This window comes from Mobula hypostoma, chromosome 23 (assembly GCF_963921235.1).
Source record: "Mobula hypostoma chromosome 23, sMobHyp1.1, whole genome shotgun sequence".
NCBI lineage: Eukaryota > Metazoa > Chordata > Chondrichthyes > Myliobatiformes > Myliobatidae > Mobula > Mobula hypostoma.
The window spans coordinates 53,436,989-53,492,998 of record NC_086119.1 but is presented as its reverse complement, the minus strand read 5'-3'; the positions used below and the strand labels follow the sequence as shown (position 1 = coordinate 53,492,998).

At 41.6% G+C, this 56,010-nt stretch overlaps 1 protein-coding gene and 1 non-coding gene across 2 annotated transcripts; both read left to right on the top strand.

Annotated features, from left to right (window-relative positions):
• The first annotated feature begins 6,719 nt into the window (after positions 1-6,719).
• Positions 6,720-47,784, top strand: cct6a (chaperonin containing TCP1, subunit 6A (zeta 1)). Its single transcript, XM_063031557.1, has 14 exons — positions 6,720-6,918; positions 7,109-7,172; positions 7,813-7,947; positions 9,582-9,755; positions 15,888-15,991; positions 21,054-21,164; positions 23,618-23,777; positions 24,755-24,837; positions 25,913-26,009; positions 40,338-40,485; positions 42,287-42,420; positions 44,207-44,309; positions 44,726-44,798; positions 47,403-47,784. Exons 1-14 carry the CDS (start codon positions 6,782-6,784, stop codon positions 47,473-47,475), a joined length of 1,596 nt encoding a protein of 531 aa, XP_062887627.1. The 5' UTR covers positions 6,720-6,781; the 3' UTR covers positions 47,476-47,784.
• Positions 13,794-13,921, top strand: LOC134337126 (small nucleolar RNA SNORA15). Its single transcript, XR_010015938.1, has one exon. It is a non-coding gene; the product is annotated as a small nucleolar RNA SNORA15 (small nucleolar RNA).
• Positions 47,785-56,010: the final 8,226 nt, after the last annotated feature.

Sequence of the window (56,010 nt, the reverse complement as noted above, 5' to 3'; positions counted from 1 at the left end):
TTGATTGTCGCTGACTTAAGTCATGAAATGTGTTGTTTTGTGGCAGCAGTACGATGCAGGCAGAACAAATTACTAAAATTTACCATAGAAACAAAGAAATAGTGTAAAAGAGGGATAGTGGACCAGTCAGAAATCTGATAGCTGAGGCCCTCGTTGGTCAGGGCCAACAATGGACGCTGTCTACATGATATACAAGCCAGGGGAGTATGACATGGAAAGCAAGCCGTTACCATGCAGCAGGCTCCCCATCTCCATGCAGCTGATGAATCCAGAGGAATGGCAGAGACTGACACAGAGGTGAAGAAGCTGTTTCTAAAACACTGAATATGTGTCTTCCCTGATTGTTGTACGAGAACAGGACGCATCCTGGATGGCGAGGATCTTTAATGATGGATGTGCCTCCTGAGGCACCACCTTTGAGAGAACACAGGGAATGTCTGAAAGAGTGAAAAAGGAAGACCAAGATTGTCCAAGTGATACAAAGCTATTTGTGCCAATTCAGAGAGGGAGATGAACATGGTTTTAATACTGCCTGCGGTGTTTAAATGTAATGATATGAAAGAAAAGTAGAGGGAGAAAAGGATCATTGGAATTGTAAGATGCACAACAGAGCAGATGCTCTATTTAACTGATTAGATAGTAAATGTGCAGATAGAGAAAATGAGTTAATTTTACAAGTGGATGACCTTGTGTAGAACAGCCAACTTTCACAGAAATGGGAATAGCTGGAAATGTTGAATTCAGTTTTGAGTCCCCAAGGAATGCCATGTATCCCTCTGTTCCAATAAGGCCATTTACAGAGAAATCAAAATGGACAGGGAATGGAGAATTAAATTGACAGGCATTCGAAAGTTTGTCGATTTAACAGATGTGCTCTACAAAGCAGTTGCCTACTCTGCATTTGGCGTCTCCAATGCAGAGGTGATCATATCTTGAACACCAAAAGAGATATACCATAATAGAAGTGGTGCAAGTGAACTGTTGCTTCAACCAAGAAGGAGGAAAGATATAAACGGGCAGGTGTTACATCTGCTGTTGTGATAGGAAGTACTGTGAGGAGAGTGATTTGTGGAGATGGAAAAATAAATCAGAGTTGTAGAGGATGCAGAAGAGGAGGGTAGAGGATATGTATCTGTGGTGGAATTTCTTTGGCAGAAACTAGGAAGGGTGCACATTTAATGTAGAGGCTAGTGAAATGGTAGCTGATGATGAAGCTGAATAGGAGGAAAGTGGGGTAAGACAGAAGTGCAGAAAATAGAGGGAAAGTGAAGGATGCAGACTAGATACAATTCTGAGCTATCAACATTGAAAATTGATACTGATGCTTTTGAAAACATAAAATTCTCTGCAGGTCAGACAGCACCTGTGGGAAGAGAAAAGGTTAATAGAACTGGAAAAGAGAAAAAATATATATTTTAATATATAGTATGGGCAGCTTGAGTTGTTCCCCAGGGATATATGTTTACAGTTCCCCAGATGTAGCAGAACTGATAAATAAGGTTGTCGAGAAGGCATACAAGATGCCTGTCAATTTTGGGTAGGGCAAAGAATTTTGAAAAGACTGGTTTATGCTAGAATGTATAAAACAAGAGTTGGGCACAGCTATCAACTCTTCTGATCCTCACGCAAGAAGGATTTCATAACACTAGAAAGGGTGCAGAATTATGATTATCAGGAGATTTTATCTAATTTAGAGTTGTTTTCCTTACAGACAGTAGAGATTTGGTTAAGGTATGGTACATAATGAAAGGCCTAAACAGGTTGAACAGGAATCTATTTTCCTCACTGCAGAAGACAAAGCCAGAGGGCATAGATTTAAGTTGGTTGATAGAAAGATAAGAGATGTGGGATTTTTTTCATTCACTGAGCAGTATGGGTCTGAAATTCACAGTCTTCAAAGAGTTCTTCAAGAGTTAATGGCGCTTAACAGCGACTCCTTTGCTTGCATTTTTGGAAACAGATGTAATTCCACCTTTAATATCTCTATTTTTCCCTTTCAGGGTTGTTTTGAAGACACGCTGACTACGGTTCTTTGTGGAATGGGACCTGCTCTTGGGGTTTCACAACTGGCCGTTGTTCGGCACGCCAAGGGCTCAGCCCAAGATCTCCGCTCACCTTCAGAGGTCCAAGATTTTGTGGCTCTGGAGACAGGGGGATCGGAAGTCGGTGTCTGAACGGAAGACTGGTGTGTCGTGGGAGATGGAAGATCTTCGGCTGTGTGTCCAGAGATCTGAGATCTTTGGGCACAGAGCTCGGAAGAAGCGATGCAACAGACTTTTAATATCATAAATCTGCGAGTTGTTTGTTATGTCTCCCTTCTCACTATAAAATGAAAACACCACTTTCTCCCTTATTAGGGAGAGAGAGAGCCTGTGGTATATCAAATGCCGGGTGAACAATGTGGTCTTTGGGGTAACTGCAAGTCCGTGTCTTTGCTGTTGCTTTGCTGACGCTTGGGTGCTCGGTGGTGGGTACCGATGCTTTGTTTTTGCCGGTGGGGGGATTGTTGCTTGCTGCCACTTACGCACGGGGGGGGAGGGGAGCTGAGGGGGACTTTGGGGTTCTAACAGTTAACTGTCGTTCATTCTTTGGGGGCACTCCTCTGATTTCATGGATGGTTGCAAAGAAAAAGTATTTCAGGATGTATATTGTATACGTTTCTCTGACATTAAATGTATCTTTGAAACCTATGAAGAAAAAAATTCTCACAAATTTAGAAAGAGCTTAGAGGACCACAAGTTAAAGCCTAAAATCTAAGATTTGAATCAAAATCAGGGTTGTTAACACTGACTTTTATGTCATGAAGTTTGTTACCTTTTAGCAGCAGTACAATGTTAGAGATAATTACTATTTAATAATTGCTATTAATTACAAAATATATAAATAGTGCAAAAATAATAAAGGCGTGCTCATGGGTTCATGGACTGTTCAGAAATCTGATGGCAGAGGAGAAGAAGCTGTTCCTAAATGGTTGAATGTGCATTTTTCGGCCCCTGTACTGCATTCTCATTTGTAGTGATGAGAAGATGGCTGGGTCAATTAGACTAACATGGATACAGTATATTGAATGCCCACTCTCTGTGTCTTAAATTTCTTAACCAGAAATATCAAGCAGCTGAACGGTCTCAATCTGAAAGACTGACTGTCTATTTTCCTCTGAAGATGCTGCTTAATCCACTGAGTTCCTCTAGCAGACTGTTTCTTTTCTGCTCCAGGTTCTAACACCTGTAGTCCTATAGGTCTTCAAGCAGATTATCTAACTTGGTCTGCTCATTCAGTCCCCTCAATTGCAGAAAGTCATATTCAAGAGATTCTATTCACACAACTTCAAATTGTATTGTGCTGAGAGGACTATATAACAGCAAAAGTTATGAAACCAGTCAACTTTCCAGATTTTGAACTGCATACAGTATATGTGAGCAGATTTAACTGTGCCTCTAATGTAGGGATCTACGAACCCCTCAGTTGTGGTCCAAATCATAACAAAGGTAGAAAAGGCTGCTCTAACTAAATTATTCCAGTAAAACTTCAACATTATCAATAGGGACATTTTTTTAGATAACACACACAAAATGCTGGAGGGACTCAGCAGGTCAGGCAGCATCTATGGAAATGAATAAACAGTCAACATTTCGACCTGAGGCCCTTCTTCAGGACTGGAAGTGAAGGGAAAAGACACCAGAATAAAAAGGTGTGGGGAGGAGAAGGAGGATGGCTAGGTGACAGGTGAAGCCAGCTGGGAGGGAAAGGTAAAGGGCTAGGGAGGAAGGAACCTGATAGGAGAGGAGAGCGGACCATAGGAGAAAGGGACCCAGAGGGAAGTGATAGGCTGTTGAGAAGAGATAGGAGGCCACAGTGGAGAATAAAAGAAGAGGTGAGGGGGAGGGAAGAATTTTTTTTACTGTAAGGAGAATTCAACATTTATGCCATCAGGTTGGAGGCCACCCAGACAGAATATAAGGCATTGTTCTTCCACCCTGAGTGTGGCTTCATTGTGGCACAAGAGGAGCCATGGACCGATGTGTCAGAACAGGAATAGGAATCAGAATTGAAATGTTTGGCCACCGAGAAGTTCCGCTATTGGCGGATGGAATAGACAAATGGCACCCAATTTATAATGTGTCTCACCAATGTAGAGGATGTCACATTGGGAGCACTGGACAGAATAGGTAACTCCAGCAGATTCACAGATGAAGTGTTGCCTCACCTGGAAGGACTGTTTGTGGTCTCATGCTTTTGATGTCCTAACTTTCAATTCGCAGGCCCTGACTCTTTTCACTTAAATCTTCCATCAAGAAGGCTGAAATCTCTCTATTTTTTCTCAATAAAAGAACCATCCAGTTCCTCTCCACCACCACTCTCTTCCATCTGGCAGACCAGTCCTCGTCCTCTTTAATCTTTCCTTCAGCTCCTTCCACTTTTTTTCAGACTCAAGGAGTAGCCGTGTGCTCCCCCATGGGCCCCAGCTATACCCACCATTTTGTTTGCTACATAGAATAGTCTTCCCTTGTAATGCTCCCCAGCTCTTTCTCCGCTACATTGACGACTGTATTGGTGCTGCTTCATGCACCCATGCTGAACTTGACAATTTCATCAACTTTGCCTCTAACTTCCACCCCGCCCTTAAGTTCACTTGGCCCATTTCTGACACCTCCCTCCCCCTTCTCAATCTTTCTCCATCTCTGGAGAGAAACAGTTGACCAGTATCTTTTCTAAGCTTACCGATTCCCATGGTTATCTTGACCATACCTCATCCCACCGTCTCCTGCAAAGATGTTATTTCATCAGACCCACCTCTGTCTGTAAGGAGTTTGTACATGACTGTGTGGATTTCCTCTGGGTGTTCTGGTTTCCTCCCACAGTTCAAGGACGTATTGGTTGGAAGGTTAATTGATCATTGTAAATTGTTGTGTCATTAGGTTGCGGTTAAATCTGGAGTGGGTTGCTGGGTGCAGTTGAAAGGACTGAAATTCTGTGCTGTATTTCAATAAATAGATAAAAGTGAAAAGGAAACTGAGCAGGTCGGGTAAAGTGAAAAAAAAACTGAGCACGTTAGCTGACATTTCAGGTCAAGAGCCTTCATTTGGAACAAGGGCAGTATGCCCAGAGAATAGTACAGGTGAGGAAAAGAAATCATTCAGCAGTCTAGCTGATCAGTTGCAGCAGAGGTGGTGGATGAGGGATGGATAGATAAGTGAATGATTACCTGAAATTATTGAACTTAGTGTTGAGTCCCATGGACTAATAACACAACTGGTTAAAAACAGTATTAAGATCCTTGTGTTCAATGGATCAGTGGAAGAGGCCAAAGACAGGATAGTTCAGTTGAAGTGGGATGGAAATTAAGATAACTGGTAACTGAAAAATGAAGATCACTCTTCTGAACTGCACAGATTTTAAAAAAATTTCCATTTGGGTTTTCTAGTGTAGATGAGACCAAAATCGAAAAAATGATGGACTCTGTCACTTGAAATGTATTAAAGCAGCAATTCCACATTAGGAATGAGCAATAAACATTGAAGGTATTTTCCTAGTGGAGATAATTGTCATGTGGCAGTTGTATGATAAAAATATATTCTGCCAAATTTCAGTAAATGCCAGTCAGGCTGCAGATTGAAAATGATTATTTTCTATGCATAGGACTGAAAGATGATCAATGGCAGCTCCAAACCTCACATTATGAGGAAAGGAACATAATAAAAGGGCGGGTGAAGCCAGTTCTTGATTATCAGCACCCATTCTTGTGGTGTGGTTATTGAAACAGAGAACATTGGATTGACTAGGCTTATACTCGCTGGAATTTAGAAGATTGAGGGGGGGATCTTATTGAAACGTATAAAATCCTAAAGGGATTGGACAGGCTAGATGCAGGAAGATTTTTCCCGATGTTGGGGAAGTCCAGAACGAGGGGTCACAGTTTAAGGATAAAGGGGAAGTCTTTTAGGACCGAGATGAGGAAAAACTTCAGAGAGTGGTGAATCTGTGGAATTCTCTGCCACAGGAAACAGTTGAGGCCGGTTCATTGGCTATATTTAAGAGGGAGTTAGATATGGCCCTTGTGGCTAAGGGGATCAGCGGGTATGGAGGGAAGGCTGGTACAGGGTTCTGAGTTGGATGATCAGCCACGATCATACTGAATGGCTCGAAGGGCCAAACGGCCTATTCCTGCACCTATTTTCTATGAAGCCTTGCCCCGCTGAACTCTGGACTGGGGAGGAACGGGAAATATGGAAGGGCCGGGTGTACTGGGAAGGCAGAGGTAAGGGTGGGACGAGGGTTATGATAGCAGTGAGGGGGGTGGCAATGAGCAGGCGTGAAGACGACTGCAGATGTCGTAACTCTGAAATAAAAGACATAATGCAGAACTAGCCGCCAGATTACGCACACCGCGGAGAGAGGGAGGCAGGCAGGTGGAACCCCGGCATGCCCACTACTATTAGGCCCTCTAGCACCGCTGCGCAGAAAACTTCCAGAATATTCGCTGAATCAGTGGCTAACGCGCTCACCGACCGATCAGGATGATTGATAGACACATTGACCGTTTAAAAGCTGACTGAAGACAAACCAACCAATCAGCACAACGAAGGCGGGATTTCCTCCCGCCTTCCCCCGTTTCCTCGCCGACGGAAATTACCGCCTGCGTCTGTGATTGACGTGTCGAGTGACCATTCAGAGAGCCACGCAGGCGCGCCTCAGCCAATGGTGGTGGTAGCGGCGCTCTGCCCTGTCAGTCGGGCCGGTGAGTGTGCACGGTGTTGGTGTGGGCTCCCTCGTGGTCGGCATGTCTGCGATTAAAGCTTTAAACCCTAAGGCCGAAGTGGCGAGGGCCCAGGCCGCTCTGGCTGTCAATATTAGTGCCGCGCGGGGACTGCAGGATGTGCTGAGGACCAACCTGGGGCCGAAAGGGACAATGAAAATGTGAGTATTGTGGCGGAGGCCGGCTGAGAGAGAGAGAGAGAGAGAGCTGGGGGAGGGGTGGGGCACGGTTGGATTGGGGCGGCCAGGAGGGGCGCCGGTCCATTTACATTGAAATTGAAATTGCCCCTCGTTCGGTGCGCGGGGTTTCTCCACTGCAGCGAATGCTCATCTGTAACTTCTTGTTCCGAAGGCTAGTTTCTGGTGCTGGAGATATCAAGCTTACCAAGGATGGCAACGTACTGTTGCGTGAGATGGTAAGTTGGCTAAAATGAAATCAATAGAGAAAAACTACGCGTTGTTAATATCTGAAGTTGGTTTCGTTTGAAGTGTAGCATGTGTTATTGTTGTACCTGACGTGCAGTTGAATTGCTCGGATCCTGGGCTAAGATTGCTGCCTGCACGTACACTCAGTGAGATTTTACCTGTAGCAGAATCTAATGAAAAATAGCGTGATCTGCTTTGTGGGCTAATTGAGCTGACGCTACTAAACGAGGTCTGCTGGTGTTGCCCTACTTCTCAACCTTGAGCTAGTGCCAGTGTGATCTCATTGTCCTGAACCGTTGAATGCAGTGGTGAGGTTGGTCAGGGTGTTGTAGTGCAGTGGTTTTAACTAACCCTAGAGTACCTCTGACAAGTTTTGGCTGAAGGCAATGACGGATTGAACCTTGAAATTGGTAATTCAGATCCCATGTCGTCCTGCTTTGTGTAATAGGTGATATTTCTGTGGCTGAAGCTGGAAGTCAGCAAGCCTGGACTGCATGGAGCCTGGTGACTGATAGATTGCCACCACACCAAAACTCTTGGACTCTCATAGCATGAGTTAACATAAGTTAGGTTTGGCTGCTAAGGGTCGTAACTGTGAAGATATTCTTTAATATGCCAATTCTTTTACAGCAAATACAGCATCCAACAGCCTCTTTAATAGCTAAAGTGGCTACAGCCCAGGATGACATGACTGGTGATGGCACTACCTCCAATGTGCTGATTATTGGTGAGCTGTTGAAACAAGCTGATCTCTACATTTCAGAGGTATTACTGTTTAATATTTTGTGAATGTGAAGCAATCAGCTGACTTCCATTGTAGAACACAGACTAGACTAGAGTGACTGAGGGGACAGATCAGAATGCTAGACAATGATGTTGGTCTTTGCTTGGAATAAAATGTACAGTTGGGTTAAATTGTAAATGACACCGTGGCTGTAATCCTTACTGCTCAGTCATATTTTACAGCACTTTTCTGGTCAGAAGTTTTGACGTCAATAGGTAAATCAGTATCCTGCAATTGCTGAATTCTCTATTATTAAAACCTGTTCACCAGGATCAAATTTGTTTATTTCCAAGGACATTTCCCCCACCATTTAGGAAGTTTAATGTGGATTTTGGTTCCTTTTGTAATTAAACTTCAATCAGATACATTGTAATAAATTGACTAGTGTAAGTTGTTTTTCTACATTTTCAGCACTATTCTCACCCCCCCCCCCCACTGCACTGTAACCCTCAACTCTTAAAAATGTTGATCCATTCATTATGGATATTATTAGCTTTATGATTATTCTCAATTTAAAATCATGTTTGCATTTGTGAAGTATTTGTGTTCCTAATTATTTTACCTTCTGCCCTGGTGCACAATGCAATTTTTCTTTGTTTTAGCTCTTGCAGGTCTGATTTTTAATAGGTATTTTCCTTTCTCACCATTGATGACTATAATCTGTTTTTAAATAATGCAGCAGTAACATAATCGAGCTTGCATACAAAGAGTGGTTAATTGTACCTATTTTCAAAGGAATGAGGAGCCAGGTAGATCAGTTGGGTGTGTTTGCCTAATTTATATTGTTACACCATTCCTTGTTTTCCAACTCCTTCATTCCTGAATAAGATTTAGATCTGTGTAGAATCTTTGCAGGAGGCAGGACAGATGGAAGTCAGTTTGTAAGGCAGATCAGTACACTTTTGCTAAGATGTCGAGACTGGATGTTTAATTTTACTGTTGAGTTCAAGGTTCAGTTACATTTTACTAAGTTGTTTATTAATAAGAATTTCTTTGCATTAGGATCTGTACCTGACATTTAGGTGGTTTGCTGTTACGTACTGACTTTTCACATTTGAAGAACTAATATATTCTAATTTAAAAGTGTGAAATGCCACCAAAAATGAATAACGTGAGGTATTAGATAGATAAGGTGTATCGTAGAGGAGTGGGTTATGGAGTGAATTCAAGAGCTTGGGCTTGTGAAAGGGTGAGTTGATCATATCGAAATTTAGAGTTAAACATGAAAATTGAGGTCTAGGTCTCAATTGAATGAACATAGAAATCTACAGCACATGGCCGACGATGTTGTGCCAACCATGTAACCTACTCTAGAAACTGCCTAGAATTTCCCTACCACATAGCCCTCTATTTTTCCAAGCTCCAAGTACCTATCTAAGAGTCTCTTAAAAGACCCTATTGTATCTGTCTACCACTGTCACTGGCAGTGCATTCATCCCACCACTCTCCTGCATCGCTCCAAGGAGAAAAGGCCAAATTCACTCAACCTATTCTCATAGGGCATTCTGTCCAATCCAGGCAACAACCTTTGTAAATCTCCTCTGTACCCTCTCTATAGTATCAACATCCTTCCTGTAATGATGTGACAATGTACTTACAACCTTTTGTTTTGCAGGGTTTGCATCCAAGAATTGTGACTGAAGGGTTTGAAGCAGCAAAAGAGAAGGCCCTGGAGGTATTGGATCAGGTGAAAGTATCCAGAGCGATGGATAGAGAGACACTTGTCAATGTTGCCAGGACATCTTTACGCACAAAGGTCCACAGGGAATTGGCAGATATCTTAACAGAGGTACTTGGACACTTATCACCTATCCCTTGCCTTTCTAGAAACATAGAAAGAAGCATAGAAAACCTACAGCACAATACAGGCCCTTTGACCCACAAAGCTGTGCCGAGCATGTCCTTACCTGAAAACGACCTAGGCTTACCCATAGCCCTCTATTTTTCTAGGCTCCGTGTACCTATCTGATAGTCTCTTAAAAGACCCTGTGGTTTCTGCCTCCACCACTGCTGCCGGCAGCCCATTCCACGCACTCACCACTCTCTGCGTTTATTTAAAAAAAACTTAGCCCGGACATCTCCTCTGTACCTACTTCCAAGCACCTTAAAACTATGCCCTCTCGTGCTAGCCATTTGAGCCCTGGGAAAAAGCCTCTGACTATCCACACGATCAATGCCTGTCATAATCTTGTACACCTCTGTCAGGTCACCTCTCGTCCTCTGTCACCCCAAGGAGAAAAGGCCAAGTTCACTAAACCTATTCTCATAAGGCATGCTTCCCACTCTGGGCAAAACCTTGTAAGTCTCCTCTACACCCTTTCTATGGTTTCCACGTCCTTCCTGTAGTGAGGCAACCCGAATTGAGCACAGTACTCCAAGTGGGGTCTGACCAGGGTCCTATATAGCTGTAACATTACCTCTCGGCTCTTAAACTCAGTCCCATGATTGATGAAGGCCAATGCATCGTATGCCTTCTTAACCACAGAGTCAGTCTGCGTAGTAGCTTTTGAGTATCTTATGGACTCTGATCCCAAGATCCCTCTGATCCTTCACACTGCCAAGAGTCTTACCATTAATGCTATATTCTGCCATCATACTTGACCTACCAAAATGAACCACCTCACACTTATCTGGGTTGAACTCCATCTGCCACTTCTCAGCCCAGTTTTGCATCCTATCAATGTCCCGCTGTAACCTCTTACAGCCCTCCACACTATCCACAACACCCCCAACCTTGGTGTCATCAGCAAACTTACTAACCCATCCCTCCACTTCATCCAGGTCATTTATAAAAATTACGTAGAGAAGGGGTCCCAGAACAGATCACTGAGTCACACCACTGGTCACTGGCCTCCATGCAGAATATGACCCATCTACAATCACTCTTTGTCTTCTGTGGGCAAGCCAGTTCTGGATTCACAAAGCAATGTCCCCTTGAATCACACGTCTCTTTACTTTCTCAATAGGCCTTACTTATATGGGGTACCTTATCAAATGCCTTGCTAAAATCCATATACACTACATCTATCCTCATCAATGTGTCTATATGCATCCTCAAAAAATTCAATCAGGCTCGTGAGGCACAACCTGCCTTTGACAAAGCCATGCTGACTATTCCTAATCATATTATTCCTCTCCAAATGTTCATAAACCCTGCCTCTCAGGATCTTCTCCATCAAATTACCAACCACTGAAGTAAAACTCAATAGTCTATAATTTCCTGGGCAATTCCTGCTCCCTTTCTTGAATAAGGGAACAACATCCGCAACCCTCCAATCCTCCGGAACCTCTCCTGTCCCCATTGATGATGCAAAGATCATCGCCAGAGGCTCAGCAATCTCTTCCCTCGCCTCCTACAGTAGCCTGGGGTACATCTCATCTGGTCCCGGCGACTTATCCAACTTGATGCTTTCCAAAAGCTCCAGCACATCCTCTTTCTTAATATCTACATGCTCAAGCTTTTCGGTCCACTGCAATTCATTCTTACAATTGCCAAGATCCTTTTCCGTAGCGAATACTGAAGCAAAGTATTCACTAAGTACCTCTGCTATCTCCTCCGATTCCATACAAACTTTTCCACTGTCACACTTGATTGGTCCTATTCTCTCTCGTCTTATCCCCATGCTCTTCACATACTTGTAGATTGCCTTGAGGTTCTCCTTAATCCTTTCCGCCAAGGCCTTCTCATGGGCCCTTCTGGATTTCCTAACTTCATTCTTAAGCCCCTTCCTGCCAGCCTAGTAATCTTCTAGATCTCTATCATTGCCTAGTTTTTTGAACTTTTCGTAAGCTTTTCTTGACTAGATTTACAACATCCTTTGTACACCACAGTTCCTGTCCCCTACCATCCTTTCCCTGTCTTGTCGGAACGTACTTACGCAGAACCCCATGCAAGTATCCTCTAAAAGTCTGCCACATTTCTTCCGTACATTTTCCTGAGAACATCTGTTTCCAATTTATGCTTCCAAGTTCCTGCCTGATGGCCTCATATTTCCCCTTACTCCAATTAAACATTTCCCTAACTTGTCTGTTCCTATCCCTCTTCACTGCTATGGTAAAGGCGATAGAATTGTTATCTCCAAAATGCTCTCCCACTGAGAGACCTGACACCTGACCAGGTTCATTTCCAAATACCGGATCAAGTACAGCCTCTCCTCTTGTAGGTTTACCTACATATTGTGTCAGGAAACCTTCCTGAACACACCTAACAAACTCCACCCCATGCTCCAGAGAGATTCCAATCCATATTTGGGAAATTAAAATCTACCACCACAAGAACCTTGTTGTTATTACTCCTTTCCAGAATCTGTCTCCCTATCTGCTCCTTGATGTCCCTGTTACTGTTGGGTGGTCTTACAAAGATACCCAGTAGAGTTATTGACCCCTTCCTGTTCCTAACTTCTATCCACAGAGACTCCGTAGACAACCCCTCTATGACTTCTTCCTTTTCTGCAGCCTTGACACTGTCTCTATTCAACAGTGCCATGCCCCCACCTCTTTTGCCTCCCTCCCAATACTTTCTGAAACATCTAAAGCCTGGCACTTGAAGTTGCCATTGCTGCCCCTGCACCATCCAATTCTCTGTAACGGCCACAACATCATAGCTCCAAGTGCTGATCCATGCTCTAAGCTCGTCGGTTTTATTCATAATACTCTTTGCTTTAAATGGACACATCTCAAACCACCGATCTGAGTGTGTCCCTTCTCTATCACCTACCTATCCTCCCTTTCACAGTCTGCAAGCTTTCTCTATTTGTGAGCCAACCTCTCTTTCCTCCGTCACTTCAGTTCGGTTCCCACCCCCTCGCAATTCTAGTTTAAACTCTCCCCAACAGCCTCTGCAAACCTCCCCATCAGGATATTGGTCCCCCTCAGATTGAAGTTCAACCCATCCCTTTTGTACAGGTCACACCTGCCCCAGAAGAGGTCCCAATGATCCAGAAATCCAAATTCCTGCCCCTGCTCCAATCCCTCAGCCTCGCGTTTATCCTCCACCTCATTATGTTCCTATACTCACTGTCCCGTGGCACAGGCAGTAATCCTGAGATTACTGCCTTTGAGGTCCTGCTTCTCAATTTCCTTTCTAACTCCCTGTAGTCTGTTTTCAGGACCTTCTCCCTTTTCCTCCCTATATCATTGGTACCAATATGTACCACGACCTCTGGCTGTTCTCCTTCCCACTTCAAGATATCATGGACGTGATCAGAAACATCCCGGACCCTGGCACCTAGGAGGCAAACTACTATCCGTGTTTCTTTCCTGCGTCCACAGAACCACCTGTCTGACCCCCTTACTATAGAGTCCCCTATCACTGCTGCCATCCTCTTCCTTTCCCTACTCTTCTGAGCCACAGGGCCAGACTCTGTGCCAGAGGCACGATCACTGTTGTCTCCCCCAACAGTACTCAAACAGGAGTACTTATTATTAAAGGGGACAGCCACTGGGGTACTCTCCAGCATCTGCTTCTTGCAGACCCTGTCCGGACTGTTATCCATTTCTCTTGTCTCCCGAGGTCCTGGTGTGACTACCTGCCTATAGCTCCTCACTCTCCCTGACCCAGATTTTGTTCCCAGTTTTTAATTTTATTTTGATTTTCTGATCATTTAAATGTTAGGACCATTCAATATTGTTTTAACAATTTACTTTGATTAATATTTGCAGAAGCTTTGTCAATTTAAAAATATTTGTTCTTGCATGTTCTGGAAATGCTGCAGGCTTGGTACAATTTTACATTTTGTAACTGCATTATATTTAAAGTGTTTTACCTTGTTAAATTGTTTCAGTACATAACTGACACAAAGTAAACAACCAGAAGTTAACTTGTAGTGCATGACTGAATTCTGCATTAGCTTTTCTATAGTTAAAGCAGTCAGACATCATGCTAAATTATCTTCACCTTGACATAAATTGCCGTTGTGTCCTGTCATAATGAGTATTCGAAAGGTGAGCACAAGATTTTACAGCATTCACATTGTTTAATTCTTGCATTTGTAATAATGTGCCGTCTGTAGTCAGTATGTAAATATGTCCTGATTTATTGATTGCCCACACTGTTGACAAGATGTAAATTTATGACTGCTCATTTTTTTGGATGTGGGTATTTTTGCCAACAGTAGTTCTGTTGTATCTTTCTGATTGCTTTGAGAAGGTGAGCTAAGACTTTCAGGCATGTGATCCTTCCAGTGAACAAATTCTTACGACTGTTGATGGGCAGGGAATTTAAGATCAAGGCCCAGTGACAAAGATTTAAATTCAGATTTATTTATTGCATGTTTTGCATTGAAAACCAATGCATCTAAAGATGTGCAGGGACAACCCACACATTCCAGTGTCAACATAGTTTGCCCACAATGCTCAGCAGAACACAACAAGCGAAACAAGCCTCTTTCCTTCCTTCCACCCACCCACACACGCAGACAGGCCTCCAGTCTCCAGGCCTCATCCATCTTTGACTTCTGGACTAAAGATTGACCTTCAGACTTCGATCATCAGTATTCAGTCCTCCTGCTCGCATGATGTTTGTTCCTGAGATCAGCTGACTTTGGACAGCTCTAAAGTCATGATGTCATTCATCACTTGTTCACATTGTTGGCGTTTGAGTGTGGAGCAGAGGTCTGGACAACCGATGTGCATGTTGCTGGACTTCAAGATTGGAGTAGAGGCCTGGACTCTGGATGTCCTTCGTTACCTGTCCATGTTGCTTTACCTGGAGCATGGAGTGGAAGCCTGACTTCTAGCTCCCCCCACATCCCTGTCCCTAAACCTAAGCCTTATCTCCTAACTACCCTCTCTGTCCCGAAAGCCACCCCTATCAACTTAAATCATCCAAGTTTGAGCCTCAATCTCAACAGAGACTGCAGCTCCTTGCCATTTTGACTAGATTCTTATAAGCTTCCAGTTCACAAATGTTGGATTAAAGTATGACTTGCCAGCATGCCTTTAGATGTGGAACTGGGGGGTAGGGTGGAGGGTGAAAGAAGCACCCAGGAAAACCCTGGTGGTCACAAGGGAGAGCATTCAAACACCACAAAAGCAATGAGGTCGTTATTGATTCTAATAGCTGGAAATAATGGTGAAGCTACTTGCCATACTGTGTTGCAATTTTGGCTGGATGGTATGTTTTCTTTAAGTATCTTTGATGTGTGCCTTGGTCTGATGGTAATACTAGAGGGGTAAAACTGGGACTATATAATGGACTGCAGGGTGTGAAGGAGTACAGTTCTGCAGCTGCTGGTGCACAATACTCAGTCATGTTTGGATTCATCTTTACATTAGCCATATAAGATGAAGGGTTTCCTCACTCAAGTTCAAGTGCAGTGGTTACTTGTGTATATGTAGAGGTTTTTTTTACATTGGGTTAATTGAGCTTGGTTTCACTATTTATGATTAGTCATCTGCTCTTGGTTCAATGTGGCAGTTTTATCATTCAGCATTTGGACAGTGGTGCTGCCACAACAGATATTAAAGCTGCACCTGGAGCATATTGTGTATTCTTGCTACCTGTAGTACTTTCTCCTCCCCACCCCACCCCAGGTGTTTTTAAAAGGCTTATTGAGGCCTTTTAGTGAAGGTTTTCCCTGGTCATGTTTGTCTTGATAGGTCAGTGTTAAGGACTTGCAGAGATACTTTTTTTTCTTTAAATTGTACCACTTGCTGCTACTCCATTCATGGTGTGTTGCAAATAACATATCCAGGAATTATGATGGACTGGAGATACTGGCGGTAGACATGACTGAGTTGTTGCATAGCTCAATTTTGAGTCATCTATTGTAATTACGAAACTGATACCCAATTGAGGATGACTTTGCCAGGGTAACTATTTGTAAATAATTGCCAAGGTGGGCTGACATCAAATCTACTTGGGAAAATACATAGTTTACTAGATTTGTTTTTATTGCATCAGTGTTTTAATTACTTATAGGCTGTGGTGGATGCTGTTCTGGCAGTGAGGAAACAAGATGAGCCCATTGACCTCTTCATGGTTGAAATTATGGAAATGAAGCACAAAACTGAGAGTGACACAAGGTGAGTATGAACCACAGTGGATGTGTGTCATTTTACTAGTTGCTATTGTGGTGACCCACTTTCCAGTGCACTCAAACCGGCTCACAAAATGGCGCGCGCTGGCAGAGGCCGGCCCCAAAAAAAGCACCAGGCCATCTTCACCAGCAGGGGGGAAAACCCGTGCGCGGGAAGGGTCTGCGAATATGCATTTCCCACAGCAGTCCTGCCTGGGGAGGGCGGGAAGGCTTTAAAGGAGGCCGCAAAGTTTGAATAAACCTTTTTTTCGCAACTACAACTCACCGACTGCGTGTCGTTATTCTAGCGCTGTGTGTAGCACACCGCTACATTTGGTGACCCCAACAGCCAAAACGATATTTGGACCAGAGATGACCGACGCCACATCTGTTCATGCAGTTTCATTAAAACTGCCAAGCTTCTGGATGCTGCGACTTCGCCTATGGTTCGAACAAGCAGAAGCCCAATTCCACATTCGGCAGATAACCGCGGATTCCACTGGTTACTATTACATGGTGAGCTCCCTTGACCAGGACACAGCTGCACAAGTTGAGGAGTTTATACAGTCGCCCCAGGAGGATGGCAGATACACAGCATTCAAAACCCTGCTCATAAGGACTTTTGGACTCTCACGGTGCGAGTGAGCTGCCCGCTTACTGCACCTGGATGGTTTGGGAGACAGGTCGCCATCAGCATTAATGAATGAAATGCTGGCCCTGGCTGAAGGACACAAACCCTGCCTCATGTTTGAGCAGGCGTTCCTCGAGCAACTGCCCAAGGACATATGCCTGCTGCTGTCCGACGCAGATTTCAGCAACCCCTGGGAGGTGGCGGCCCAGGCAGATGTGCTGTGGAATGCCAAGAAGGAGAGAGGGGCGTCCGTCACACAGATCACCAAGCCGCGTGCCCAACAGCAGACCAGACCAGGCTTGGCAGCAGAGCCTACAAAACCCAGCGACGGGAGTGAGGAGCCCAACGAACAGTGGTGTTTCTACCACCAGCAGTGGGGCACAGAGGCCTGCCACTGTAGACCGCCCTGCAAATTCCCGGGAAACATCAGGGCCAGGCGCCGCTGATGGTTATGGCAGCTGGCCATCAGGACAGCCTCCTGTATGCCTGGGACAAGCAGTTGGGACACCGCTTTTTGGTCGACACGGAAGCAGAGATCAGCGTTTTACCTCCAATGAGTTACGACACCCGCAACAGAGAACTGGGACCCACCCTGAGGGCCGCCAATGGCAGCACAATACAGACCTATGGCACCCGCACAGTGCGGCTACAGTTCAGCTCCAGCCGGTTAACGTGGGACTTCACACTGGCCGCTGTGGCCCAACCACTCTGGGGAGATGTATCGCCGGTTCTGGGGGGCGGGGGAGTTATGTGGTGACCCACTTTCCAGCGCACTCAAACCAGCTCACAAAACAGCGCGCGCCAGCAGAGAAGTCGGCCCCAAAAAGGGCGCCAGGCCATCTTCACCAGCGGGGGAAAAACCCACGCACGGGAAGGGTCTGCGAATATGCATTCCCCACAGCAGTCCCGCCTGTGTAGGGCGGGAACAGGAAGGCTTTAAAGGAGGCCGCGATGCTTGAATAAACCTTTTTTTCGCAACTACAACTCACCGACTGCGTGTCGTTATTCTAGCGCTGTGTGTAGCACACCGCTACACTATTAAGTTACTAATGTGTTAATAGCGTGATTTTTAAATTTTAATTAAATTGTTTTAAAATTCAAAACTGAGTTTGAACATAAATTTTGTGGTATATGAAATGGCACTGTTAGTTGTAATGTTACTTTGGAGCTGTGTTTTAAGGAGAAACTTCCATAAATGTGGAGGCACAACTGTAGATGCTGCAGTCTGGAGCAGAAAGCATTTTGCTAGTGGAACTCAAATGAGCTGAGCTGCATTTGTGGGAGGCAAGGGGCAGTTTTGTTGCAGGATTTCAAACTAAAAATTGACAGTTCTCTTCCACCCTGTAGATGCTGCTTGTCAATGCTGAGTTTTTGTTTTAGTAAGTGTCATTAACCTTTTTATACTACTTCCAAGTTACACTGGTGTGTGAGTTTGTCTTAATGGAAGAAAGTAATACACAAAACAGTTATAAAGCTAGAACTGTAAATTTAAGGCATATTGGAATTTCAGTCAATAATTCTCAAATTGGTGTTTTATTGAAAAATCATGGAGCAAATAGTGCAGTATGGTTGACTCAAGGTGAGAATGCAATGTGTATAGTTCTTTCACGTGGCTGCGGTAATACCATGCAGCAACCATGTTCATTGGTGCAGGCTTTTGAGCTGAACAGCTTTACTTGTCATAAATTGGATTGAGTTCATAGATTCCACAATTCAAGGGACAATGGCATTACAAAGAGTTGAATGGCCACACATGTTTATGTGAGTATTTCAATTGATTTTGTATGAAACCGGAGTAAAAAGGGAGGAAGGGGCTTCTGAAATGTGTTGAAAATTCTTAGCCCAGTATATTTTTTGGAAATTTTCTAGACCAAGTATGTTCCCACAGGGGAAAAAAAAACTTACACCAGTGTTCCTTGGATGATGCTTTCAAGAAGATGCATTTCATTGTATGTCTCGATGTACACAAGACAAATAAAGCTAGTCTTCTCTCTTGAGTATCTCTTTATTCCTCTCCCACTCTTAAGATTCTTACCTTTTTAAGTAAGACCTTAAAATATAGTAGCAGAAGCAGGCCATTCAGCCCATCGAGTCTGCTCCACCATTCAATCATGGCTGTTCCATTCATCCTAACTCTCCATACCCTTTGATGCCCTGGTTAATCAAGAACCTATCTATCTCTGCCTGAAATGCACCCAATGACTTGGCCTCCACAGCTGCTCGTGGCAACAAATTCCACAGATTTACCACCCTTTACTAAAGTAATTTTTCTGCATCTCTGTTCTAAATGGACGTCCTTCAATCCTGAAGTCATGCCCTCTTGTCCTGGACTTCCCAACCATGGGAAATAACTTTGCCATATCTAATCTGTTCAGGCCTTTTAACACTCGGAATGTTTCTATGAGATCCCCCCCTTGTTCTTCTGAACTCCAGAGAATACAGCCCAAGAGCTGCCAGATGTTCCTCATACAGTAACTCTTTCTTCCCTGGAATCATTCTCGTGAATCTTCTCTGAATCCTCTCCAATGTCAGTATATCTTTTCTAAAATAAGGAGCCCAAAACTGTGCGTAACACTCCAAGTGTGGTCTTGCGAGTGCCTTATAGAGCCTCAACGTCACATCCCTGTTCTTATATTCTATACCTCTAGAAATTAATGCCGACATTGCATTCGCTTTCTTCACCACTAACTCAACCTGGAGGTTAACCTTTAGGGTATCCTGCACAAGGACTCCCAAGTCCCTTTGCATCTCTGTATTTTGAATTCTCTTCTCGTCTAAATAATAGTCTGCCCATTTATTTTTTCCACCAAAGTGCATGACCATACACTTTCCAACATTGTATTTCATTTGCCACTTCTTTGCCCATTCCCCCACACTATCCAAGTCCCTGCAGGCTCTGTTTCCTCAACACTACCCACTCCTCCACCTATCTTTGTGTCATCAGCAAACTTAGCCACAAATCTATAAATCCCATAGTCCAAATCATTGACATACATCGTAAAAAGCAGTGGTCCCAGCACAGACCCCTGAGGAACTCCACTGGTAACCGACAGCCAGCCAGAATAGGATCCCTTTATTCTCACTCTCTGCTTTCTGCCGATCAATCAATGATCCACCCACACTAGTAACTTCCCTGTAATTCCATGGGCTCTTATCTTGCTAAGCAGCCTCCCTTGTGGCACCTTGTCATGTAACTACAAGGTTAATGGCAGAATTCTTGATAGTTTGTAGGAACAAAGGGATCATGGGGTCCATATCTATAGATCCCTCAAAAGTTCAGCATATGTTGATAGTATGGTTAAGAAGACGTATTGACTTTAGGCCTTCATTAATCGGGGGACTGAGTCCAAGAAGCACAAGGTAATGTTGCAGCTCTATAAAACTAGTTAGACCACACTTGGAATATTATTTTCAGTTCTGATTGCTTCAGTATAGGAAGGATTTGGATGTATAGGAGATTTACCAGCATGCTACCTGGATTAGGTTGAGGATGGTAGGACTTTTCTCTTCGGAGCAAAGAAGGGTGAGAGGTGACGTGATAGGTTTATAAGATGAGACACATAGATTGAGTTGTACAACCAGAGACTTTTTCCCAGGATGGAAGTGGCTAATACAAACTTTAATGTGTTTGGAGAAAAGTACTAAAGGATGTCGAAGTATATTTTTTGCTACGATGGTAGGTGCATGGAATATGCAGCCAGAGGTGGTGTACGGGCAGATGTATTCAGGACTTTTAATAGACTTATAAATGAAATAAAAATGGAGAGCTCTATGAAGGGTTCATTTGATCTTGGAGTAGGTTAAAGGGTTGGCACAACATCGTGGACCAAAAAGCCCTATTTTTGCACTGCTCTATGTAATCTTGCTATATTTGGTAATAAAATTGTAGGACCTTGAGCATATTTGCCCATCCAGCAAATTTACCACAGCCCTGTAATTTGTTGGAGTCTTCCTTATCCAGTTAAGGTTCCGATGTTAATGTAAAGTTGGAAATACTTTTTCCTTAAGTCACAACTTCGAAGTAGCAATTGGCACAGACCTCATTGTGGAACATTACTTCTCTTAATGGTAGTCTCTGGGTGTTGAAGCCAAATCCATTCTGCATTTCCTAACCCTGCATTCTCTGATCTTTCGTTATTATGGGAAATCGGAGAATTCAGACATTTTTCATCTGAATTTAAACTGTGATCTGATACCTTCAGGGCTTCATGCTGTACTGACTGATTATTGGAAGCTATTTTATAATGTCTTAATACACTTGATTCATTTTTATTTAAACTACACAGTTGCAAAATTTCTAGTGAATTTAAATTGGAAGTGAAGCTATGAATCAGGCTCAATGAGCAAGATGCCTATTCATCAAAAATTTTGAAACATTTGGATATTGTACTGCATTTTACCACTTACTAAATTGGTGGATAATGTATTTCTTTTTCAGCTTTGTGAGAGGAATAGTATTGGATCATGGTGCTCGTCACCCAGACATGAAGAAAAGAGTGGAAAATGCATACATTCTTACCTGTAGTGTTTCACTGGAATATGAAAAGACGTATGTGAACTTTTGCTTTTCCTGAAGTTAGTTTGAATTATAGCCTTGAAAATTTGTAAAGAAGCAATTTTTCTGACTGCAATTGAATTTTGATTTGGGATGTCAAGTCTTGAAACTTAACTGAAATGATGAAATGCCTTTTCAGGAGTTGGGTAAAGCAAAGATTTGGGAATGTACAGATCATTTTTAAGATTACATTGGCAAGTCAAATTGGTAAAAGGCTTATATGAAGGTCTTGTGGAGAATTTGAGACAAAAGTAAAAAACATTAAATCTCTGAAATGCTCATTAGACCTTGTGCTTTCTCATCTTGAGCTCTGAGGATGTGAAGGCATTAGAGAAATGGAGGTTTATTAGAATGGTGACAAGGACGAGGAGTGTTTATGTTAAGAGTTGGGTTGGGAAGGATTAGATTAGATTATGAGGACACTCAGTCCTCATTTATTGTCATTTAGAAATGCATGCATTAAAAAATGATAGTGTTCCTCCGGTATGATACCACAGAAACAAGACAGACCAAGACTAAAACTGACAAAACCACATAATTATAACATATAGTTACAACAGTGCAAAGCAATACCGTAATTTGATAAGAGCCGGCCATGGGCACAGTAAAAAAAAAGTCTCAAAGTCCCGATAGCCCCAACATCTCACGCAGACGGTAGAAGGAAGAAACTCTCCCTGCCATGAGCTTCCAGTGCCACAAACTTGCTGATGCAGCATCCTGGAAGCACCGGACCTGAGTCCGTCCGAAAACTTGGAGCCTCCGACACCGAGCACCACCTCTGCCGAGCACTTCGACCCCGGCCCCGGTCCCCAAGCAACAGACAAAGCCAAGGATTCGGGGCCTTCCCCTCCGGAGATTTTGGATCACGCAGTAGTGGCGGCAACGAAGCAGGCATTTCAGAAGTTTCACCAGATGTTCCTCCGTGCACTCACGTCTGCCTCTATCAAATCAGGATTGTGCACGGCACCCTACTTAACAGATCTTGAGTACTTCAAATAAAGAGAGATTTCCAGTAACTGATGGGTTGGCTGCTACAGTAAAATATTTTTTTTGCTGAAATATCATATTTATGGGGCTTACTGAAAAAAATTGTCTAACTTCCAGTGGTTTTTCTGCAAGCCTTGCATGAAAACACTGGTGCTAAGCAAATCTTTAGTGAAAAGTTAAATCACTGACAGCAATCAAGGACACCGTTAATCTGAGTGAATTTGAGGGTTTAGTGTTAATGCATTTCATGTTGACTGCATGGATTTTAATAACTTGAGGGAGGAGAGAGAGCGCAGAGCAGCCCTCCGATGAAAAATGATATCGTATCTGTTAAATAGGGGCCGTGGACAATTCTGATTTGATGGAGATGGACATGAAAGCACAGAGGAACATCTGGAAAAATTTCTGAAACGCTGGTTCGCTGCTGTCATTACTGCGCGGTGGGGAATCTTTCGGAGGGAAGGCCTCAAAATCCCCGGCCTTGCCTGCTTTTGGCGCCCGAGAAGGAGGTCGAATCGTTTGGATAGAGATGGCGCTCAGTACTCAGTGTCGGAGAGCTGATCAGAGCTTGAAGTTTTCGGATGACTCAAAGTCAGACCGTGGTCGGGTATGGCAGGGAGAGTTTTTCTTCCTCCTCCTGTCTGCTTGAGGTGTGGGACTTTTGAGAGACTTTGAACTTTTACTGTGCTCATGGACTTCTTCATCAAGTTATGATATTGATGCACTGTTGTAACTATATGTTATAATTATGTGGCTTTGTTAGTTTTTTTTTTCAGTCTTGGTCTGTCCTGTGTTTTGTGATATCACACCGGAGGAAATATTGTATCATTTCTTAATGCATGCATCACTAAATGACAATAAAAGAGGACTGTATGTCTTCATAATCTAAATTACTCAGCATGATCACTTTTTAAAAAAAAATTTGATGTGGTCTCGTGAACAGAGTCATCAGGGACCAAACAGATGGCAAATTGCAGGGAGTTCTGCAGTGTTTAATACTAGATACAGTACTTGATGTGCTAATTAATGACAGTTTTGAAGTCCTCAGATGACACCTGAGTTAGTGTGATAGAGAATAGAGGAAGGAAAAAAGTGATATAGTTAATGTCAGACAAGGCAAAGAAATAATAGTACATCATGTTGTTGCTTACAAATGGTTAAAATGTAAATAATTCAACAATAACATTCAAAGCATTACAAACATAAATATAACAACCATGATCTGCACTTGCACTGAGCCAGCCATGATTGAGCAACCTTTAGCCAAGTTCTTCTATTCCAGCCTTCAGTTTTATTATTCCACTGGTGTTCTGAAACTATTTACCTTATAGGAAAAAAATCAAAATGGTACTTGATAAAGATTGCCAAAATAAAGCCAAACAGGTTACATTTTACTAATATTTAATAGAACTTGCCATCTAAAATGTCTTGTATTACCTAGCTGTTTTATTTGTACACAGAGAAGTAAATTCTGGATTCTTCTATAAAAGTGCTGATGAGAGGGAAAAATTTGTTCAAGCAGAGAGAAAGTTCATTGAAGACAGAGTTAAGAAAATCATAGCACTGAAGAGAAAAGTTTGTGGAGATTCCAAAAAAGGATTTGTAGTAATTAACCAAAAGGTAAATGCTTTGTTAAATAATTTTATTTTCAGAACTACTTTTTAGTACAAGGCAGCTAGTCAGAGTTTAACACGAGGAATTCTGCAGATGCTGGAAATTCGGGCAACACACATTAAAGTTGCTGGTGAACGCAGCAGGCCAGGCAGCATCTGTAGGAAGAGGTACAGCTGACGTTTCGTGCAGAGACTAGCTTTTCCTTCAGTTAGTCCTGATGAAGGGTCTCGGCCCGAAACCTCTTCCTAGAGAGGCTGCCTGGCCTGCTGCGTTCACCAGCAACTTTGATGTGTGTTGCTAGTCAGAGTTTAAGATCCTTGCCAACTTGTTAGAACAGTTGGCATTGGCTGTTTTCTCATTTTAGTGCAGTTGCTACAGGAGATCAGACTACAATATGCATACTGCAAGGGGTTTTCCTAATATCTGAATATTAGTTTGCCTCTTAGCTTGAGCAGATTTTGCCATTCTACTTAAAATTCAATTTTCACCTGTAAAATAGTGTTCGTGATTTGTTTTTCCTTTGGGTAGAGTGAGTAATATTCGCACCTGAATGTTTAGCGGTTTTGTTTCCTGTTGTCTGGTGACTATAATCAAAGCACTTGTGCAGTATCTAACTGCATATTATTATTTCTAACTTAAATTTTCAGCATATTTTAATGAATTCTCTTCTGTCTGTATGGTTTTTGTTAATATATTTATCTGAAAGGTTCCTGTCTCTCAGCCTTTAGTGATGCAGGTTCAATCCTGACCCCAGTATTGAGTTTACACATTTTTCCTGTGGCCATAGGTGCTTCAGTTTCCTAGGTTGTCAGCTTAAGTTCCTCCTACTGTCGCTGAATGGTAAAATCTGGCTGGAGGTTGAAGGGAATTTTGAGAACAACATATGGTTGGTGTGAATGGTGTTTGATAGGTTTTGAAGAATTGGTGGGCCACGTGCCTTTTTCTGTGCTTTGAGTGAACAGCTTTTAAATTTAATTTGGCAGGGTATTGATCCATTATCGTTGGATGCATTTGCAAAAGAGGGCATTGTGGCACTCAGAAGAGCAAAGCGAAGAAACATGGAAAGGTTAGTCAAAAATGTGATATCCTGTATGGGTTAATAAGTGGCTGCAGAAATAAGACGGCTTGAGGTCAAGTTTGGAAGTAATTCAAACTTTTGGCGGAATCAGTAAACCAGACGATGATTTTTCTGCAGCCTATTATCGATTTATTGTACTTGAGTTTGCTGCTCAGTATTGCCCATTTCCCTGCTGCCATTCCCTACCTCCATTATGTGCTAATTTTCAAGTTAACCATCTATGTTTCCAGTTTGAAAGCAGCCATTTAAATATTATACTGGTTTTACTGCATCAGGGTCCCTAACCTTCTGCCACCTAGCAATGTACAAACGTTGGATTAAAGTTCACACATGGGGAAAATTGTATTTATCCTGCTTATTGTGATTCTGACTTGTTGGATGCAGCCTTTCTTCCATATATTGTAGATGTGTAGAATTAATCTAATTTTTGTCTTCAAGATTACTTCAAAATAACTGACAGAACACCTGAAAACAGTTGCACATCTATGGTGTTTCAGAATTTTATGATGCATTACCATAGAATGAGGCTTACACATAGCAAAATAGACCATAGATACTGGAAATAATTGAAATGTTGGATGGCATCAGTGAAAAGAGCCTTAAACAGTTTTCGTCCATTGCCAATACTGGACCTTAGTTGTTTGCAGGATTTTCTTTTTCAGATTTCCACGTTTTATATTTGTAACTATACCAACTAAAGTTGAGCAAAATAGATTATGGGATCTGAAATAACGTTCCTTTCCATGAATCTGGATGCCATTAGGGTGCTTGGATGTCTTTGAGCTATACCTGGCTTTGATAAACAGAAATGTTCAACGTTGCCTGCCTTCTTCAGGAGCACAAGTTAATTTTAAATTTCTTAGGTTTAATTCTTTGTGCTTTCCATATTCCAAAATATTTCATGGCTTTTGGTCTTTTCAACTTGAGGTAATTTTAAGGTGTTTATCCATATGAAAAGGCATATAAATACTAAGGCTGTTTGAACTTGAGGTTATGAACCATAGATCAAGTGATAATTAATAAACTTTTGAATGTCGGTGACTAATGTTCACATTAATTTCAGGCTGACACTTGCTTGTGGAGGCATTGCCATGAATTCTGTGGAAGACCTCACCCCAGAATGCTTGGGACATGCTGGACTTGTATATGAGTACACTTTGGTAGGTAGTGTTAGTCACTTCTTTCCCTGTATTATTAAAATTGAGTTATTGGTTCATTCTGTAACATGGCTGGAATGCTGAAGCTTCGGGCCATCCAGTGGTGAACATTGCATGATGCATTAGACGGATACCCCCCCCCCCGCCCCTTTGCTTGCATCACTGCATACCCATCACATTTCACCACCACACAAAGCTAAGCAGGTCAAGATTGTTACTTCAAACTAAGAAACCTATGTGTGTTCTTGTACTTGCCCACACTGTTTAATCATTATCAACAATGGAACAATAATGGCCCAAACAAAGATTTCAACATCAATTCATTAGAAGTGATTTTTAACTGAATGTTCCGTGAAATGTGTAACTAATCCTGAATATATAATCCTTTATATAGAAGTGAAAAGTCAATTCCAACCTGCTAAAGCAACAAAATGTTCCAATGTTCTATAGATTCAGGATCAGTTCCTGTGGATTGGAGGGTAGCTAATGTTATCCCACTTTTTAAGAAAGGAGGGAGAGAGAGAAAACAGGCAATTATAGACCAGTTAGTGTGACATCAGCGGTGGGGAAGATGCTGGAATCAATTATAAAAGATGTAATAGCGGCATATTTGGATAGCAGTGGAGGGATAGGTCAGGGTCAGCATGGATTTACAAAGGAGAATTTTTTGGGAATGTGACTATGAAAATGGTCATGGGATGTAGTGTTCCTGGACTTTAAGAAAGCCTTTGATAAGGTCCCACATAGGAGGTTAGTGTGCAAAATTAGAGCAAATGGTATTGGGGGTAGGGTACTGAGATGGATAGAAAATTGGTTGGCAGACATGAAACAAAGAGTAGGGATTAATGGGTCCTTTTCAGAATGGCAGGCAGTGGCTGGTGGGGTGCCGCGAGGCTCGGTGTTGGGACCGCAGCTATTTACAATATACATTAATGATATAGATAAAGGGATTAAAAGTAACGTTAGCAAATTTGCAGATGGCACAAAGTTGGGTGGCAGTGTGAAATGTGAGGATGATGTTATGAGAATGCAGGGTGACTTGGACAGGTTGGGTGAGTGGGCAGATGCAGTTTAATGCGGATGAATGTGAGGTTATCTACTTTGGTGGCAAACAGGAAGGCAGATTACTATCTGAATGGTGTCAAGTTAGGAAAAGGGGAAGTACAACGAGATCTTGATGTCCTTGTTCATCAGTCACTGAAAGTAAGCATGCAGGTACAGCAGGCAGTGAGGAAAGCTAATGGCATGCTGGCCTTCATAACAAGGGGAATTGAGTATAGGAGCAAAGAGGTCCTTCTGCAGTTGTACAGGGCCCTGGTGAGACCACATCTGGAATATTGTGTACAGTTTTGGTCTCCAAATTTGAGGAAGGATATTCTAGCTATTGAGGGAGTGCAGCGTAGGTTCACGAGGTTAATTCCAGGGATGGTGGGACTGTCATATGTTGAAAGATTGGAGCAGCTGGGGTTGTATACACTGGAATTTAGAAGGATGAGAGGGAATCAGATTGAAACGTATAAGATTATTAGGGGATTGGACACACTAGAGGCAGGAAACATGTTCCTGATGTTGGGGGAGTCCAGAACCAGAGGCCACAGTTTAAGAATAAGGGGTAGACAATTTAGAATGGAGTTAAGGAAAAACTTTTTCACACAGAGGGTTATAGGTTCTGTGGAATGCTCTGCCTCAGAAGGCAGTGGAGGCCAATCCTCTGGATTCTTTCAAAAAAGAGATGGAACTCTTAAAGATAGCGGAGTGAAGGGATATGGGGAGAAGGCAGGAAGAGGGTACTGATTGTGGATGATCAGCCATGATCACAGTGAATGTTGGTGCTGGCTCGAAGGGCTGAATGGCCTACTCCTGCACCTATTGTCTGTTGTCTATAAAATAAACAGCAAGAGCAGATTACTAAAGACTGTTCTTTTCCCTGTTCGGACTGTGTTGTCTACATTAGTGATATTTACTTTCTTCAGAAGAAAGTTATTAACATCAACTTGCTGCTGATAATATTGTGATACAGATGTATGAATCATGAGCAGGAGGGGGCTCTTCGTTCATATAACAATCATAGCTTTTTTACCACTTGTTGAAAATCTAACTCTTGGGGGGAAAAAAACTTAAAAGGCTCTGATTCCAGTGGTCTTGAGGAAGAGCTCCAAAATCTCATAACCCTCCCTTGGAAGAAAACATTACATCTGTCTTAAATAGGTTATCACTTACTTTTAAACTGTGACCCCCCACTTCGCCTCGAGGAAATGGGTCATATCCACCCTATGTTTCACTTAAGTCCCATCTCAATGTTCTAAAGTCTAAATGATGTTCTAAATGATGGTAAGGTCACTGCCATTCATAGGTTTTAAATGTTGAGTCTGGCTATAGATTCAAACCTAATTTTAGATCTAGAATCGGGTTTAATATCACTGGCATATGTTGGGAATTTTTCTTTTTTGTTTTGCAGCAAAGCAGAGGTAGTGTTCATGCGTTCGTTGTTCATAACAGAAATCTGATGGCAGAAGGGAAGAGGCTGTTCCTAAAACGTTGAGCATGTGTCTTCGGGCTCCTTCCCTCCCCCTTGATGGTAGCAATGAGAGGGGGGCATGTCCTGGATGATGGATGCTGCTGTTTTGAGGCATGGCCTTTTGAAAGTGTTCAAAATGCTGGGGAGGCCAGTGCCCATGGTGGCTCTGGCTGACTTTACAACTTTCTGCAGCTTGTGCAGTGGCCCTCCGTATCATGAGGTGATGCAACCAGTTAGAATGCTCTCCATGGTGCATCTGTAGAAAATTGCGAGTGTCTGTGGCGACGTATCAATTCTCCTCAAACTCCTTATGAAATATAACTTGCAGTTGTGCCTTCCTTGTAATTGCATCAGTATGTTGGGTTCAGGATAAATCCTCAGAGATGTTAACGCCAGGAACTTGATACTGCTCACTTTATCAATTTCTGATTCCTTAATAAGGATGTATGTGTGTGTGTCAGTGTCTGTCTGTCAGTCAGCCAAATTTAGTTACCCTTTCAGTTGTGCCCAGCCACACAATTGTGGGTGTAGACAGATTAGAGCAGTGGGTTAAGCATGCATCCCTGAGTGTCGATTGTCATGAGGAGGAGATGATATTTCCGATCTGCATAGATTGTGGCTTCACGCTGAGGAAGTCAAGCATTCTGTTACAAAGGCCCAGTTTTTGGAGCTTTGTTGATTAGAACTGAGGGTATGATTTTGTTGAAAGCTGACCTGAATAAACAGCAGCCTGATGTAGGTATTATTGTTGTCCAGGTGATCCAAGGCTGAGTGGAGAGCCAGTGAGATTGCATCAGCTATTGAGGTGAGTCCAGCTCCTTGCTTAGGCAGAAGTTGCAACCTCTCAAAGCACCTCATCACAGTAGATGTGACTTCCACTGGATGATAGTTGTTGAATTAGCTCACCCTGTTCTTCTTGGGCACTAGAATGATTGTTGTCCTTTTGAAACAGTTCAGTTGTAAACCTCTGACTACAGCAGTAAGCGATTGAAGATGTCTTTGAACGATTCCACCAGTTGGTTGGTACAGGTTTTCAGACCCTTAGCAGGCCTGGTGCCTTGCAGAGAGTTTACCCTCTTGAAGGATGTTCTGATGTCAGCCTTTTAGACAGAGATTACAGGACATTGCAGGGATTCGCACGGGTGTAGTGTTATTGTCCCTTTCAAAGCGTGTATAAAAGGCTTTGAGCTCATTTGGGAGTGAAGTAACAGCCCACAAAACCAACCAGAGCTAACATGCACCCAATTCTGTCTCTAACCTCAATTGGAACTGTACTTTCACCCTTGAAATAGCCTTCTGTAGGTCCTACCTGAACGACTTGTATAGATCTGGATCTAATCTAATAGATCCACCTCCCTGCCCCAGAGGCCCGGAAACCGTCCAATAGGCGGACAGCATGCTACTCTAATGACCCTTGACCCCTGTCTCCAGCTAGCAGCCCCGCTTACAAAGTAATATGTTATCACCACCAAAAAGACATAACAAGGGGTACATAAAGAAGTAAACAAATTCCAAATATTTTCATATTATGTCTAACAATAGTTAACACCTAATGATGGCCATCTTAGATTCATTTAAAATACATAACTGTTTATTCAAAAGAAGATAAATCCAACCAACTAATATACTACAACTAATGTTAAAGACTTAGAAATCAAAGAAAAAATAAGTAAATATGTATTTTTTTAATTAAATCCTAAACTATATTAACTATTAAAGCAAACAACAACAGATCTAAGTAAATCGACCAGGTCTATGTCTGGGCACTCATAAAATGTGGAGCGGACCTTCATCAAAGCCGCTACAAACAGCTCCCAGCTAAGAATTAACTTAGATTAGTTTTTTTTCGACTGGGCAGTCCGAGAGGTTTTTATTTGGTCAGTTATCTTGCTTTTCTTTCTGAGTCATGATTTGTCTTTGGATTTAGTTTGCGCCTGCGCATTAGCTTACTTTATAAAATTTTAAGTTAAACTTTAAATATGGATCTTAATAAAATTAATATAATATCTTGGAATCTGAACAGTATAAACCAACCTATTAAGCGCAGAAAGATTTTTGAAAAATTAAAAACACTTAATACGGATATTATTTTTGCGCAGGACACTCATATCCGAGGGCAGGATGAAAATTGTTTTTTTTTTATTTTGGAGGGGACCCTTATTTCGTTCTTTAGCAGTAAATAAAATAGGAAGGGTATCTATTTTTATTAATTCTAAATCCCTTTTGTACATTTTAATACTGTTACTGATTTAATTGGAAGATACTTAATTGTTACTGGTCTGTTATGTGGTCAAAAGGTGGCTTTGGTGTGTGTTTATGCACCTAATATAGGTAGCCCTGAATTTTTTAAGAAGCTATTTTCTGTGCTGACGAATTTAAATGAATATAAGTTGATTATGGGCGGTGACTTTAACTGCTGTCGTTGATTGACAGATCGTCCACCAATCCATTGCTTCCTAATAAAGCTGCGACTTGTATTAATTCTTTTTTATTAGAATACGGTCTGGTGGATAATTGGAGATTTATGCATCATAAAGATGAGGATTTTTCTTTTTTTTTACATGTATACCATAAATACTCAAGAATTGATTATTTTTTGCTGGACACGCGTTTGATGCCCTCTGTTGTGATTGTGTTGTTGGATCATGCACCCATGAAATTAACTTTGAAGTTCCTTGATAATATTCTGAAGATAACTCAGTGGAGATTTAATTCTACATTGCTACAAGATTCAACCTTTGTAAGCTTTATTAAAGAGCAAATTTCTATATTTTTTTGAATTAGATACTACTGAGGGAATGTCAAATTTGGTTATTTGGGATACAATGAAATCTTTTCTTAGGGGGCAGATAATTTCATACTCAGTAGGTTTAAGAAGGAAAACCAAGGTGGAACTTTTAGTGATTACTAATAGGATTAAAGAAATAGATGAAGTTTATTCAGTATTGCCTAGTGAAGATCTCTATAAGGGTGGAACTCCAAACAGCATGATTTGCTTTTGACTTTTCCCATTGAGCAGTAACTTCTTCAATCTAAAAGTCAATTTTATATACAAACCCCATTTCCAGAAAAGTTGGGATATTTTCCAAAATGTAATAAAAACAAAAATCTGTGATATGTTAATTCATGTGAACCTTTATTTAACTGACAAAAGTACAAAGAAAAGATTTTCAATAGTTTTACTGACCAACTTAATTGTATTTTGTAAATATATACAAATTTAGAATTTGGCTGCAACACACTCAACAAAAGTTGGGAAAGGGTTAAAATAAGATTGAAAAGTGCACAGAAAAGTCATGCTACTGTGACAATTATAGCCACCTGGGCTCGGGAGTACCTCGGAAAACCATTGTCACTCAACACAATCCGTCGCTGCATCCAGAAATGCAACTTGAAACTGTATTACGCAAGGAGGAAGCCATACATCAACTCATGCAGAAACACCGGCGAGTTCCCTGGGCCCGAGCTCATCTCAGATGGACCAAAAGACTGTGAAACCGTGTACTGTGGTCAGATGAGTCCACATTTCAGCTATTTTTCGGGAAAAAACGGGCGTGGAGTTCTCTGTGCCAAAGATGTAAACGACCATCCAGATTGTTATCAGCAAAAAGTGCAAAAGCCAGCATCTGTGATGGTATGGGGGTGCATCAGTGCCCATGGCATGGGTGAGTTGCACGTATGTGAAGGTACCATTGACTCTGAGGCGTATATTAGGATTTTAGAGAGACCTATGTTGCCATCAAGGCGATGTCTCTTCCTGGGACGTCCATGCTTATTTCAGCAGGACAATGCCAGACCACATTCTGCACGGGCTACAGCAGCGTGGCTTTGTAGACCCAGAGTGCATGTGCTTGACTGGCCTGCTGCCACTCCAGATCTATCTCCTATTGAAAATGCATCATGAAGAGGAGAATCAGACAACGGAGACCACGGACTGTTGAGCAGCTAAAGTCTTATATCAAACAAGAATGGACAAAATTTCCAATTGCAGATCTACTACAATTAGTATCCTCAGTTCCAAAACGATTAAAAAGTGTTATTAAAGGGAAAGGTGATGTAACACAAAGGTAAACGTGCCCCTGTCCCAACTTTTGTTGAGTGTGTTGCAGCCATCAAATTCTAAATTTGTGTATGTTTACAGAATACAATGAAGTTGGTCAGTAAAACTATTGAAAATCTTTTCTTTGTACTTTTGTCAGTTAAATAAAGGTTCACGTGAATTAACATATCACAGACTTTTGTTTTTATTGCATTTTGGAAAATATCCCAACTTTTCTGGAAATGGAGTTTGTACATGACAGGTTAGGTAAATTATTGGCTGGTCAATTAAAAGTAAATGTGGCTAAAAGACATCCTGAAAATATGAAGACCTGATAGAACTGAAACGGTAGATCCTTATGAAATTAATAAGGTATTTATGGAGTTCTACTGTAACCTTTATAAATCTGAATTTTCAGACAATATTACTTTTATGAACAGATTTTTGCAAAAATTGAATACAGTCGGCCCTCCTTAACTGCGAGGGATTGGTTCCGGGACCCCTCACGGATACCAAAAAACACGGATGCTCAAGTCCCTTATTCAACCTGTCTAAATGCGGTGGAGCTTAGGACCCAGCGGAACCCCGGACCTTTTTTAACCTGTCTCAGTGCGGTGGACATTAGGACCCGGTGTGCTGAGCTCTGAATCCATAGTGTTTCTGTTCACGAAAATAATCATGATCACGATTTAAAATAAAGTGGAAATAATAAAGCAACCGGAAAGAGATGAAATGCCATCGGTCATTGGAAAAGTGTTAGGCTACAGACGGTCAACGATCACAACAATTTTAAAGGATAAAGTGAGAAAAGCCCCGCCCCAATTAAAGCTACAATTATTACTAAGCAACGCAGTGGTTTAGTTATTGGGTTTTGGGTTTTTGATCCTCCACATCAACCCGGCAGGGATGGAGAGCGCTTAGGAGTAGTCTGTCACTGGATCGAACTCGGGGAATTTCCATTCCCGAGCCTGGCGCTGAAACATACATTTCTTAAATGTTTTATATGCATAGAAAGGTAAAATATATGCTATATACTAAGACAAACGTTTGACTAACTGATGCTAAATAATACTGGATGTACCTGTTCCAACTTACTTAGTAAGAGAACTTTGGTTTTTTTCCAATCCCAATCCACAATAACCTACGCACATCTTCCCGTATACTTTAAATCATCTCTAGGTTACTTATAATACCTAATACAATGTAAATACTATGTAAAATAGTTGTTATACTGCATTGTTTAGGGAATAATGACAAGGAAAAAAAGTCTGTACATGTTCGAATGGCAAGTACTAGAAGAGCACTTCCGGGTTTTCTTGATTCGCGGTTGGTTAAATTCGCACATGCGGAACTCGTGGATAAGGAGAGCCGACGGTATACCTAAAATTTCTGTCCAAGATATGAATATATTAGATGCACCTATTAAACAAGAGGATATAGCAAGAGCTATATCCTCTTCCCAACCAGGTCAGGCTCTGGGACCGGATGGATATACAGTGGAATTTTATAAGACTTTCACTGAAATACTTACACCTCATTTATGTCAAATTTTCACTGATTCTGTATCCTCTGGGAATCTCCCAAAAACTTTTTATGAAGCATCAATCTCATTAATTCCTAAAAAAGAAAAAGGTTTATCTGAATGCGCTTCCTATAGACCAATCTCTCTACTGAATGTGGATTTTAAAATTCTTTCTAAGATCTTGGCTAACAGACTTGAGAGTATTTTACTTACTGTTATTTCCAATGATCAAAATGGATTTATTAAAAATAGGTACAGTCGGCCCTCCTTATCCGCGAGTTCCGCATGTGCGAATTCAACCAACTGAGAATCGAGAAAATCCGGAAGTGCTCTTCCAGCACTTGCTGTTCCAGGATGTACAGACTTCTTTTCTTGTCATTATTCCCTAAACAATGCAGTATAACGACTATTTTACAAAGCATTTACATTATATTAGGTATTATAAGTAATCTAGAGATGATTTAAAGTATACGGGAGGATTGCGTAGGTTATCGTGGATCGGGATCAAAAAAAAATGTAAGTTCTCTTGCTAAGCAAGTCGGAACAAGTACATCCGGTATTACTTAGCGTCAGTTAGTCAAATGTTTGTCTTAGTATATAGTATATATTTTACCTTTCTATGCATATAAAATACTTAAACGTATGTTTCAGGGCTGGGGAACAGAAGTTCCCGAGTTCGATCCAGTGACAGATCGCTCCCGAGTGCACTGTCCATTCCTGCCGGGTTGATGTGGAGAATCAAAAACCCTAAACCCCAAAACCTAATAATTAAATCACTGCGTAGCTTTAATCGGGCTGGGCCTTCCTCATTTTATCCTTTAAAATTGTTCCAATCGTTGACCAACTGTAACCTAATGCTTTTCCAATGACCGATGGCACTTCACCTCTTTCTGATGGCTTTATTATTTCCACTTTATTTTAAATCGCGATCGTGATTATTTTTGTATACAGAAACACTGCGGATTCAGAACTCCGCCGCCGGGTCCTAATGCCCACTGCACTGAGACAGGTTAAATAAGGTTCGGGGCTCCGCTGGGTCCTAAGATCCACCGCATTGAGACAGGTTGAATAAGGCAGCGGTCCCCAACCACCGGGCCGCGAGGAAACGATATGATTTGACGATATGAGTCAGCTGCACCTTTCCGCATTCCCTGTCACGCAGTGTTGAGCTTGAACGCACACGAGGTCATTAAGCATGGAAGGTCATTACCCTTGCGTCATCCATGTCAGCGCGGGAAGGAGATCAACTCCTCCAGCTTGGAAATCATGGTGGGCTGAAAAGTATTTTGACATAACATCTCTGCTGGCATTCTGGATCAAAGTCGAGGCTAAATATCCTGAGATAGCCACGAAAGCACTGAAAACGTTGCTTCCATTTCCAATATATCTCTGCAATGAATGCAACGAAAACTAAATTGCGGAATAGACTGGACATAAGGAACCTCCTTCGAGTATCGCTGTCTCCCATCACCCCTCGATGGCACCGTCTTGTTGCAGGGAATCAAGCCCAGGGCTCCCACTGATACAGTGATATTGGTGTGTTGCAATGATTTTATATGTTCATACGGGGGAAATATGTGCTGTGTGTTTACTATCCAAACATTACTGAAAATGTTATGATGCTATTGACTTATAAGTGACTTGTATAATCATATAACAATTACAGCACGGAAACAGGCCATCTCTGCCCTTCTAGTCCGTGCCAAACACTACTCTCACCTAGTCCCACCGACCTGCACTAAGCCCATACCCCTCCATTCCTTTCCTGTCCATATACCTATCCAATTTTTCTTTAAATGATAGTATTGAACCTGCCTCTACCACTTCTACTGGAAGTTTTTTCAACACTTACTTCAAGCTCCCCTGTCCTCCCCTGATAATTGACTTATCACTATATTCATGCGAGGAAAATATGTGCTGTGTGTTTAATATTAAATTCGTTAGATAAACCCTTTTATAAACAAAATTGAGTGTACCAGCCACTTATCACCTATATTCTGGACGTGATTAACACCCCCCCCGAACAGAATCTCCAAAAACGATTTGTAGAAAAAAATCGGCACGTACGCGGATGCGTACACAGGTGCCCGCGCAAGGCTTCATGGTCATTGTAGTCTTTCTCAGGGTGAACACAACGTATTTGACTGCACTCTTGTCCGTTGGCAACCCAACCCCCCCCCCCCCCGGGGCGGCTGGTCTGCAAGAATATTGTCAATAATAAACCGGTCCGTGGTGCAAAAAATAAGGGACTTGAGCATCGTGTTTTTTGGTATCCACGAGAGGTCCCGAAACCAATCCCTCGCAGATAAGGAGGGCCGACTGTATTCACATTTTAACATTCGAAGATTATTCCTCCTCTCCATCTAAAGAATTTGAATGTATTGTTTCTCTTGATGCAGAGAAAGCCTTTGATAGAGTGGAGTGGTCTTACTTATTTGAGGTTTTGGAAAGATTTAATTTTGGTCTGGGATTTATTTCCTGGATCAAATTGATCTATCGAGCCCCTATGGCTGCGGTTGTAGCTAACTAGACAACAACGGGGTGACCCATTAGGGCACCGTTTGAAAGAAGGCTAGTGCAGTCTGATGTGACCAGAGTGAACATTAAATTTTCCTGAATGCTATTGGTATCACTTTGCTTTGGAAACTGAAGTAGAAAACCTCAGTTTATTAAAGAAGAACGATGCGTAGCAAAGCAAATATAGCTCCTTGTTTAACAAAGGACACTTTTGATGGCATCACTTCTGGTTTATCTGCCACCCTTGTGCCTCTTGTTGTCATTCTGGAGACCTGCAGCCCTTTCATCCCCTGTCTCTTCAGCTCTTCTGCTGTTTGTTGTTTGTTTCTGATCCCGGAGATGTGCATGCCTCTCCTCTGTCTTCTCTCATCTTTTTTTGTCCTGACTCTCTGATCCTGGAGTTGTGCGGCCCTGGCCTCATCCGATTCTTGTTCTCTCCCTCTCCTTGCCGCTTCCTGACGAAGTTTGGCATCATCTCCTGACCATAATGTCCCCCTTCCCTTTCCACGCGGCATAATTAGGCTGACCATTTTTTTTACCCTAATGCTGGTTAGAAGATACGAAGCACTAACACCAAAGGATGCTGATTATTCTTGATGTGGTTGGCGCTCTCCTAAGTGGACGTGATATCGTCACTGCTGTCATTTGACTGCAGCAAAGGGTTTTATGGGTGTCTTGGAGTACATCATTACAATAAGATGTAATTATCTCTTATTGATGGGTGGCAGTTAGATCTCTCCCAATTCTACACATGCTGATGGTGATTAGCAGAATGTGAGCCCTTGAAATAGAGCTGCCCTGCCCTTTTGCTCCAGTAGGTGTCGCTGCTGAGGCTGGCCGTGCGCATGCATCGGGCTGTTGCGTCCCGGTTTCCATGATGGCCGAATGGGTCTCGGGTGAAAGCCAGCCTGTTGATTTTTGGGGAATTTTATATGAATATATAACCCAGAACTTTGCCTGCATTCTGTAAGTTTGCGCATTTAAATTTCATTTAGCCAAAAAAAGTGCTGCTGTAATGCACCATTTGCGCTAATTGGAGGTCACAAACAGAGCAAGGGAGTTTTACTAGTATATAGATAATCAAAAATCTCCTTACTTTAGATTATACAGAAGTACTCGGCAGGGATGTCCTCTTAGCCCTTTATTGTTTAACTTGGCTTTAGAACCCCTTGCTATTGCTCTTAGAGATTCCAATACTGTTCAGGGTATTAAGAGAGGAGACAAAGTACACAAGGTTTTGTTGTATGCAGATGACCTGTTAGTTTATGTTTCAGATCCTAGGAAATCTATTCCTTCTGTGTTATTTATATTTTCTGAATTCAGTAGTTTTTCTGGACATAAATTTACATAAAAGTGAGTTATTTCCCATTAATAATTACTCAGATCAATATCATCAAGTACCTTTTAGTATTGCTAAAAGTTACTTATCTTGGTATTAAAATTACTAAAAATTTTAAGGACCTGTTTACCCCCAACAAATGCTTTCTAAATGGTCACCTATGATATTATCATTAATAGGTCGAATTAATGCTATTAAAATGATAGTTCTACCGAAATTCGTATATACATTTCAGGCAGTTCCTTCCTTTGTTCCTAAAATGTTTTTTGACAGAATAGACTCTATAATCTTACTTTATATTTGGAATAATAAAAATCTAGATTGAGTAAACCCTTATTGCAGAAATTAAAAAAGGATGGTGGTATGGTTTTGCCAAATTTTAGAATGTATTATTGGGCAATTAATATTCGATACATTAGTTTTGGATTCATTATTCAGACATGCATGAATGTCCTTCATGGTTGGATTTGGAGGAAAACTCGGTGAAGGGATTCTCTTTGGCCTCTTTACTGGGAGCTCCTCTTCCCTTTTTGTTTTCTAAGATTAGTAGACAAGACCTTAATCCCATTATTAAACATACATTAAGAATTTGGTTTCCATTTCGTAGATCTTTTGAGTTAAATAATTTTGTTCTTTCTAGTAATATCCATTTCAGTTATTTTTTTAAACCAGTTTTGGATAAGGCCTTTTTAATTTGGAAAACCAAGGGTATAACAACTTTTTCAGATTTATTTTTAGGGGATTGTTTAATGTCTTTTTCTCAGTTAGTGGATAAATATGATTTATCTAATGTACACTTTTTTAGATATTTACAAATTAGGACTTTTTTTTAATGAGGTTTGCTGCCAAAGTACCCTTCTGCTTATCCACCTAATATGACAGATGCTCTCTTTCAGCTTAAACCACTTCAAAAAAGGTTGATAGCTATAATTTATAAATGGTTATTGAATTTAGGAATGGTATCTAAAGATAAAATTAAACATGCTTGGGAATTGGAATTTCAAGAGTCATTTTCAGATAATCAATGGAGTAAAATTTTTCAGTTGGTTAATAAATCATCTATTTGTACCTGCCATTCCTTGATACAGTTCAAGGTAGTGCATTGGGCCCATATGTCAAAGGATAAACTAGCAGGTATTTTCCAAAATCAGTCCTATTTGTGATAGATGTAATATTGAGGTGGCCATTTTAATTCGTATGTTTTGCTCTTGCATAAAGCTAGATAATTTTTGGAGAGATGTTTTTAAAATGCTATCAAAAGTCTTGGATCTGCACCTACAACCTAATTTACTTCGGGCAATCTTTGGGATTATCCCATCGGAAGCAGGAAATATTCCCGTTTCCACTCAACGTATGATAGTTTTTTCGACTTTATTGGCTAGGAGAGCCATTTTACTGAAGTGGAAGGATTCTAATCCACCTACTGTCTTTTATTGGCTTTCCTCCATTATGTCCTGTTTAAGTTTAGAGAAAATAAGAAGTCAGAGATTTGATGCATCCTTTAAAATTGAGCAAATCTGGTGACCTTTTATTCAATATTTTCATTTGATTTGATTTATTACTCATCCAATTATTTTTGTTGTCAAAGTTTTAGATTTGATGAGAAAGTCTTTCCTTTTTTTTGGTCGTATCCTCAGAATGGACTACCCAGTCCCTTTCTTTTTCCTTTTCTCGTATAGTGTAGTGGGTTTTTTTTTCTTCATTTAAAAATTTAGTTTTTTTTCTCTCTCTCCATGAATTGATAAGAGGAGAATTAGCTGTCGTCTTTTCTATTTTATATACTACATATTAGCTTAATACTATGTATGATTTTGATAATGTCTATTTCACTTTTTGTTTGTATTGTTATAGATATATATATTTTTGAGATAAATATATAGATTTGTATATATGCTCTTTTTATTTCAATAAAAAGATTAATAAAGAAAGATAGATCTGGATCACCAGTCTTGAATGTCACAGACTTAGCCATTCAGCAGACTGTGAATCTCCTGGCTCATCCATGGCTTTGAATTTGGGTATATCCAGTATGTTCTCAAAGGCACACTCATCTACACAGGTCTTCATTGAGTCTGTGACAACTGTCATTCAGACTCCGATTCATTCAGGCTTGAAGATGAATTCCAGGATTTTGTCTATTCCATTGACTCAAAGTAATCCTGTAAGCTAGAGGATGTGACCTGATTACACTATGGAAGAAGATGTGGTAAATTGTCAGGTATCTTCTCTTGGGTGTGGTGTAAAGCTCATTTTCTTATTTACATGCTTTGAGGAATTGTAATCAATGAGGAGGGAAGATGTATCATGAATTCTTGGACAATTAATTTTTGTAAATCTTATTGTGTTGGGATTCAGATTTTGTATTGTATAAAATTTGACTTTTTTTATATATACAGGGTGAAGAAAAGTTTACCTTTGTTGAGCAATGTGACAATCCACGGTCAGTGACACTGCTTCTGAAGGGTCCAAACAAGCACACTTTAACACAAATCAAAGATGCTGTGCGTGATGGCCTGCGTGCAGTAAAGAACGCAATTGAGGATGGCAAGTAATTTTAATTTACATGAATGAAGGAATCTTAAATGGGAGTTTGTACTTGATCTTTCATTGGAGTGGTGAACTTGAATGAGTCTTGAATCAATTTTGTCTCACTGAACGTTCAAACAAGTTTAAATAACTAAATCTTATTTGTAGTAGGTTATAAAGATTATTCTAAAGGCCATGCTAATCAAAGAGCTATCTAGCCTAATTGTTTTACAACTCTTGGTGTATTAGATTTCAGGCTAGACCATTCACTACTTTAAATTTGACAACACTTTCTACTCTTTCAGGCAATAATTATTGATTTACAATTCTTTGAAAACACTTTTCTTCACCAAACCTTTAATCTTGCCTATTAGTTTACATAAATTTTCTCCTGGTTTGTGTTTTGGAAAGAAATTGGTTCTTTCATTTCATTGTACCTTTGCCTGTCAGTTTTTAGACAAAAATTAAATCTTCCTTGAGACTATTGGGAATAAATTAACTGTATTCAACCTTTCCTGTCGGATAAAATTCTTGTGTTTAAATCACCTTTCGTATTCAAATCAATTTGTAACCTATCCTGTACTTTATACATTTCTAGCATAACCTTGCCTCTGTGTTTTATTGTGTCACCTTTAAAAATAAAACACAGATAATTTGCTGTCCATTGCTCATTGCTTCTGCTGAAAAATTCTTCAATCCAACTTGCACTGTTCTTTGAATACTTTTTTGATTAGTTTGCAACACGAGAGCTTTGGCTATCCAGATTATTTCAAGCTTTTTCATATCAAACGTGTTAACTTGGTTGTTATTTAGAAAATTTAATCCAGTTACCCAGAAATGGTCTTTTACAAATCCGTGCTGACTAAAGTATTTCTTGTTTTAAAAAAAGATGAAAATTTACAATTTAAGAAGAGACTACTTGACCCACTGTGTCTGCTAGTTGACAGTTACCCATCCTAACTTCCTGATCCTTAATCCTGCAGGTCAACAAACTTTAAATTACATTTCCATGTACAATTAGAATTTGAGAATTTTCACTCTCCCCACCTCGGGCAGTAATTTCCAGTCTACCTACCACTTTCTGGGTGGTGGTACTTTTATTTCTCACTCCTGATCTTTCTAACACTTACTTTAAGCCTACCCTCTAGCTTTTGACTTCCCTGCTGAGAACAGAAGGTCTTTCCTATTTATCAGCCCCCTCATAATTTTATACATTGTCTCTTGGAAATCTGTCTTTACTGATTTTGTTTTTCTTCCTTCTTGCCTGTATTAACTGGGAAGTTGAATGACAAAAGCTGGTCTAGGTATCCTAAATTTATATGCCTCACTTAAATGTCCCTCCATCTCCTTTATTCTAAAGAGACAGTGGACAAAGGCAGATGGGGTGCTTTTTAGTAGAATTTGTGCAGGGCAGTTAAATTAAAATATAATGGTGTACAATTATATTCGTGTTGGAGATTGCACCAAGAGTGAGCTGTCTTGACAAGGCTCACAGGATGATGGTGGTCTTGAACTTACTGCCTGAGAATGTTCTGATGGCAGAAATCTTCACCTGGTTGAAGAGCTGTGAACAACAATGCCTTTCTTGCTGTAAATGTACTGTACTGGACACTGCTTTCAAGTTTTGTTTAAAGCAAGTTGCTGCTGCATCTTCATTGTGCCACATTCACTTTCTCAGTGCTTTTGTTTCAAAAATTTAAAACATAACATAATCAAACATCGAGGCATTTGCTGAGCCAATTTCCCATATTTGTAGTTTTGTATTAAAACTTCAATTAGAATCAAGTGATAGCAAAATCACTTTGACTTTGTCTTATAGGATGTGTAGTGCCAGGTGCAGGTGCATTTGAAGTTGCCGTAGCAGATGCTTTGATCAAACACAAGCCCAACGTAAAGGGCAGAGCACAACTGGGAGTGCAAGCATTTGCAGATGCTCTGTTAGTTATTCCCAAGGTAAGAATCTTTTAGACATTGTATGTCTGAATATATTTTCAAATGCAGTTATTTTTCGGGGAACTTGGATTGCATTAGTTCTGCATTAAATTGGAATTGTTCTTCCTGACAGCTGCTAACAGGATTGTTATTTACTATGCACATAAGACGCTGGAGGCATCTCTGGAAGGGAATAAGAAGTCAACGTTTCAGGACGAGACCCTTCTGGACTGGAAGGGAAGGGGGAAGAAACCAGAAGAAAGTGGGGGGAGGGGAAGGAGAACAAGCTGGCAGGTGATTGCTGGTGGTGGGGGAATGAAGTGAGAACATCGGAGGTGATGTGCAGAGCACGTGAAGCGCTGAAGAACAAAGAATTTGACACGAGAGGAGTGAGGAGGTCAGCAGAAGGAGATAATGGATAGGTGAGGAGTAGAGAAGGGGTCAGAGGGAGCTAGAATGATGTAAGGAAAAGAGGAGGGGGAGAAATCATTGGAAAATAGCAAAATCGATGTTCATGCCGACAGGTTGGAGGCTACCCAGATGGAGTATGAGGTGTTATTCCTCCAACCTGAGTGTGGCCTCATTGCGACAGTTGTGAAGGCCATGGGCCAACATGTCGGAATTGGGGATGAAATTAAAACTGGTGGCCACTGAGAAACTTTGTCTTTTGTGGCGGATGGAGAAAGGTGCTCAATGAATCCTTCTCCCAATCTACGTCAGGCCTCAGAAAGGTAGAGGAGGCCACACTGGGAGCGCTGGATATAGTAGACCCACTTGCTAGAATAGTCTCTAAATTTGGAAGGAATTTTTGGAGTCCTGAATGGTGGTGATGGTAGTAATTTAGGGCCAGGTATAGCACTTGTCCCACTTGCAGGCTGCTGTGCCAAAAGTTAAGGATAGTTTGCAGATCGGATCGAAATAAGCCTTGCACATTCAATGCTACAAACAACACACTTTATTGCTAAGTTACAACAAATGGTACTTATCTTGGAACCGAGCCTGAGTCCGTTTAACTGCAGGGCCCCATTCCAATCGGTCCACAGTGTCAGTCGCAACCTAATCTGTGGTGAGCCCAAATCCAAGAGACCTCACCACTGGTGTGTTTTCTTTCTTTTATACCTTGGTCACTTCTCCACCCCTACCCGGCTGGATCATTTGTTCAGCTCGACTCATCGTGGATCATTGCCTTGGGCACTGCAGGCTCAGGTCTGCAGAGACAATACCTTGGTTACCTAGCACCCAGGTCACCTTTCCCCTCCACATTACACGTTTGATCCCAGCAATTGTTCCTTGTGCTCTGGCTGACATTTTATGATTCTTATTATACAGGCATAAGTACCAGGTGGGGATGAGTGGACAAGGGAGTCATGTAGAGAGTGTGATCCTATGGAAAACGGAGGTAGGGAGGGAATGAAGTATTTAGTAGTAGGATCCTGTTTAAAAATTGCAGGGTATGGGGAATGATGTGCTGGATGTGTGGAGGCTCATGGGGTGGGAGTAAGAACAAGGGGAGCTCTATCCCTTCAATGGCAGTGGGAAGCTGGGGTGAGAGTGATGATTGGGAATTGGAGATGCAGGTGAGGATGGCAGCCATGGTAGAGCAAGGGAAAGTCTTTAAAGAAGTTGGATGTCTCAGGTACTCTGGAATTAATTGCTATAAATATCTATTTTAAAGTAATTAAGGAATGTGCACAATGCACTTTGTGTTCTTATGTTTTTAGCTGCTCTTTTCCGTTCTTATCCTTTTAACCTCTGCAAGATATGACTGATATATTTGTACAGCAAATAATTAGCCACCGTTTTTCAGATACTTGCGCAAAACTCAGGATATGACCCTCAAGAGACACTTGTAAAAATCCAGACAGAATACTCCAAGTGCAGTCAACTTGTTGGAGTAGACTTAAATACTGGTAAGTAAGCATGTGAGTCGGCAGGTTAATTGCTCCTTGTGTATAGGGGAATGATGGCCTTGGGCTGGGGGTGGGGAATGGGAGAATAGAGAGGGAATGAGATTAATGTAAACTGGGCTATAGGGCTTGTTTCTCACATTACGGAGAATTGATGTAATATATCTACAATGAAATGCTTAATGTCGTGTCCTGATACTTTCAACTGTTTGTTGAAATTTGCTTTGACTACATAATTTAAATTCAAGTTTAATGGGAATTAATGGAAAGGTTCAGTGACTTTGGATCAAATGTGGGAAGATGTGACTAGCTTGTGGGTAGTTTGTTAGAATGGATGAGTTGCAACAAAAGGCCTGTTTCTGTGCTGTCAGATTAAGTGACTCTGTGAACCAGTATCTGTTTGATTCATCATTTTGCAGGTGAACCAATGCTGGCTGGAGAAGCTGGAGTTTGGGACAATTATAATGTCAAAAAGCAGTTGCTTCATTCATGGTAAGAGATGAAGAAATAAACCTGGTTTTGTCATGGTCTATTTTGCTAATTATTCCAACTTCTGTGTATGAGCATTCAAATGTTGAGGCATTGTCAGTGCTCATTATTTCAGTATTGGGGAGTTTTGTCCCTGCGCAAAATTACGTGATCTTTGGCTGTATATTTGTCCACAATGTGCACCGTATTGACAACACTTTGACCTATCTAATTCACGCTTTTGAAAAGTCAGTTATTATTTCTCCATTTTTGTTGCACACAGGAAAGATGTGAATTTGTTTTGGGATTCTCATGGCATTGGATAAATTAAAGAAGCTGATTTGGAGAAATTAGACATGCCAGCTTGTTTGGGTTTAGAGTTTATAATCCCAGGGTATGTTAATGGGTAAATTTTAATTTACTGCACAAGGGAGAAGCTGAATCTTGCTGTCATTTTCAGTTTTTTCAAGTTACTCTTCATTGGAAGTGGTTATCACAGCATGAAGCTTTTACTTATTAAGCTAAAGCCACTTTCTGCATGTGCAGTTTGCAAAAGGTAAATATTCAGAAGTTGGAAACGAAGTGTTAACTGGGTAGGGTGCATCCCTCAGTAAGGTCTCCTGACAGAAAAACATAATAGACAGTATTTACTGTATCCTTAACAAGAAGGTTTGATAAATTGAACATAGAACAATACAGTGCAAAAGCAGGCTGTGTATCATAATATTGTGCTAAATTAAACCAATGGTACTTAATCTTTTCTGCCTGCATGTGGTCCATATCATTCCATTTTCTGCATATTTATACGCCCATCTAAGGGCATCTCAAATACCTTAGCAAGTCTGACTCCACCACCAGACCTAACATCTACCGTCCTAGAAACAAAAAAAAAATGCCCCCACAATCTCCTCTGAATGTTTCCTCTCTCAATTTTATAAACTATCCATTCAACTCTTGGTCTCTGCTGCTTTGAAGAAAGCATCCTAAATTTGTCCAATCTCTGCTTGTATAACAAATGCCTCTAATCCAGACAGCATCCTGATAAACCTCTTCTGCAGTTTCTCCAAAGCTTTCACATCCTTATAAAGGTTTAATGAAACACACCAAATGTGGCCTAACCAGTTATGAAGTTGCAACATAACTTCTTGACTCCTATTGACTTGTGCGGCCACTTTCAGGGAGCTATGGTCTTGCCATTAACAGTGTTCTGTACCAGAGTGACTTCTCTTAAAGTGCAGTTCCTCGCATATGCTTGGATTAGGCTCTGTCTACCATATCTGTAAGCCATCATATCCTGAAGCAATCTTCTACACTATCCACCATACCATCAGTCTGTCATCTGCAAACTTACCAACCCACCTATCCGCATTTTCATCCAAGTCATTTACATACACCACAGAACAGCAGAAGTCGCAGTATGGATCCCTGTGGAACACCACTATTCAAGAACCTCCAGCCAGAATAAGATCTGTTGACCACTATCCTCCATCTTGTATGGGCTAGCCAATTCTGAATCAAAACTACCAAGTCACACTGATAGATTCGATATATCTTAATCTTCTGGATGAGTATACCAAGGAAGACCTTGTTGAATGCCTTACAAAAATCCATGTGGACAACATCCACAGCTCGATCCTCATTGAACACCTTGGTCAATTGGAATCACATTGAACTGCATTCTGTAAAAGGTTATCTGAAACTGCTGTGGGCGGTATCTTTTTATATCTGCAGGAATGAACACTGGTGAATAATAGAGATGCCTAGTTCAATCTTGAAGTCTTAAGTTTTTCTTCCTGTTCACTCTCACCAAAGGATATGCTAGGCTATATATGTAAAACAAGTTTAAACAATACTTTTAAATTGAACCTTAACATGTGGAAGTTCTGCCCCTCGTAGTGGACTTTTTAAGAAATATGCAGAAGTTATAGCAGAGATGCCTTCAGTTTCTTAATAATGACCAGCATGCTGTCTTAGCACTGATGCATGAGGAGGGTTCATTGACAGGCAATTAGTTCTCATTCAGCTGACACTTGTAGAATAACCCTCGAACCTAAATGAGGCACACCATTGCTGTCTTCAAGCAGAACAGTTTAATCTACTTAGTTAACTGAGTAATTCACATTTTTCCTAACCAGCAGCATTTTGTAAGATGTCAAGGTTGTACTGTTGCAACGGCATATTGATGTCTAGGAAAAATACGAGCGAGTTTCTTGCTTCATTTGTTAGTGGATAGGGAGACAGCTGTTTCAGCTCTTGGTATGACCCACCTGGTGAGATGAGGCTCCAGCATTGCTGTTTGTCCTCTCTCATTTTCCATATTATAATTATTTATGAATCATTTTTGCAGCTGAAATATTTGAAAGAATGCTTAAAAATATAGATTGTTGTGGTTTGTTTTCGAGTAGATATTGATTGGAAATGCACATGTTCTGCACTTTAAACTGGGGTTTTAAGTTGCACACCTTGAGACTGATGGTTGACGGGTATCCCTGCCTGGGGGCGTACCTAGGGGCACATTAGTGCCAAAAACTATATCATGGGTAGTCACATTTTCTAGCAGTTAATTTTATTTTAATTGTTTGCAAGTATTTTTGAACTGTAATTTTTCTTTAAAATATTGTTTTTCAGTACTGTAATTGCCAGCAATATTCTTCTTGTTGATGAGATAATGCGAGCTGGAATGTCATCATTGAAGGGCTAAATGAAGAGTGGAGTCCCTTTGATAGCAGACTTTTCTGAGTCCAGCATATCATCCATAATGCAGCCAACTGAAGTTACTCCGAAATAGGTATAACTAACGTTGAGGCTTTCCATTCTGTGGCTGTTTAAAAAAACATATGCAGAGGCAAGGTGTAGTTTCACCAAATCTTTTAGCAGTAAGACATGCATTCATGTTTCATGGTTATTTATGATCAATTTTTGTATCTTGCATTCAATTAAACAGTTTGGTTTCCTAATCTTTATATTCAAACCCTCAATAAACTTAGTTGTTTTGCAAATGAAATTTGTGTTTCTGTATGTGGTATACACTCTACAAGTTATAAGTTTCCTCCATCTCTTAACAGGTTGTCTAATGTATTGTTGCTGGTAGAGTAAGAATGCATGTGAGCTGTTCAATCATCACTTTGTTCACCTATTGTACCAATGGATGTGGACGTTAATTCCAGTCAAGCCTTTTAAACAGAAGTGGTATGATTATTAAATCACTTCCCCTGGCTCAAAATTCAAGATGTTCAATGTCATTTCCTGTAAACAAGTGTAAAGGGCAACAGAATAATTGTTACTCCAGATCTGATAAAGCACAAAAAAACACAAAAGATAAATATAATAATAAAAGAGAAAAACACATGCACAATGTTCATAAAGTGACACTAGATTATACATGAGGTGACTGACAAACTAATGGGGGAGTTGGTGAGAAGTGTTGATCAGCTTTACTGCTTGGTGAAAGTAATTCCACGAGTAGGGCGAGTGGGATCCTTTGATGTTACTGGCCCTTCTCTGGTACCTTTCTGGATATATGTCCTGGATGGCAGGTAAGCTGGTACTGGTGATCTGTTAAAGAGTTCTGAAAACCCATTATGAAGCCTTCCTTCTGCTGCAGTGCAGTTTGTGTACCAGGCAGTTAATGCAGCTTGTCAAGGTGCACTCTACTGTGCATCTGTAGAATGATGTGAGCATGGATGTGCAAAGTCCAGCTCTCTTTAGCTTCCTCGGAAAGTAGAGGTGTTGATGAGCTTTCTTGACTGTGTAGTATGTGTTCTGGGAATATGAGAGGTTGTGTATGTTTTGCACTTCCAGGAGTTTGAAGCTGCTTGCAGTTTCTACTGCCGTGCCCCCAATGTAAAGAGGGGTGTGAGATCTCCTGAAGTTGATAACCACCTCCTTCGTCTTGTTGACATTGAGGAGGATATTTGCCTCAAGCTGTAACACTGTCAGATATAGGAGCAGCATTAAGCCATTTGGCCCATTGAGTGTGCTCTGGCATTTCGTCATGGCTGATCCATTTTCTCTCTCAGCTCCAATTTCATGCCTTCTCCCTGTATCCCTTCATGCCCTGACTAATCAAGAGTCTTATCAACCTCTACCTTAAATATGCCCAATGACTTGGCCTTCACAGCCACTTGTGGGAATGATTTATACAGATTTACCATTCTGGCTAAAAAAAAACAACCTCATCTCTGTTCTAAAAGGACATCCTTCTATTCTGAGGTTGTGTCATTTGGTCTCCCCCACCATCAGAAACATTGACTCTATCTTGGACTTGCAACATTCAATAGGTTTCAATGTGGTCATCCCTCATTTTTCTGAATTCCAGTGAATACAGGCCCAAAGCTATCAAACACTTCATATGACAAGCTGTTCAATCCTGGAATCATTTTCGTAAACGTTTGAACCCTGTCCAATGACAGCACAGCCTTTCTTAGATAAGGGGCCCAAAACTGCTCACAATATTCCAAGTGAGGCCTCACCAGTGCTTCATAAAGACTTAACATTACATGCAACACACATCAAAGTTGCTGGTGAGCGCAGCAGGCCAGGCAGCATCTATAGGAAGAGGCGCAGTCGACGTTTCAGGCCGAGACCCTTCGTCAGGACTAACTGAAGGAAGAGTGAGTAAGGGATTTGAAAGCTGGAGGGGGAGGGGGAGATGCAAAATGATAGGAGAAGACAGGAGGGGGAGGGATGGAGCCAAGAGCTGGACAGGTGATAGGCAAAAGGGATACGAGAGGATCATGGGACAGGAGGTCCGGGAAGAAAGACGGGGGGGGGTGACCCAGAGGATGGGCAAGGGGTATATTCAGAGGGACAGAGGGAGAAAAAGGAGAGTGAGAGAAAGAATGTGTGCATAAAAATGAGTAACAGCTGACCTCCTGTCCCATGATCCTCTCGTATCCCCTTTTGCCTATCACCTGTCCAGCTCTCGGCTCTATCCCTCCCCCTCCTGTCTTCTCCTATCATTTTGCATCTCCCCCTCCCCCTCCAGCTTTCAAATCCCTTACTCACTCTTCCTTCAGTTAGTCCTGACGAAGGGTCTCGGCCTGAAACGTCGACTGCGCCTCTTCCTATAGATGCTGCCTGGCCTGCTGCGTTCACCAGCAACTTTGATGTGTGTTGCTTGAATTTCCAGCATCTGCAGAATTCCTGTTGTTTGCACTTAACATTACATCCTTGCTTTTATATTCTAGTTTTCTCAAAATGAATGTTGACATCACATTTGCCTTCCTCACCACTGTCTTAACCTGCAAATTAACCTTTAGGGAATCCCTTTGCACCTCAGGTTTTTGAATTTCCTCTCCATTAAGAAAATAGTCTACACTTTCATTTCTTCTGCCAAAATGCAGGATCATACATTTTGCGACAAGTATTCCATCTGTCACTTTGCCCATGCTCCTAATCTGTCTTAAGTCCTTCTGTAGCGCCGCTATTCCTCGAAAGTACTTGCCTCGCTACCTATCTTCATAACGTTCACAAACTTGGACACAAAGCTGTCAATTCTGTTGTCCAAGATGTGGTCCCAACACCAACCTCTAGAACATCACTGGTCAACAGCAGCCATCAGAAAAGGCTACCTTCATTTCCACTCTTGCCTTTTGCCAATCAACCAATACTCTATCCATTATAGTATCTTTCCTGTAATACTATGGACCTTTATCTCATTAAGCAGCTTCATTTGCGGCACCTTGTCAAAGGCCTTCTGAAAATCCAAACACAACATCCACTGCTTCTGTTTTGTCAATCCTGCTTGTTATTTCTTCAAAGAAATCCAACAGATTTGTCAGGCAAAATTTTCCCCTAAGGAAAAATGCTAACTGTGGCCTATTTTACCTTGTGCCTCCCAAGTACCCCAAAACCACATCCTTAACAATCACAGCTTCCTAACCACTGAGGTCAGACTAACAAGTTTATAGTTTCCTTTTTTCTGACTGTCTCCTTTGAAGAATGGGGTGATGTTTACAAATTTCCTGTCTTCTGGAAAATAGAAAACCTACATTTGTGACTAGATGCCCACCCATATTCGCTGGGGATTGTTATCGGACAGGTGTTCTTTAATTTTTTTGTGCATAGGCAGCCTTTGTCCTCTTGATGCCTAAGAGAGGTGAGAGCTGTAGTGTCAAGGCAGGTGTTCCATGCTGTTCTTGGACTACAGTTCAGCTTTCAACACCGTAATTCCATCCAGTCTGGACAGGAAGCTCAGAGACCCAGCATTGACCCTGCCCTGTGCAGCTGGATCCTGAACTTGCTGGCAGGTGGGTTCCCTCACCTCCACTCCTCTGACTCTCAGCACAGGCGCCCTTTAGGGCTGTGTATTAAGTCCCCTCTTTTACTCCGTGTCGTCACCCACAGCTCTAATCCTCTAATTAAATTTGCCAATGACACTACATTGATTGGTCTTATCTCAAACAATAACGAGGTGGCCTACAGGGAAGAAGTCATCTCTCTGATACAGTGGTGTCAAGAAAACAACCTCTCCCTCAATGGTGCAAAAACAAAGGAGCTGGTTGTGGATCACAGGAAGAATGGAGACGGGCTCACCCCTATTGATATCAAGGATCGAGAGGGTAAACAGCTTTAAGTTGTTCGGCATCCACATCACCGAGGGCCTCACATGGTCTGTGCACACTAGCTGTGTGGTGAAAAAGGTACAACAGTGCCTTTGGTATGGGGCCCAAATCTTAAGAACTTTCTAAAGGGGCACAATTGAGAGCATCCTGACTGGCTGTATCTCTGCCTGGTATGGGAACTGTACTAACCTCAATCGCAGGTCTCTGCAGAGAGTGGTGTGGACAGCCCAGCACATCTGTAGTTGTGAACTTCCCATGATTCAAGGCATTTACAAAGACAGGTGTGGAAAAAAAAGGACCCGAAGGATCATTGGGGACCCCAAGTCACCCCAGTCACAATCTATTCCAGCTGTTACCATCCAGGAAATGGTACCGCAGCATAAAAGCCAGGACCAACAGGCTCTGGGACAGCTTCTTCCACCAGGCCATCAGACTGATTAACTCACACTGGTCATAGTGTATTTCTAGGTTACATTGACTGTTCTATTTATTATAAATTACTATGATTGCACATTGCACACTTAGATGGAGACGTAATGTAAAAAGTTTTCCTCATGTATGTGAAGGATGTAAGAAATAAAGTCAATTCAATTCAATCCAGGCTTTTAGTAGGGAACACACGTCTGCGTTCACTGGGGTTCTGGTTGAGCTGGGAGATTCAGTCTTGAGGTACCAACATCATCTACATATTTATTGATGTAGCCGGTGACAGATCACGCATATTCCCTGAGGTCTGTGTCTTCTCTGTTTGTGGCAGCCTCCTTGAACGTCTGCCAGTTAGTCCGTTCAAAATAGTCCTGGAGCATAAAAATTGCCTCATTAGGCAGTGATAGTCCTCTTGACTGGTTTCTCCATTTTCAGCAGCGGTCAGTAAACTGGGATTAACATTATGGAGATGTGGTCAGAGGCAAAGAAAAGGGTGTGGGGTGGCTTTGGAAATACTGTCTGTATAAACATAATTGTTTACCTGATGGCCATGGTATTGTGTCAGTGGAATATGGGTAAAGGGTCCTGTGGTTTAACACAATTATGTCTCCTGCAATTAGGAGACCGGCTGGATTGCTTCTTTTCATATCAGCCAGTGAGCATTTAGATATTTTGGAAGTTACGTTTAGTCTTCTTGAACCCTGTAGGGTCACTTCTAGACATTCTACCTCTGTGACCCCATAGCTTCGTAAGCTAGCATTTTGGGCACATTAGTAGGTCAGCAGTTCAGTGGAAGTCAAAGTTTGGGTTTTAATTGCATGAAAGTACTAACTACCTGACAATAGTGGTCAAGTTATGATTGAAGATAATTTGAAACAGTATCTAATTTAAAAGTTTGGTGTTACATGACTTAAAGCAGCTGATATTACTCCTTTTAATCTGAAAGACAAGGCTAAATTTCCTCTGAGAAGTTAATAAACGTGCCTCCATTCTAGTTAGCTCAGTAGGGGAAGGGAGGGCCTGGTATTTAAATAGGAAGTTAATGAAATTAGAGGCTGACTAAGCCAGAGCAACACACACACAAAACACAGGAGGAACTCAGCAGGCCAGGCAGCACCTATGGAAAAGAGTAATCAGTCGACGCTTTGGGCCAAAACTCTTCATCTGGAAAAGAAGGGGGAAGAAGTCAGAGTAAGAAAGTGGGAGAGGGGAGGAAGAAGTACAAGGTGGCAGGTGAAAGGTGAAGCCAGAAGTGGAGGGAGGTGAAGTTAACAGCTGTGAAGTTGATTGGTGAAATGGATAAAGGGCTGGAGAAGGGGGAATCTGATAAAGAGAGAACAGAAGACCATGAAAGAAAGGGAAGGGGAAAGACCACCAGAGGGAGGTGATGGGCAGGTAAGAATAGAAGGTGTGAGATGGAAACAAGAATAGGGAATGGTGAAGGAGAGGTGGCAATTACTGTAAGTTCAAGAAAACAATGTTCATGTCATCAGGTTGGAGGCTATCCAGAAGGCTGTGGCAGCAGAGGAGGCCATGGGAATGGAAAGTAGAATTGAAATGGGTGGCCACCAGGAAATCGCGCTTTTTGTAGCGGATGGAGCAAATGTGCTCGACAAAATGGTCCCCCAGTCTATGCTGGGTCTCACCGATATACTGGAAGCCATGCTGGATACAGTAGATAACCCCATCAAACATGCGTGTGAAATCTCGCCTCACCTGGAAGGAATGTTTGGGGCCCTGAATGGTAGTGAGGAAGGAGGTGTAGGGGCAGGTGTGGCACTTGTTCTGTTTGCAAGGATAAGTGCCAGAAGGGAGATAAGTGGGATGGACGAGTGGACAAGGGAGTTGCAAAAGGAGCGATTCCTGCTAAGAGAGGAAAGTGGGGGGGGGGTGGGAGATGTGCTTGGTAGTGTCCTGTTCAAGATGGTGGAAGCTATGGAGAATTAAGCAGAATTAAAATGTTTCGCCAACTCCAATTGCCATTCCAACATGTGGATCCATGGATCCATGGCCTTCTCTTGTGCAGGCTACCCTCACAGTGCAGGTGCAACACCGTATATTCCAGTGGAGTAGGTTATATTACATAGGAGCAGAATTAGGCCATTCAGCACATCATTCTACTTTGTTACATGGCTGATCCATTTTTCATCTCAACCCCATTCTCTTGCCTTTTCCCTATAACCTTTCATGCCCTGACAGTCAAGAACATCAACCTCGTTCTTCTAAATTCCAGTGAGTAAAGGCCCAGACTCCTCATACTTTCATTCTCGGAATCATTTTCATGAACCTCCCTTGAACCCTTTCCAATGTCAGCACATTCTTTCTTAGCTAAGGGGTCCAAAACTGCTCAAAGTACTCCAAGTGAGTCCTCTCCAGTGGCTTATAAAGCTTCAGCAGTATATCCTTGTTTTCATATTCTAGTCCTCTCAAAATGAATGCTAACATTGCATTTGCCTTCTTCACCACACCACTGACTCAACTTGCAAATTATTCTTTGCACCTCAGATTTTTGAATTTTCTCTCCATTTGGAAAATAGTCTATGCTTTCATTCCTCCTACATGACCAAACACTTCCTGACACTGTATTCCATTCGCCACATTCTCTTAATCTAAGTCTTTCTGTAGCCTCTCTGCTTCCTTAACACTACCTGTCCGTCCATCTATCTTCGTATCGTCCACAAAGTCATCAATTCTTTCATGCGAGTCATTGATGTACAATGCAGAAAGAAGCAGTCATAACACAAACCCCTGCAGAACACCGATAGTCACCGGCAGCCAATTAGAAAGGGCTCCCTTTATTCCCACTCTTTGCCTCCTGCCAATCAGCCAATGCTCTATCCTTGCTAGTATCTTTCCTGTAATATGATGGGTTTTTATCTTATTAAGTAGCCTCATGTGCAGTCCAATTCTCTTTTATCCATCCTGCTTGTTATTTCCATAAATTCTGACAGATTTGTCAGGCAAGATTTTCCCTTGAAGAAACCATGCTGATTTCAGCCTATTTTAGCATGTTCCTCCAAGTATCCCGAAACCTCATCCTTAACAATTGACTGCAACATCTTCCCAACCACTGAGATCAGGTTAACTGGCCTATAACTTTCTTTCTTCTGCATCCCTCCCTTCTTGAAGAGTGGCGTGACGTTTGCAATTTTCCAGTCCTCCGGAGCCATTCTGGAATTAGTAATTCTTGAAATATAACTATTAATGCCTCCACAATCTCTTCACCGACCTCTTTCAGAACTCTGGGGTGTAGTCCATCCAGTCCAGGTGACTTATCTACCTTCAGACCTTTCAGTTTCCCAAGCAATAGCAACTGTACTCATTTCTGCGCCCGGACATCCTCGGATTTCTGGCACAGCACTAGTGTCTTCTACAGAAAAGATTGATACAAAATATTTATACAGTTTGTGCACTATTTCCTTGTCCCCCTTTACTAGTGTCATTTTCTAGTGGTCCAATATCTGCTCTTGCTCCTCTTTCTTTTTACATTTCTGCAAAAAGTTCAGTATCCTCTTTGATATCTTTGGCTAGCTTACCTTCATAATTAATCTTTTCCCCACTTACGGCTTTTCAGTTGCCTTCTGTTGTTTTTTTTAAGTTTTCCAATCCTCTAACTTCCCACTAATTTTTGCTCTCATATGCCCTCTCTTTTGCTTTGACTTGACTTGACTTCTCCAGTCCTGCTGAAGGGTCTCACCCTGACACATCGAATGTACTTTTTTCTATAGATACTGCCCGGCCTGCTGAGTTCCTCCAGCACTTTGTGTGTGTTGCCTGGATTTCGAACATCTGCAGATTTTCTCTTGTTCATGCCAGTATCCTATTCATCAGATGAGCATTTTGTTGCTGAAATTCTCCTGCGCAGTTTTCATTACAGTAACATTAGCCTTCCCCCGCTCTACATTTTATTTTCCTTGAGCTGCAGGGGACGGAGTGGATGTTTGGGATGGGTCCTATTCTTTTCTATATTTACAGGGTGAAAGATGAGGTGGGCCTCATGGTGGGTGCACAGTTTCAGACATTTCCTCATATTGATGGGGACTCCGAATGTTCTCCCTGTTCCAGAAGGAGTATCTTGGTCGGAGAATTTCTTCTACAAAGAAAGGGTGTGCAGCTAAAGGTCATGGTTTATACCTAGTGTCTAACCATCCTAGGTTGTGTGTGAATATCTCTTCTCAGGCAGACAATTTCCAGGGAACTTGTTTGGTTTGTGTGGTTGTCCTGCTGAAGGGTCTCGGTCCAAA

Excerpts from the sequence above, each read along its gene's own strand:
- cct6a (XM_063031557.1), top strand. The coding sequence starts at position 6,782 with ATGTCTGCGATTAAAGCTTTAAACCCTAAGGCCGAAGTGGCGAGGGCC. Across the intron at positions 9,756-15,887 it reads TGGCAGATATCTTAACAGAG|GCTGTGGTGGATGCTGTTCT; the intron begins GTACTTGGACAC and ends AATTACTTATAG. Across the intron at positions 44,310-44,725 it reads TGGAGTAGACTTAAATACTG|GTGAACCAATGCTGGCTGGA; the intron begins GTAAGTAAGCAT and ends ATCATTTTGCAG.